We start from the raw sequence: 62,645 nt of genomic DNA, 5'->3' as shown, positions 1-62,645 counted from the left end.
GCGTGGGGATCGCCGGAGAAAAAGCTCGGCATGGGGGGCCTAGAGGGATGGCCGGGGCGGCAGCGGACCGGCGGTGGGGAGTGTTTTCGGGTCGGGCGAGGCGGTGCACCGCCGGCCGCGGGTGGCGGGGGGCTGCTGTTTGACCGGTGGTGGCTGGCGGCTCAGGGGGGTGGAGGTTGAAGATGAACCGCAGGCCCTTGATTTCGTATCAAACAGCTGCAAAATCGACTAACCAGAGATGAAAAAGTCAGTTGACCTACGTGTAGCCTCACCTTGCTAGTGCGTTCAGTTTCGACAGCAAAATTCACTTTCGACAACAAAATTCAGTTTCGACAGCAAAATTCAGTTTCGACAGTTAAGTTCAGTTTCGATAGTTAAGTTCAGAGATGAGCGGCTGATGTATTTTACATCTAGCACTTTGTGGTTATGTATTTTACGTCATGTATTGGAGATGCTATTAGAATTCCACTCAGGTTAACATTGTTCGTTGTATCTCTTATCCTGCTTCAGCCTCGGCATCGTACAACTCACCGGAGCTGCTCTAACGACGAAACCCTCCATCACAGCGGAGCAGTACCTCGGGCTCCATCTCTAGATGCCTAAGATCTTCTTCCCCTCCTCAGACAACAAAGTCAGCCGGAGCATCCTCACCGGCCAACCCAATCACGCTGAGATCGACATGGCTTCGCCAAAGAGGTTGTACACTTGTTGCATCTCTTTTTTACTCTACATGTTATATATATTGTCCACTGAGCACACGGATTTGTTCCTTTAGTGTCTCCTTGAAAGAAAAAACATAGGAATTTTAATTTTCACTTGTCCTCCTTTTCAAATTCCTATTCATGAAGCACAAGACTAAGAGATAGTAGCATAATAGCATTATAACCGTACATTTTCTTGTGGTTTGACTTAATCTCACCATGTTTGTTTGCATCCTGTGATCTTCCAATTGTTGTGAATCAAACACCCAGATTGGCAAAAATCCTGTGTTTTTAAATTCTCTGTTTTGCACGTGCATTCCTATCCTATTCCTGTCTATTTCCTATTCCTGCATTGTTGGAATCCTCCAATTCAAACGAGCCCTTACAGAATTACTACTCTTACAGATTGTTGTCAAAGAAAACCTTGCGTGGTTTGTCCCGCTCCTGCTGCGCCGTCGTCCACCCCAGCTCAGCTGGTCCAATGACATAAGGGTCCAGCACAGCAGGGCTCCGGCCTCCAGACTGTCTTTCGCCGCCTCATATCTTCTTCCTCGCCGCTGGCAGCCATGAAAACTGCATTACCATCATCAACCGAGCAGATGACCTCGAGGACTACATGGGTCCGCAAGAGTGGTCGCACTCTTTCTTGTCTACTTACATTATGCATGGCTTAATATTACATGCTACTTTATCGTGCTCTTCACTGATTAGACTCTGAGTTAGCTTCAAACTAATGGTCAAACTTCAGTTTTTAAATGGTTGTGGGGTACATATCGGGGCCGCTATCAATAGTATCTATCTACTATCTGGTTAATCTCCAGTGTCTACTATGAGTTTCATGTTGGGTGGGAAACAAACAGTAAAGAAGCCATTATCTGTATTTTTTAACTGAAGCCATTATCTGCCTGCTATTATTGGTTTTGGGTCTATCCACAGGTTGCCACCATCACTCTGGATTTCTGCATGCACTCCTTACATAATCTCACTATGTTTTATTCCTATGCATGACAATTATTGTAAACAATGGAACTGAACATGTAGAGCAAAAGAGACGAGCCTTGCGTGGCAATAAAATTTCATGCAGACATCGCTCCATGGTAGGCGCAAAGGCAGCCCCCCTCCACGCATTTCAGATTGTAATCAAGAGGAAGATATCTGTTCTGAGGGGGATTCAGAAGGAGAAGACAACTCCTATTTACCCCCTGAGGTCTTCGCTCTAACTTGGCATAATGATGTTGGTTATATCATGCATATGGTGTCTTGCATTGCTTACTTTATACATCAAATATGTCATCTACTTAGTTTAGACATCCTTTGTGCGAATGCCATCTGTTTAGTTTATTCATCGTTTATGTGAATTATGCAACGCCATCTTGTTTAGCCAGGCATCATATATGTGAATTTTGCAATGCCATCCTGCTTAGCCAGTCATCTTATATGTAAATTATATCAGGCCATCCTTTTTTTCGTTACATATTACATTTGTCAACAATGTTAGTACATTCAACTACTCTTCGTGTGCATCAGCCATTTGACACGGTGATGGCAAATTCTGGAGTGAAAACAAGGTCTTCAGAGTAGACTATGCTATCTGACGAAGCGCATATCTCGCTGGTTACGGATAGCTCCTCAGAGGAGGATTCAGAGACAGATGACCAGTCCTATTCCCCCGCGAGGTGTATGCTCTAACTTGGCAGGGTTATGTTGCTCATATCGTGCGTATGGTGTCTCGCATTGCTATGTCATTTGATTAGTTTAGACATGCTTTGTGTGAATGCCACCTGTTCAGTGTCTAATTACCATATATGTGAATTATGCATTGCCATCTTGTTGCAAGACATTATATATGTGAATTATACAATGCTATCTTGTTGCAAAGGCATTATATATGTGAATTATGCAATGCCATGCTGTTTAGCCAATCATCATGTATGTGAATTATATCATGCTATCATTTTTTTGTTTTACGTGTTCCATTTGTCGACAACGTTTGTATATTCAACTACTCTTCCTGTGCATCAGCCATTTGAAGCGGTGATGGAAGTATCTGGAGTGAAAACAAGGTATTCAGAGCAGACAATGCTACCTGCTGAAGCAGACATCTTGCTGGTTATAGAGAGCTCCTCAGAGGAGGATTCAGAGACTGATGACCAGTCCTATTTCCCCCCTAAGGTCTATGCTCAAACTTGGTAGGGTTATATTACCCATGTCATGCATGTTGTCTTGCATTGCTTAGTTTTTACATCATATATGGATTGCCATCTACTTACTTGCTTACTATATAAATCATATATTTGAATTATATCATGCCATCATGTTTATATAGTACATACACATCATCTATCTGAATTATGGCATGACAACCCATTTAATAAAGACATCATATAGTTATATCATCTCATCTTGTTTAGAGTTTACAGTCATCATATTTTGAATTATGGCATTCTATCCGTGAATGTATGTGAATTATGGCATGCCAACCTATTTAATAAACACATTATATAGTTATGTCATGTCATCCTGTTTACATAGTCTCATATTTTGAACTATGTCTTTCCATCTTTTTTAGTTAGCCATCATAATGTGAAATTGTGTCATGCTATCCTGTTTAGTTAGCCATCATATATGTGAAATTGTGTCGTGTTATCCTGTTTGGTTAGACAATATAAATATGAATTATTTCATGCCCTCTTTTATTCCCCACTATCCATTGCACCTGTCTATCATACAATGTCTATACTTTCAATTACTTTTCTTGTTTATCAGCCATTTGAATTGGAGAGCGTGATGGTAGTATCTAAGGGAGTAACAACACGGTCTTCAAAAAAGATAGTGCTACCAGTTGATGCAGATAGAACCATGGTTGTACTTGCCCAAGGACCAGATCCACCACACATAACCCAGACTCTCGCAGATTGTACCCCTACCCAGTTGGATATAGAACCAGCTACACCCCTTCTAACCCCAACTTCGGCAGATAGTAACCCAGTTCCAGTTGACATAGCACCGTCTCCACCACAGAGCACCCAAACATGAGAAGTTAGTAAGGGAACTGAAGTTCCCAAAGCACGAGGACCACCACTCCGAATCCCAACTCAACGCTTAAAGGAGAAGAAGATTTGTTCTCAGGTCAGGTTCTGTAGCTATGGTTCATACTCCTTTGCTCTTGCATTACTGTATTTACTCATACCAACTATTTTCAAATTTGAAGGATGGAATTGAAACTCCAATGGCGCAACAGGTATGTTTTAAACCTGTTTCTTTAACTGGTTTGCTATTGTAACCTGCTCTATGTTGATTTCAGTTTCAATTGAATAAACAGTTATGTTCTCATGTCATGCACATTACAAGTGTTGTTATTGCTCTATAGTTACCCACACTTATATTCTGTCTATTCTGCTTTGTCTTGAACAAATATTATTTGAACTGTATCTCTATCTTGATTTGGCAACAAAAACTAGAATGATATAGACCATAAAGTGACCGTGGTACATAAATATATGTTTGTTTCATGCTATTATCCTGTCCACTTTACTACTGAACTCATTTACCAAAATGAGTTTCATATACAACATGGTAAACATGTGATGTGTCTGCTTGTTTCTCTTTTAGAATGCGGCAAAATATTGGAGAACAGTACCGCGTCATCCAATGGTAAAGGAAGTAATGCAGATAAGGTTCAAGATAGTGAGACATCCCTGTTGGTCTCCAAGAAAGCTGATAAAAACAATCTTAACGATAGTGAGGGAACCCAAAAGTCCTGTCTTGATGTAGTGTTCGAGTTACTGGCCACTACTGCTGGCACAAGCTCTTCGAACTCGCTGCCTGAATCAGTTCGTCTTCTTGAGTCTCAACTTCAAGTTGAAAGACATCGATCAGATGTGCTGCCACAGGAAGCTGAAGGACTGAGGAAGTCCCTGCAGAATTCAGATGCATATTTTCTGGTGCAACAGCAAGCGCTGGAGGATTTAAGCACCAAACAAGAGAAAGTTAATAAGCTTGCTAAGCATCTAGCCAGCATTATGGGTACCAGGATATTGTTTCTTGAGATCTTCTGAAGTGGTTTCAGTTCTGGATTTGTTTTGCTGCGGCGTTTATTTGCGCTGGTCGCCAACTTTGACAACCAGTGTATATGATATGTTGCTTCGTTCCCTATATTTGCACTGGTGGCGAACTTTGATGCCCAGTGGATGTAATATGTGTAATAGCCGTGATAGCCTAGCGTTAGTTGCTTGCTTATTTATTTCCTTGTTGTCTTGTTTATTTGTTTGCTTGTAGTCATTGCAGTTCTTTTTCCGCGGTTAGCTAGTGGCTGCAATAACCTATTTTTTAAAACTAGGCCACAATAACCATGGGCTAATATTTACTGTAGTAACACTGGGCCTCCTACTGGCCGTAGAAACAGTGGGCCTTCTACGGGCCGTAGAAACAATGGGCCTTCTGCGGGCCTTATCATCAATGGGCCTTATACGGGCCGTATGATCGATTGGCCAAACATGGGCCAAACAGACCGCATTATGGTCGTAAACGGGCTAGAGTTGGAATCGTCCATTCATGGGCCGACCATAACGGGCCCTCGTTAATAGGCCGTATTTGATGACGCTATGAAAATGGCCCAATGTATTAGCGGACCACAAACGGGCCAAATGTAACCACAGGCTGAATTTGGCCCACAAGCAGAAAATGACAGTAACGAGCCGTAAGTAAACGAATGCTGGAAATGAGCCCAAGAATAAATGGGCTCTGAGAAGGCCGAAAGATAACATGGGCTAGAAACGGCCCAACGGAATAACGGGCCGTTAATGGGTATAAAGTGATACACTGTTCATTACGGGCCAGTTTCACCACGGGCCATTAATAGGCCAAGAGTTACATAGGGCCTCATATGGGCCGAAAGACGTCATGGGCCATACATGGGCCAGAAGTGAAAACAGGCTGGAATCATATTGGATGGCCCAGATGACGCTACTGGGCCTAATTCAGATAGGGCGTAACGGGCCTTGGGTTAGCGGGCTGTAAATGGGCTATATGCGAACAGGCCGTTAACAGGCTTTCCATGGGCCGGCCCGCCACCTTTTGACCAAGTCAAACGGGCCGGCCTTTTCACAGGAATGGGCCTCTGTTGGGCCGTGCCACATGTCGACGTATCATAGGCGCCTTCCGTCCAATGAGTGGATGACATCTGTCCCAACGATGAGCCGACACGTGTTTCCTCCAACCAATGATGATTTTACATGTGGAAAATCCCCATTGGTCGGGGCTGTTAACGGGTTATCGGATCCAAAACCCGACCCGATAGCTTAACGATGTTCCGTTACGATGGATGCCACGTGTCGGTGACCCTTGACGAAAGCACTTCTGTGACGCGTGATTTATCGTCATGGAAGTGGACACTTCCGTGATGATAATTTTGGTAATGTCATGGAACACTTCTACGACAGCACAGGTATGACTATCTTGATTCTGTCATAAATTTGTCATGGATGTACATGCATGACAAAAAACGCGACCTGCTGTGACAAACACGTATCATCACGGAAGTGTATTTTTTTGTAGTGACTGTTCTCCTGAGTTCACTTTCAATTTGCATTGTTAAAAGTGACGAATGTCACGGTTGCAGTTTGAAATGCTAATTCCTTAGCGAGAAGTTATGGCATTTTAGTTGCTGAAATGGTTACTTCAGGTACTCCCTTATGTAGCTTGATATTTTGATCTTTTATGCTCAGTGCTATCGAGTATCTATGCTCTGGAAGTGTTTTGATGTTCCCCCCTGTTTACTTTCATTTTGCACTTTTAGAAAAATCATGGAAGGCATGATTGCAGTTTGAAATGCTAATTCCTTCACAAGTAGTTATGGCATCTTTGTTGCTGAAATTTTTGGTTCAGGCACTCACTTATGTAGCTCAATATTTTGATCTTTCATGTTCAGTGCACACTTGATTTTGGCACCTGGACGCTCTTGTTCTCTGTGCAGAGATTTTTTGTGTGTGATGTCTTTTCTTGAGCACATTTCAGAAACTGTATGTGATTTGGTGCTCAGCAGCATAGTTTTATGTCTGATTGTTACTATGGTGGCAAGTAATTTGATCACTACCACTACCACTGTTATGTGTCTGATTGCTACTTCAATACGACTATTTTTTGTTTTAGGAAAGAGCTTGGCTGTTGATTTGTGTACAGGTTGTTTTGCGGGGCATGAATAAGTTATGAGCTCTAGTGATTGACTTCCGCTAATCGGGAGCAATAAGGTTGATAGAACTGTCCACCATAAAAATAGGAGAGTGACTAAGCTCGAAGTTTCACCACAGTGAGTTTTAGTAAATCACGTTTCTTCTTCATGGGCCGCACTAATGTTTGCTTGTTCTTTTTTTCTTAACAGCTAGCATCCAACATGCCGGACAGCAGCGGCGTGACCGTGTTCGACGACCTGCCCAAGTGGCTTGTCGTTGACGAGATCCTTGTCTGGCTGCCGGCCAAGGATGTACTTCGCTGCCGTGCCGTCCACAAGTCGTGGCGCAGTGGCACTTCCACCAACGCGTTCATCCTCAACCACCACCACCGCCAGCCCTCGCTCCCCATCATCCAAAACATAGAAGGCATCTATCGCCATGCCGGATCCCCTACTGATAAAAAGATACAGCGTGTCCTCCGGCACGTAGATCCCTTTACAAACGAGATGACTGTATGTCATGCCGCTTGTGATGGCCTCCTCATCCTGGAGAAGCAATCCAATTTCTACATCTGCAACCCTACCACCCGCAAGTGTGCTTCCCTGCCACATCCTCCATGACGGTCATGCACCAGCGCCGTCGACGTAGTCGGCTTCTACCGGCTCCACACATCTGGAGAACACCGTGTTCTCTGGGTGTCATACTCAAAAGAAGTGTCGTACTTGGTACTCATTGGGGCTGCCGTCCCAACTAAGTTGCCTGATTACTTCGTCCTCACAGTGGGATCGGACCAGCCAAGATGCATCCAATGGCTGACAGTTTCAAAACATGGGTATCCCGCTACCCAGTCCTTCAATTCTCCACCAGTCCATAATTGTGCTCGCCTGCACTGGGCAATAGGCCTCAACATAACAGTATTTGACACTGTAGCCGAGACATTCCGGCAGATGAGCCGCCCAACACAGTTGGGTGATAAGGTGACATTGTTGGATATGGGCGGCTCCCTTGCCTTGTGCTGCACCATGATACGTCTCCGTTGTATCTACTTTTCCAAACACTTTTGCCCCCGTTTGGGACTCTAAGTTGTATGATTTGAATGGAACTAACCCGGACTGACGCTGTTTTCAGCAGAATTGCCATGATGTTGTTTTATGTGCAGAAAACAAAAGTTCTCGGAATGACCTGAAACTCCACGGGATGTCTTATAAAAAATAATAAAAAATCCTCGCCAAAGATGAAGTCCAGGGGGCCCACACCCTGTCCACGAGGGTGGGGGCGCCCCCCTAGGGCGCACCCCCTACCTTGTGGGCCCCCTGAGGCTCCTCCGACGCCAACTCCAACTCTATATATTGGATTTTGGAGAGGAAAAAATAGGAGAGAAGAAATCATCGCGTTTTACGATACGGAGCCGCCGCCAAGCCCTAAAACCTCTCGGGAGGGCTGATCTGGAGTCTGTTCGGGGCTCCGGAGAGGGGGATTCGTCGCCGTCGTCATCATCAACCATCCTCCATCACCAATTTCATGATGCTCACCGCCGTGCGTGAGTAATTCCATTGTAGGCTTATTGGACGGTGATGGGTTGGATGAGATTTATCATGTAATCGAGTTAGTTTTGTTAGGGTTTGATCCCTAGTATCCACTATGTTCTGAGATTGATGTTGCTATGGCTTTGCTATGCTTAATGCTTGTCACTAGGGCCCGAGTGCCATGATTTCAGATCTGAACCTATTATGTATCATGAATATATGTGTGTTCTTGATCCTATCTTGCAAGTCTATAGTCACCTATTATGTGTTATGATCCGACAACCCCGAAGTGACAATAATCGGGATACTTCTCGGTGATGACCATAGTTTGAGGAGTTCATGTATTCACTATGTGCTAATGCTTTGTTCCGGTTCTCTATTAAAAGGAGGCCTTAATATCCCTTAGTTTCCGATAGGACCCCGCTGCCACGGGAGGGTAGGACAAAAGATGTCATGCAAGTTCTTTTCCATAAGCACGTATGACTATATACGGAATACATGCCTACATTACATTGATGAATTGGAGCTAGTTCTGTGTCACCCTATGTTATGACTGTTACATGATGAACCGCATCCGGCATAATTATCCATCACTGATCCGGTGCCTACGAGTTTTCCATATACTGGTTTACGCTTATTTACTTTCCCTTTGCTACTATTACAATCACTACAAAATACCAAAAATATTTACTATTGCTTGCACTAAGCTTTTGTTACCGTTACCACCGCTATCATATTACTGTGCTACTAAACACTTTGCTGCAGATACTAAGTTTCCAGGTGTGGTTGAATTGACAACTCAGCTGCTAATACTTGAGAATATTCTTTGGCTCCCCTTGTGTTGAATCAATAAATTTGGGTTGAATACTCTACCCTCGAAAACTGTTGCGATCCCCTATACTTGTGGGTTATCAAGACCTTTTTCTGGCGCCGTAGCCGGGGAGCATAGCTCTATTCTTTGAGTCACTTGGGATTTATATCTGCTGGACACTATGAAGAACTTGAAAGATGCTAAGAGAACAATTTATCCCTCAACTACGAGGGGAGGTAAGGAACTGCCATCTAGCTCTGCACTTGATTCACCTTCTCTTATGAGTAAGCTAGCGACACCTAAACCTGCTTCTGCTATTCGTTCCGATATGTCGCATGTTATTGATGATGGCACTTCTGCCATGCGTGATACTTATGATGAAACTGCTTCTATGCCTGATACTACTGTGCCCCTCAGTGAATTTCTTGATCAACAAATTGCTAGGGCTAGAGAGAAAGAAATTATTGAATCTGATTATAATTATGAAAGTGATGATGAAGATATGCCTGTTATTCCTGAGGGTTATGTTTTTGATATGGAATCTTCTGCTGCTATTTTAGCCTGCAAAGATAGATATGAGCTCAAGAGGCTATAAGCTAAATGGAACAAAGAATCACTTAGAGATAAAATGAAACCTGATCCTGCTTTTGCTACTTCACCTATTTGTGTTCCCGATAAGGATTATGAATTCTCTGTTGATCCTGATATAATTACTTTGGTTGAATCTGATCCTTTCCATGGTTATGAATCTGAAACTGTTGTGGCACATCTTACTAAATTAAATGATATAGCCACCTTGTTCACTAATGATGAGAGATCGCGCTACTTTTATATCCACAAAATATTTCCGTTCTCATTAAAGGGTGATGCTAAGATATGGTTCAATTCTCTTGATCCTGGTTGTGTGCGTAGTCCCCAGGATATGATTTATTACTTCTCTGCTAAATATTTCCCTGTTCATAAGAAACAAGCTGCTTTAAAGGAAATATACAACTTTGTGCAAATTAAAGAAGAGAGTCTCCCACAAGCTTGGGGGAGGCTTCTCAAGTTGCTTAATGCATTGCCTGATCATCCTCTTAAGAAACCTGAAATACTTGATATCTTTTATAATGGACTAACCGATACTTGCAGAGATTACCTGGATAGTTGTGCTGGTTCTCTTTTTAGGGAAAGAATACCGGATGAAGCTGAAATTCTATTAAACAATATGTTGACAAATGAAAATAATTGGGCACCTCCTGAGCCAGCTCCAGAGCCAGCTCCTGAGCCAGCTCCTGCTCCAATTATTGAGCCTATTCCTAAACCAACTCCGAAGAAGAGAGGTGTTCTATTTCTCAGTCCCGAAGATATGCGAGAGGCAAAGAAATCTATGAAAGAAAAAGGTATTAAAGCTGAAGATGTTAAGAATTTACCTCCTATTGAAGAAATACATGGTCTTAATCTACCGCCTGTCGAAGAAACATATGATCTTAATCCTTTATTTATTGAAGAACCCCCTGATCCCGATAACCCGACACAGGTAGTAAAGGTAAATTCTCTCTATTGATATGATAAAGTTGAAGTCCCTCCTACTAAAATTGCTAGTCAGTGCCTGGATGAGTTTGATAACTTTACGTTTAAGCAAGACGACTTCAATGCTTATTTTGGTAGACAATTAAAAGAAAATGCTTATATGATTAGACGCTTGGGTGATTATATGGCTAATATTAGAGGTGAACTTAAACTTGTTTGTAAACATGCTTCTATGGTTACCACTCAAGTAGAACAAGTACTTAAATCTCAAAAGGAAGTGCTTGATGAAATTAATAGTAAGAAAAAAGATTATGCTGTTAGAGTGGCTACTAGAACTGGTAGAATGACTCAGGAACCCTTGTATCCTGAAGGCCACCCTAAGAGAATCGAGCAAGATTTTCACAGAAATAATACTGTTGCACCTAGTTCTTCTAAAAAGAAGAAAACGAAAAATGATAGAACTGTTCAAACTTCTAGTGAACCTATTGCTGAACCACCTGATAATCCAAATGATATATCCATGTCTGATGTTGAAACACAATCTAGTAATGAAATGAACTTAGTGAAAATATTAATGATGACGTTCATGATGACGCTCAACCTAGTAATGATAATGATGTAGAAATTGAACCTGTTGTTGATCTTGATAACCCACAATCAAAGAATCAACGTTATGATAAGAGAGACTTTGTTGCTAGGAAACATGGTAAAGAGAGAGAACCTTGGGTTCAGAAACCCATGCCTTTTCCTCCCAAACCATCCAAGAAAAAGGATGATGAGGATTTTGAGCGCTTTGCTGAAATGATTAGACCTATCTTTTTGTGTATGCGATTGACTGATGTGCTCAAAACTAATCCTTATGCTAAGTACATGAAAGATATCATTACTAATAAAATAAAGATACCGAAAGCTGAAATTTCCGCCATGCTTGCTAATTATACTTTTAAGGGTGGAATACCAAAGAAACTTGGAGACCTCGGAGTACCTACTATACCTTGCTCCATTAAAAGAAATTATATTAAAACTGCTTTATGTGATCTTGGAGCCGGTGTTAGTGTTATGCCTCTCTCTTTATATCGTAGACTTGACTTGAATATGTTGACACCTACTGAAATATCTTTGCAAATGGCTGATAAATCAACTGCTATACCTGTCGGTATTTGTGAGGATGTGCCTGTTGTGGTTGCAAACGTTGTATTTTAATGGACTTTGTTATTCTTGATATTCCCAAGGATGATAGTATGTCTACTATTCTTGGAAGATGTTTTCTTAATACTGCAGGGCTGTTATTGATTGCAACAAAGGCAATGCCACTTTTCATGTTAATGGTAATGAGCATACGGTACACTTTCCGAGGAAACAACCTCAAGTTCATAGTATCAACTCCATTGGAAAAATTCCATTGATTATATTTGGAGGTTTTGAATTTCCTCTTCCTATTGTCAAGAAGAAATATGATATACTTATTATTGGGGATGTGCATATCCCCGTTGAAGTAACTTAGTGTTATTCAAAATTTCTCTGGTTTCATGATTATCGGAATGAGTTTGTTAACAAGACTTGATCAACCTTGTTACTGGATTCATTTTGATGAGCATGAGACGGATGAAATTAGATGCACAAACTTCTGTACCCCTTCTATACTTTCTGTTATTTAGCTGAAATAAAGTAAAAATAGTATTTTTCTGTCTGTTTCCTGACTTATCCATGCAATATAAAAATATCCCGAAAATAAAAGTCCTCAAAATGCCATGCCAATTTAATATGATTTTTTCGGGAATATTTGAGGATTTATAGTGCAAAAATTACCGCGGGGGGAGCTGCCACCTGGTCACGAGGGTGGAGGGCGCGCCCCCCTGCCTCGTGGGCCCACGGTGGCCCTCCTCCACTTATCCCTGCACCCATCTTCTTCCTCTTCCTCACACAAACCCGAAAAACCAACTCAAGCACGAGTTCCAGCCACTTTTGCTGTGATTTTCGATCTCCTTGCTCAAAGCACCTCTCGCAAAACTGCTTGGGGAGATTGTTCCTTGGTATGTGACTCCTCCATTGGTCCAATTAGTTTTTGTTCTAGTGCTTTATTCATTGCAAATTTGTGCTGCATAGGTTACCATGTTCTTGAGCTTGCATGTCAAATTTATATGGTCCCAAGTAGTTCTAATGCTTGATATAGGCTCTAGGCACTTGTAGGAGTAGTTGCAATCAATTTTATTGAAGTTGGTTCACTTTTGTTTGAAGTTACTAATTTTTTTTCAGATTATTTCATAAAATAATGAAGAGACTTTTGAGAGGCTCATCGAGCCAAAGCTCAAAGGAGAAATAAAATGAAGAAGCTCAGAGGCCAAATATAATTTGCCTCGTACCGCGGAGATACAGCCGTGTGAATGACCTTCTGATAATTTCTTGAGAGAGGCTGGAATTTATGGAGATTTCTACTCATTGATTTAGAATGCTGGCCTCACCGACTTCATCCGCGACCAACGTCCACAGTATCTCTTACTCACAAATACTTTTGTGCAAAACTTCTACTTTTTCCCTAAGGAATCACCTCCTTCAGTAGAGTTTCATTTATATGACATTGTGAAGAAAATGCCATTGTCGGAATTTTGCGCAGTCTGCAACATACCGCATGAGGGTATGTTAGATGAACCCCACCGTCATGAGGTGGAGGTGTTCATTAAAACTATTTTTGTGGGAGAAACCAGGAAGGTTTATGATGCAAGAATCACTAGCATACATTTTCCTGTATTACACTATTTTGTCTTATTTGCTAGTCGATGCTTGATTGGTCGCGGGAACTGTGGGAACCTTAGTGTTCCTGCTATTATTATTCTGTTCCACGGTTTATACCAAGACAACACTGTTAGTATGGGCGGAATTGTTGCTAGACGGTTAAGTCTTATTCGTACTAAGGGACCCATCTTTGGAGGCATTTATGCTTTACGCCTCGCTGCACACTTTAACGTAGCTATTAGGCATTATGAGAAAGAAGAAAAATTGCTGCCTAATGCTTATCTAGATTATAAGAGTATGATAGCACATGATTTTCTTGTTAAGGGCAGGGATGAAGAGCTCAAGTATAAATTATTCTTTGATAAACATCATCCTGAAACTATTAAGTTGCTTGCTCCTTCTTTGTTTAAGTTTGTAGGACCCTATCTCGTTACGCGGGCTGCCGTTCAAGCTTACCGGAATCCTGCAACAGCCCCGGAACCGGAACCACAAGATGAGCCTCCACGACAATCTGTTTATTCTTGGGATCCACAGATGACTGTCAGCCAGTGGCAGTCAGAGTCCTCTTCTTCATCACAATATGATCCCAGTTATTCTTTGTTGCAGTACGACCCCAGCTACACTTACGGGTATCCTCCAGGCTATCCCTGGCAATAGACCAACTTAGGCCAAAAGCCTAAGCTTGGGGGAGTACGTATTTCTCACCGACATTACATTTATGTTCACACACACTCATTGCTAGATGTCGTTGCTCATACTCTTTCACTGTATTATCCATGCTAGTTTATTTTCTTTTTCCTGCTTTCTTCTTGTGTGTTTGTTAAACCTTAAGAAAAACAAAAAAATTAGTAGTAGTTTACTTTCCTGCTGTAGTAGTAATAACTAAAAAAGAAAACCCAAAAATATTTCCCGTTCTTCTTTTGCTTGTTGGGAGCTTTCCCGTGTAAATAGTTTTTATTTTCTTTCGTTTTCTTTGGGGTCAGTAGGAGAAGACCATGATTAAATTGTTGTAGTGGCTCTTATATGCATTATTGTTAAATTAACCAAGAGCCCATATTACTTTGTCTTCTCCTGTTTATTGAATGCTCGCAGATTCCAACTTAGTCCAATGCACGTGCACTCTTATTATTATTCACATCGTTCGGTCGTGCAAGTGAAAGGAAATTATGATGATATATATGATGGACTGACTGAGATGAGAAAAGCTGGTACGAACTCGACCTCTTTTGTTTTTGTAAATATGATGAGTTCATCGTTCCTGATTCAGCTCATTATGAATAAACATGTTCGCAATGACAATTAGAGATCATAGTTGCTTGTGCCATGCTTGATTAGCAATGAGTTATAATGGTTTACCTTGCGTGCCAACATGCTATCGAAATGGTTATGATGTGGTATAGTGGTGTGGTATCCTCCTTTGAACGATTTAAGTCACTTGACTTGGCACATGTTCACGCATGTAGTTGAAACAAATCAACATAACCTTCATGATATTTATGTTCATGGTGGATTATATCCTACTCATGCTTGCATCCAATGTTTATTAATTTTAATGCATGTACATGGCTGTTGTCGCTCTCTAGTTAGTCGCTTCCCAGTCTTTTTCTAGCCTTCACCTGTACTAAGCGGGAATACTACCTGTGCATCCAATCTCTTAAACCCCAAAGTTATTCCAGATGAGTCCACCATATACCTTCCTATATGCGGTATCTACCTGCCGTTCCAAGTAAATTTGTATGTGCCAAACTCTAAACCTTCAAATAAACATTCTGTTTCGTATGCTCGAATAGCTCATGTATCAATCAAGGCTGCCCTTATCTTCCATGTTAGGCGGGTTATTCTGAAGAGGAGTGGACTCCGCTCCTCACTCACGAGAAAATGGCTGGTCACCGGGATACCCAGTCCCATGCTTTATGCAAACTAAATCAAAATTAATTGCAAAAAAAAAACTCCCCCTGGGACCTGATGTATGTTGGAGGCACTCGTTGTTTCGAGCAAGCCATGGATTGATGCTTGTTGGTGGAGGGGGAGTATAAACTTTACCATTCTGTTTGGGAACCGCCTATAATGTGTGTGACATGGAACATATCGCCATCTCTTAGTTGTTATGTTGATAATGAAAGTATACCGCTCAAAATATAATTTATCTCTATTTCAAAACCGAGCTCTAGCACCTCTACAAATCCCTGCTTCCAGCTGCGAAGGGCCTATCCATTTACTTTTATGTTGAGTCATCACCCTCTTATACTGGAGAGCACAGTTGCCATTTGCATTCATCATTGTTAATTTATGTTGGGTATGACTATGATTGGATCTCTTTTACCATGAATTACAATGTCTAGTCAGTCCTTGATCTTTAAAGGTGCTTTGCATTTATGTTTTGCGGTCTTAGAAAGGGCTAGCGAGATACCATCTGGTTATATCATATTATGATTGTTTTGAGAAAGTGTTGTCATCCGAGATTTATTTTTATGACTCGCTAGTTGATTATGCTATTGATATGAGTAGTTGTGAGACCCGAGAATTATTGCAAATGTGGTTAGTTATAATCTTTGCTGAAAACCTGAATGCTGGCCTTACATATTTACAATAACAAGAGCAAACAGAGTTTGTAAAAGTTTTTCTTTCTTTCTTTCAGTTTGTCAACTGAATTGCTTGAGGATAAGCAAGGGTTTAAGCTTGGGGGAGTTGATACGTCTCCGTTGTATCTACTTTTCCAAACACGTTTGCCCTTGTTTTGGACTCTAACTTGTATGATTTGAATGGAACTAACCCGGACTGACGCTGTTTTCAGCAGAATTGCCATGATATTGTTTTATGTGCAGAAAACAAAAGTTCTCGGAATGACCTGAAACTCCACGGGATGTCTTATAAAAAATAATAAAAAATCCTCGCCAAAGATGAAGTCTTGGGGCCCCACACCCTGTCCACGAGGGTGGGGGTCGCCCCCCCTAGGGCGCGCGCCCTACCTCGTGGGCCCCCTGAGGCTCCTCCGACGCCAACTCCAACTCTATATATTGGCTTTTGGAGAGAGAAAAATAGGAGAGAAGAAATCATCGCGTTTTACGATACGGAGCCGCCGCCAAGCCCTAAAACCTCTCGGGAGGGCTGATCTGGAGTCCGTTCGGGGCTCCGGAGAGGGGGATTCGTCGCCGTCATCATCATCAACCATCCTCCATCACCAATTTCATGATGCTCACCGCCGTGCGTGAGTAATTCCATCGTAGGCTTGCTGGACGGTGATGGGTTGGATGAGATTTATCATGTAATCGAGTTAGTTTTGTTAGGGTTTGATCCCTAGTATCCACTATGTTCTGAGATTGATGTTGCTATGACTTTGCTATGCTTAATGCTTGTCACTAGGGCCCGAGTGCCATGATTTCAGATCTGAACCTATTATGTTTTCATGAATATATGTGTGTTCTTGATCCTATGTTGCAAGTCTATAGTCACCTATTATGTGTTATAATCTGACAACCCCGAAGTGACAATAATCGGGATACTTCTCGGTGATGACCATAGTTTGAGGAGTTCATGTATTCACTATGTGCTAATGCTTTGTTCCGGTTCTCTATTAAAAGGAGGCCTTAATATCCCTTAGTTTCCGATAGGACCCCGCTGCCATGGGAGGGTAGGACAAAAGATGTCATGCAAGTTCTTTTCCATAAGCACGTATGACTATATACGGAATACATGCCTACATTACATTGATGAATTGGAGCTAGTTCTGTGTCACCCTATGTTATGACTGTTACATGATGAACCGCATCCGGCATAATTATCCATCACTGATCCGGTGCCTATGAGTTCTCCATATACTGGTTTACACTTATTTACTTTCCCTTTGCTACTGTTACAATCACTACAAAATACCAAAAATATTTACTATTGCTTGCACTAAGCTTTTGTTACCGTTACCACCACTATCATATTACTGTGCTACTAAACACTTTGCTGCAGATACTAAGTTTCCAGGTGTGGTTGAATTGACAACTCAGCTGCTAATACTTGAGAATATTCTTTGGCTCCCCTTGTGTCGAATCAACAAATTTGGGTTGAATACTCTACCCTCGAAAACTGTTGCGATCCCCTATACTTGTGGGTTATCAAGACCTTTTTCTGGCGCCATTGCCGGGGAGCATAGCTCTATTCTTTGAGTCACTTGGGATTTATATCTGCTGGACACTATGAAGAACTTGAAAGACGCTAAGACACAATTTATCCCTCAACTACGAGGGGAGGTAAGGAACTGCCATCTAGCTCTGCACTTGATTCACCTTCTGTTATGAGTAAGCTAGCGACACCTAAACCTGCTTCTGCTATTCGTTCTGATATGTCGCATGTTATTGATGATGGCACTTCTGCCATGCGTGATACTTATGATGAAACTGCTTCTATGCCTGATACTACTGTGCCCCTCAGTGAATTTCTTGATCAACAAATTGCTAGGGCTAGAGAGAAAGAAATTATTGAATCTGATTATAATGATGAAAGTGATGATGAAGATATGCCTGTTATTCCTGAGGGTTATGTTTTTGATATGGAATCTTCTGCCGCTATTTTAGCCTACAAAGATAGATATGAGCTCAAGAGGCTATTAGCTAAATGGAACAAAGAATCACTTAGAGATAAAATGAAACCTGATCCTGCTTTTGCTACTTCACCTATTTGTGTTCCCGATAAGGATTATGAATTCTCTGTTGATCCTGATATAATTACTTTGGTTGAATCTGATCCTTTCCATGGTTATGAATCTGAAACTGTTGTGGCACATCTTACTAAATTAAATGATATAGCCACCTTGTTCACTAATGATGAGAGATCGTGCTACTTTTATATCCTCAAAATATTTCCGTTCTCATTAAAGGGTGATGCTAAGATATGGTTCAATTCTCTTGATCCTGGTTGTGTGCGTAGTCCCCAGGATATGATTTATTACTTCTCTGCTAAATATTTCCCTGCTCATAAGAAACAAGCTGCTTTAAAGGAAACATACAACTTTGTGCAAATTAAAGAAGAGAGTCTCCCACAAGCTTGGGGGAGGCTTCTCAAGTTGCTTAATGCTTTTCCTGATCATCCTCTTAAGAAACCTAAAATACTTGATATCTTTTATAATGGACTAACCGATACTTGCAGAGATTACCTGGATAGTTGTGCTGGTTCTCTTTTCAGGGAAAGAACATCGGATGAAGCTGAAATTCTATTGAACAATATGTTGACAAATGAAAATAATTGGGCACCTCCTGAGCCAGCTCTTGAGCCAGCTCCTGCTCAAATTACTGAGCCTATTCCTAAACCAACTCCGAAGAAGAGAGGTGTTCTATTTCTCAGTCCCGAAGATATGCAAGCGGCAAAGAAATCTATGAAAGAAAAAGGTATTAAAGCTGAAGATGTTATGAATTTACCTCCTATTGAAGAAATACATGGTCTTAATCTACCGCCTGTCGAAGAAACATATGATCTTAATCCTTTATTTATTGAAGAACCTCCTGATCCCGATAACCTGACACAGGTAGTAAAGGTAAATTCTCTCTATAGATATGATAAAGTTGAAGTCCCTCCTACTAAAATTGCTAGTCAGTGCCTGGATGAGTTTGATAACTTTATGTTTAAGCAAGAGGACTTCAATGCTTATTTTGGTAGACAATTAAAAGAAAATGCTTATATGATTAGACGCTTGGGTGATTATATGGCTAATATTAGAGGTGAACTTAAACTTGTTAGTAAACATGCTTCTATGGTTACCACTCAAGTAGAACAAGTACTTAAAGCTCAAAAGGAAGTGCTTGATGAAATTAATAGTAAGAAAAATGATTATGCAGTTAGAGTGGCTACTAGAACTGGTAGAATGACTCAGGAACCTTTGTATCCTGAAGGCCACCCTAAGAGAATCGAGCAAGATTTCCAGAGAAATAATACTGTTGCACCTAGTTCTTCTAAAAAGAAGAAAAAGAAAAATGATAGAACTGTTCAAACTTCTAGTGAACCTATTGCTGAACCACCTGATAATCCAAATGATATATCCATGTCTAATGTTGAAACACAATCTAGTAATGAACATGAACTTAGTGAAAATATTAATGATGACGTTCATGATGATGCTCAACCTAGTAATGATAATGATGTAGAAATTGAACCTGCTGTTGATCTTGATAACCCACAATCAAAGAATCAACATTATGATAAGAGAGACTTTGTTGCTAGGAAACATGGTAAAGAGAGAGAACCTTGGGTTCAGAAACCCATGCCTTTTCCTCCCAAACCATCCAAGAAAAAGGATGATGAGGATTTTGAGCGCTTTGCTGAAATGATTAGACCTATCTTTTTGCGTATGCGATTGACTGATGTGCTCAAAACTAATCCTTATGCTAAGTACATGAAAGATATCATTACTAATAAAAGAAAGATACCGGAAGCTGAAATTTCCACCATGCTTGCTAATTATACTTTTAAGGGTGGAATACCAAAGAAACTTGGAGACCCCGGAGTACCTACTATACCTTGCTCCATTAAAATAAATTATATTAAAACTGCTTTATGTGATCTTGGAGCCGGTGTTAGTGTTATGCCTCTCTCTTTATATCGTAGACTTGACTTGAATAAGTTGACACCTACTGAAATATCTTTGCAAATGGCTGATAAATCAACTGCTATACCTGTCGGTATTTGTGAGGATGTGCCTGTTGTGGTTGCAAACGTTACTATTTTAACGGACTTTGTTATTCTTGATATTCCTGAGGATGATAGTATGTCTACTATTCTTGGAAGACCTTTTCTTAATACTGCAGGGGCTGTTATTGATTGCAACAAAGGCAATGTCACTTTTCATGTTAATGGTAATGAGCATACGGTACACTTTCCGAGGAAACAACCTCAAGTTCATAGTATCAACTCCATTGGAAAAATTCCATCGATTATATTTGGAGGTTTTGAATTTCCTCTTCCTATTGTCAAGAAGAAATATGATATACTTATTATTGGGGATGTGCATATCCCCGTTGAGCTAACTTAGTGTTATTCGAAATTTCTCCGGTTTCATGATTATCGGAATGAGTTTGTTAACAAGACTTGATCAACCTTGTTAGTGGATTCCTTTTGATGAGCATGAGACGGATGAAACTAGAAGCACAAAATTCTGTACCCCTTCTATACTTTCTGTTATTTAGTTGAAATAAAGTAAAAATAGAATTTTTCTGTCTGTTTCCTGACTTATCTGTGCAATATAAAAACATCCCGAAAATAAAAGTCCTGAGAATGCCATGCCAAATTAATATGATTTTTTCGGGAATATTTGAGGATTTATAGTGCAAAAATTACCGCGAGGGGAGCTGCCACCTGGTCACGAGGGTGGAGGGCGCCCCCCTGCCTCGTGGGCCCACGGTGGCCCTCCTCCACTTATCCCTGCACCCATCTTCTTCCTCTTCCTCACACAAACCCGAAAAACCAACTCAAGCACGAGTTCCAGCCACTTTTGCTGTGATTTTCGATCTCCTTGCTCAATGTACCTCTCGCAAAACTGCTTGGGGAGATTGTTCCTTGGTATGTGACTCCTCCATTGGTCCAATTAGTTTTTGTTCTAGTGCTTTATTCACAAATTTGTGTTGCATAGGTGACCATGTTCTTGAGCTTGCATGTCAAATTTATATGGTTCCAAGTAGTTCTAATGCTTGATATAGGCTCTAGGCACTTGTAGGAGTAGTTGCTATTAGTTTTATTGAAGTTGGTTCACTTTTGTTTGAAGTTACTAATTTTTTTCGGATTATTTCAGAAAATAATGAAGAGACTTTTGAGAGGCTCATTGAGCCGAAGCTCAAAGGAGAAACAAAATGAAGAAGCTCAGAGGCCCAAATATAATTTGCCTCGTACCACGGAGATACAGCCGTGTGAATGGCCTTTTGATAATTTCTTGAGAGATGCCTGAATTTATGGAGATTTCTACTCATTGATTGAGAATGCTGGCCTCACCGACTTCGTACGCGACCAACGTCCATAGTATCTCTTACTCACAAATACTTTTGTGCAAAACTTCTACTTTTTCCCCAAGGAATCACCTCCTTCAGTAGAGTCTCATTTATATGACATTGTGAAGAAAATGCCATTATCTGAATTTTGCGCAGTCTGCAACATACCCCATGAGGGTACGTTAGATGAACCCCACCGTCATGAGGTGGAGGCGTTCATTAAAACTATTTCTATGGGAGAAACCAGGAAGGTTTCTGATGCAAGAATCACTAGCATACATTTTCCTGTATTACGCTATTTTGCCTTATTTGCTAGTTGATGCTTGATTGGTCGCGGGAACTGTGGGAACCTTAGTGTTCCTGATATTATTATTCTGTTCCATGGTTTATACCGCGACAACACTGTTAGTATGGGCGGAATTGTTGCTAGACGGTTAAGTCTTAACCGTACTAAGGGTCCCATCTTTGGAGGCATTTATGATTCACGCCTCGCTGCACACTTTAACATAGCTATTAGGCATTATGAGAAAGAAGAAAAATTGCTGCCTAATGCTTATCTAGATTATAAGAGTATGATAGCACATGTTTTTCTTGTTAAGGGCAGGGATGGAGAGCTCAAGTATAAATTATTCTTTGATAAACATCATCCTGAAACTATTACGTTGCCTGCTCCTTCTTTGTTTAAGTTTGTAGGACCCTATCTCGTTACGTGGGCTGCCGTTCAAGCTTACCGGAATCCTGCACCAGCCTCGGAACCGGAACCACAGGATGAGCCTCCACGACAATATGTTTATTCTTGGGATCCAGAGATGACTGTCAGCCAGTGGCAATCAGAGTCCTCTTTGTCATCACAGTATGTTCCCAGTTATTCTTCGTTGCAGTACGACCCCAGCTACACTTACGGGTATCCGCCAAGCTATCCCTGGCAATAGACCAACTTAGGCCAAAAGCCTAAGCTTGGGGGAGTACGTATTTCTCACCGACATTACATTTATGTTCACACACACTCATTGCTAGATGTCGGTGCTCATACTCTTTCACTGTATTATCCATGCTAGTTTATTTTCTTTTTCCTGCTTTCTTCTTGTGTGTTTGTTAAACCTTAAGAAAAACAAAAAAATTAGTAGTAGTTTACTTTCCTACTGCAGTAGTAATAACTAAAAAATAAAACCCAAAAATATTTCCCGTTCTTCTTTTACTTGTTGGGAGCTTTCCCGTGTAAATAGTTTTTACTTTCTTTCCTTTTCTTTGGGGGTCAGTAGGAGAAGACCATGATTAAATTGTTGTAGTGGCTCTTATATGCATTATTGTTAAATTAACTAAGAGCCCATATTACTTTGTCTTCTCCTGTTTATTGAATGCTCGCAGATTCCAGCTTAGTCCAATGCACGTGCACTCTTATTATTATTCACATCGTTCGGTCGTGCAAGTGAAAGGCAATTATGATGATATATATGATGGACTGACTGAGATAAGAAAAGCTGGCATGAACTCGACCTCTTTTGTTTTTGTAAATATGATGAGTTCATCATTCCTGATTCAGCTCATTATGAATAAACATGTTTGCAATGACAATTAGAGATCATATTTGCTTGTGCCATGCTTGATTAGCTATGAGTTATAATGGTTTACCTTGCGTGCCAACATGCTATCGAAATGGTTATGATGTGGTATAGTGGGGTGGTATCCTCCTTTGAACGATTTAAGTGACTTGACTTGGTACATGTTCACGCATGTAGTTGAAACAAATCAACATAGCATTCATGATATTTATGTTCGTGGTGGATTATATCCTACTCATGCTTGCATCCTATGTTTATTAATTTTAATGCATGTACATGGCTGTTGTCGCTCTCTAGTTAGTCGCTTCCCAGTCTTTTGCTAGCCTTCACCTGTACTAAGCGGGAATACACTACAAAAAAAAGACACATCCGTGAAATTTTGGGCTGAACAAATTTTTTTTCTGTCATACATATGAAACTTCTATGACGATAATTGTGACAAAACTCGGTATCATCATAGATGTGGTGGGCTCCTACTTCTATGACAAAAAATCATGACAGAAAATGGGCTTTTCGTCCTGGGCGGGCCGGAGACGCAACTGCATGACATTCTTTGGGCCGTCCATGACGGAAAAAACCGTGGTAGAAGCGAGGGGGAGGAAAATTTCAGGGAGTTCCTGGTTACGGTGGGAGGTCAGGGGCCGAGCGATGCGCGTTTCTCTCATACACGTACGCGCGTGTGTGCGAGGCGTTGGCTCTAACTGAACCCGAGCGAGGCGTTGGGCTCTAACTGAACCCGAGCGATTGCAGTGCAGGCTACGCGTTACTGAACCCGATCGATCGATCGATGGATGTTAACTGAACCCGATCGAGCGATTCCTTCGCTACTGCTGCTAACTGAAGCCGATCGATGCTTCCTCTAGATGAACAGTGAGCGTTGCGGGGGGTGGGGGGTTTGGATGAACAATTCTCGGTGGGGGTGGATGAACAGGACCCCGTGGTGTTGCCTTTGGATGAACAGGACCCCGATCGATTGAGCCGGTTGGGGCTGGATGAACAGGACCCCGTGGAGGGCTAGATGAACAGGACCACCCCGTGCTGGGCAGGATAAACAGTAGACGGTGGAGGGGTGCCCGTGGAGGGGTGGTTGAATAGGACCCCGTGGTGTGGAGGGCTGGATGAACAGTAGACGGTGGAGGGGTGGTTGAACAGTAGCCGATGGAGTAGCGCGCGGTGGAGGCTAGATGAACAGGAGCCCGTGGAGGCTGGAGGAGGTCGACGGTGGATGAACAGTAGCTCGTGGAGGCTGGAGGGGGTCGACGGTGGAGATGAACAGTATCCCGTGGAGTCCCGTTTTGCAGTACGCCACACCCCTCTCAATGAACAGGACCCCCATTTCGACCGTAGCGCTCCAACACAAGTCCGTTTCCTCCGTTTTGCGGTATGCCACACCCCTCCTGATCAACAGGACCGCCGTTTCGACCATAGGAGGTCCGTTTCCTCTGTTTTGCGGTACGCCACACCCCTCCCGATCAACAGGACCCCCGTTTCGACCGTAGGAGGTCCGTTTCCTCCATTCTGCGGTATGCCACACCCCTCCCGATCAACAGGACCGCTGTTTCAACTGTAGGAGGTCCGTTTCCTCCGTTGTGCGGTACGCTAGGCCTCGTTTCCATTGCCTCTTTCGTCCAAGCCCTCCCGATGAACATGACCACGCATTCCGTTCCGACCTAGCCGCGTTGCCTCCCGATGAACGCGACGCATTCCGTTGCCTCCCCATGAACACGACGATGACGATGTTTCTCCGTTCCAACCCAGCCATGTCAAGGAGCCCTCGCCGTACATATGCGCGAGTAGGCGTTCGAGACCCCGCCCGTATGTACACATACGTGGCCGTATTTTTTTCTTGCACCCTGGCCGCTGCACGTACGTGTACATGCTACGTCCGCGCCTCTACTACGACACGTGCGCGCCTCTACTACGACACGTGCGCGCCTCTACTACGACACATGCGCGCCTCTACTACGACACATGCGCGCCTCTACATCGACCAGTATGTATGTACACGTTCGCGAGCAGAATGACAACGCTATGTACGCTTCGACCAGGTGGGTCCCGACTGTCAGGCACTTCCTTGCGTGCGAAGATGTAGCTCGTGGGTCCCAGCAATCAGGGGCAAACGTTTTTTTCTCGAAATACGGTGGCCCATCCGGTGGGTCCCCGCTATCAGGTGGAGGAATAATTATTTTGCACGTAATAAGGAGGCACTTCCTTGCTGTGGCCATGGACCCAGCTGTCAGCCTCTCCACATACAGTCCACGTTCGATGGAAGCCGTTCCTTGACCACATTGACCACGCCGCGCCGAGAGCACCAGGGCGGTGGACGACGGCGAGGCCTAGGAAGGGGACGACGGGGAGCCGGGGAAGACGTGGCAGTGGAAGCCCACGCGGAGAGGAGTACGAGGGTTCACTGGTTCGGCTGCGGTGTGAGGTTGCTGTCCCCGCAGGACCTGGCCAGCGGTGGGAATAGTAGGGGGCGGTGAGGCCTCCGCGGCAGCACAGCCGGCCACGGGAGGCAGGAGCATGCAGCACGACCGGCGCTGCTTTGGGCGGCTGGAGCAAGAAGACCAGAGGTTGAAGAAGCACTACGACCGTTGGATGGACATCGTACGGTCACTGGAGCTAGAATCATTCATATTGACTAAAATTGACAAAGGCCCCCGTCCCAGTCAACTTAGTAGGCCCACAAGTCAGCCTCCCACCATGGTGGGCCCAGCTAGCAGGGGGAGTATTCATTTTTTTGTGCGTAATAAGGAGGCACTTCCGGTGGGTCCGAGCTGACAGCGGGGGGAATGTTTTTTTTGCGAAATACGCTGGCCCGTCCGGTGGGTCCGAGCAGTCAGGGGGGAAACGTTTTTTTCGCGAAATAAGGTGGCCCGTCCGGTGGGTCCCTGATGTAAGGTGGAGGAATAATTATTTTGCACGTAATAAGGAGGCACTTCCTTGCGGCCGCCTAGACCCAGTTGTCAGCCTCTCCACGTACAGTACTCTTCCGATGGAAGTCGGTCGTTGACCATGTTGACCATGCTGCGCCGAGAGCACCAGGGCGGTGGTCTGGACGACGGCGAGGCCTAGGAAGGGGACGACGCGGAGCCGGGGAAGACGCAGCAGCGGAAGCCCGCGCGGAGAGGAGTACAAGGGTTCACTGGTTCGGCTGCGGTGTGAGGCTGCCGTCGCTGCAGAATAACAGGGGGTGTGGGTCAGTAGAGGGATGGCCTGGCCAGCGGTGGGAGTAGTAGGGGGTGGTGAGGCCTCCGCCGCATCACAGTCGGCCATGGGAGGTAGAAGCACGAGGCACGACCAGCGCTGGTTTGGGCGACCGGAGCTGGGGAAGAAGCACTACGGCCATTGGATGGACATCGTATGGTCACTAGAGCTAGAATCGTGCATATTGACTAAGTTGACAAAGCCCTCCGTCCCCGTCAACTTAGTAGGCCCACAAGTCAGCCTGCCACTATACTGGATCCCAGCTAACAGGGGGGTATTCATTTTTTTGTTCATAATAAGGAGGCACTTCCTTGCGTGCGAAGATATAGCTGGTGGGTCCGAGCTGTCAGCGGCAGTAATGTTTTTTTGGCGAAATACAGAGGCCCTTTTGGTGGGTCCCTGATGTCAGGTGGAGGAATCATTATTTTGCGCGTAATAAGGAGACATTTACTTGCGTGCGGCCGTGGACCCAGCTGTCGGCCTCTCCACGTAAAGTCCACTTCAGATGCATGTCGGTCATTGACCACGTTGACCAGGCCGCGCCGAGGGCACCAGGGCGGTGGACGACGGCGAGGCCTAGGAAGGGAACGACATGGAGGCAGGGAAGACTCGGCAGTTGTTTCCTATGCGGAGGGGAGTACGACTGTACGAGGGTTTGCTGGTTCGACTGCCGTCACCAGAGAATAACAACAGGTGTGGGTGAGTAGAGGGATGGCTAGGCCAGCGATGGGAGTATGGTGGGGCGGTGAGGCCTGCGCGGCAGCAGAGCCGGCCGCGGGGAGGAGGGAGCAGGCAGTCCCGCCGGCGCCTGTTTGAGCGGCTGGAGCAGGAAGAGTAGAGATTGAAGAAGCACGACAGCCGTTGGATGGCCATCCAACAGTCACTGCTTGTGCGTCAACCTTTTTTTAGGAAAGCCTCAAATCTGTGGAAAATAGCATACAACCCATCTGCCATTATTTCTAATAATTTACAGCCCATTTGCTAATTATTAAGGTTTTTTGGAGCCCATATTCTTTTTGTTAGCATTACAGCCCATATTGTGGCCACGGTTAAAAAATTATACGAAATTTTGCATATTTCGGTGCGGTCCGAACTGTTTTTAATCCCGAAATTTTGACTCACATTCAAACTGATTTTAAAAAATAAATGTATATCAATATAAAATCCAACAAATTCTCCACGCATAAAAATTAATGTAATTTCAAATCTTGAAATGAAAAAAAGATATTTGATACTAATTGCCGGTTTGATGTGTTTTAAAAATGTACAGCTGAAAGGATCGAGAAGAGGTGTCTAGAGGGGGGGGGGGTGATTAGACACTAAGTGCCAAAAGTTGCAGTTTTTAATATTCTTAAGTTTAAGTGGAGTTTAAGCACAAGTTTAACAAACACAATACATATCAAGCAAGCATGCAATGAGTATATGAGCAGCGGAAAGTAAAGCATGCAACTTGCAAGAATGTAAAGAGAAGGGTTTGGAGTATTCAAACACAATTGGAGACACGGATGTTTTTGTCGTGGTTCCGATAGGTGGTGCTATCGTACATCCACGTTGATGGAGACTTCGACCCACGGAGGCTAACGGTTGCGCGAGTCCACAGAGGGCTCCACCCACGAAGGGTCCACGAAGAAGCAACCTTGTCTATTCCATCATGGCCATCGCCCACGAAGGACTTGCCTCACTAGCGGTAGATCTTCACGAAGTAGGCGATCTCCTTGCCCTTACAAACTCCTTGGTTCAACTCCACAATCTTGTTGGAGGCTCCCAAGCGACGCCTAGCCAATCTAGGAGACACCACTCTCCAAGAAGTAACAAATGGTGTGTTGATGATGAACTCCTTGCTCTTGTGCTTCAAATGATAGTCTCCCCAACACTCAACTCTCTCTCACAGGATTTGGATTTGGTGGAAAGAAGATTTGAGTGGAAAGCAACTTGGGGAAGGCTAGAGATCAAGATTCATATGGTTGGAATGGAATATCTTGACCTCAACACATGAGTAGGTAGTTCTCTCTCAGAAAATGTGTATTGGAAGTGTAGGTATGTTCTGATGGCTCTCTCCACGAATGAAGAGTGGGTGGAGGGGTATATATAGCCTCCACACAAAATCTAACCGTTACACACAATTTGCCAACACATGGTGGGACCGAATGGTTAAACTCGGTCAGACCGATTGAGCAAACCTAGTGAACGTTAGAATTTTCGGTGGGACTGAGATGCAACTCGGTAGGACCGATATGGTTAGGGTTAGGGCATAACGTAATCTCGGTGTGACCGATTAAACAAACTCGGTGGGACCGATTTTGGTAATAAGCTAACCAGAGGGTTTGCATTGTAATCTCGGTAGTACCGATTGCTCAAACTCGGTGAGACCGATTTTGGTAATGGACATACACAGAGAGATTACAATCCCATCTCGGTGAGACCGAGATCCCTATCGGTGAAACCGATTTGCTAGGGTTTGTGGCAGTGGCTATGACATCTGAAACTCGGTGGCGCCGGATAGAAAGAATCGGTGGGGCCGAGTTTGACTTTTGGTTTAGGTCATATGTGGATGTGGGAAGGTAGTTGAGGGTTTTGGAGGATATCACTAAGCACTTTGAGCAAGCAAGCCATTAAGCAACACCTCATCCCCTCTTGATAGTATTGGCTTTTCCTATAGACTCAATGTGATCTTGGATCACTAAAATAGAAAATGTAGAGTCTTGATCTTGAAGCTTGAGCCAATTCTTTGTCCTTAGCATCTTGAAGGGGTTCCACATCCTCTAGTCCATGCCACTCCATTGTTGAACTTATCTGAAACATACTAGATAAAAGTGTTAGTCCAACAAGAGATATGTTGACATTAATTACCAAAACCACCCATGGAGCACTTGTGCTTTCAATCTCCCCCTTTTTGGTAATTGATGACAACACACATCAAAGCTTTAGATAAAGATATAGAGAATAGCAAGTAAAGCTTTGGAAAGACATGTAACATGCATAGGCCCCCCTACATGTATGCAATCATGTGAATATTGAATATAGTAGCATGTGAATGCGTAAACATGACAGAGTAAGCAATGTGTTACATGTATCTTGGCTATATGCATCAGAGCAAATGATGTGAATATGAGAAATGTACCTTCATGCTCATGAGTCCTTCTTGCAAACAGTATGTACATCAGCAAGAACTTCTCATTCACATGACTGAGATGCATATACTTACTTTGTGGTCTTGAGTTGGCTTAGGATGGGATGAACCTGCGCAAACAAGGTTAAATAACACAGATACACCTACTGACCAGAGCAAACAAGAGAAACCACAAGAGAACCAAGACTGGGATGACATGTAGAGTGAGTACTAAGTACCACATTGGATATAGACATGTCCCCAAAGGTAAAGATATGCAATAAAATCAGAAATTTCCTTCCCTTAGATGTCTTGCTCCCCCTGAATCTGCATGGGATATTGGGAGAAGATAGGGAACAGAAAATCAGAGCAACAGAAAAGAAACAACAGAGCTTCAGCTAAAACAAGCAAACAAACATGTCTTTCCCCTCTTAAAGACATGTGACATCTCTCCTCTTGAACACCAAGCATCTGGGGTCTTTGATGATATTACTTTCTCCTTGTTGAGAAACTCTCCCCCCCTGAGTATTCTCTCTTTCTCCCCCTATAGGAAAGATTAAGCTTTGATGTGATCTCTCTCTTCCCCTTTGACATCAATTTCCAAGAAGGGCTCTTCTGGACATGTGATACAAATGGGTTGGTCCTCGAGTCATAGAGCAAAGCAGCATGTCTAATATGATGCTGGTAGAGGACAAGAATCATTGAGTGGAGCTGGAGCAAACAGAAATCAGGAATAAGTGGCAAGTTGGTTTTCCTGTGGTGAAATCGGTGACTCCGAGTTGTGTGCTTCGGTTGCACCGAAAGATTTCGGTTGGGCCGAAGAGAACAAACCGATGTGACCGAGTTCATCAGAGTGAAACCACTTGTCACCTCAGCTCACTAGACAAGTAAGATCTCACAAGGATATGCAAGGAATTTACTGAAAGATTTGCAATGAATTGGATGCAGAAAATGCAGAACAAAAAGAAAAGACAAGAAAAGATCTAGATGGATTTTTTTTGAAAGAGTAAACAAATATGCAAGAGACAAATGCAATAACACAGAAAAGAACACAAGAGAACTTCATCTAGAGATGGTCGGCGACAAAGTCACCTATGTTAGAGTATATTGACTTAGGAGTCAAGTGAGATCACTTGATCATAGGTCATACTCATCGTTTAAGCTCAAAATGGGGTTACCATTTTTCGTTTAAGCATCTTGATGTATTCACATCTTGTCGAGTTGCTTTGGCTCATGACTTGGAGTAAAGCTTCTCTAAGATGGAATAACATACCTTGGGTGGTGGTGTTGATCTTGCACATGTAGTTGAACTTGTGTGGGTTGCTCAAGGTTGATGTAGTTCATCAAGAGTTGGGAGAACCACTTGGAGTTTGAGTTCATCTACCTACATGGGTTAGCTTTGCAAGGAAGAGCACTTGTGTATCCAAAATGACAATCATGAGACTCAACATAGAATTTGCCAAAGGATATGTTTGAATGGTTTCGTGCTTCCTTGTCTTCAACCACCATTGTGTAGAGACTTGGTGATGTAGAAATTGCTCAAGATGTGAGTGTGTTGCAATCTCATAGAATTATATTCAACCAAGTACCTACATGGGTTAGATAACATGCAAGGTACAAATATATCCAAGACATATGAATAGCATCATAAGAGAAATATCGAGGATTAGTCATAGGCTCATGCCCCGCATGTATCAAATGGAGTTCCTACTCCAAGTTTGAAGCATCAATGATGTACAATTCACCTCTCAACCTGCAAAACACTTTCTCATCAAGTGGTTTAGTGAATATATCCGCCAATTGCTTATCGGTGCGAACATGCTTAAGGTTAATGTCCCCTTTGGCAACATGATCTCGAATGAAATGATGACGAACTTCAATATGCTTAGTTCGAGAATGTTGCATGAGATTGTGAGCAATCTTAATAGCACTTTCATTGTCACATAGCAATGGAACATGTTTCACATATATCCCATAATCTTTAAGAGTTTGGGTCATCCGAAGTAATTGAGCACAACATGAACCAGCGGCAATGTATTCCGCTTCGGCGGTGGATAAGGATACCGAGTTTTGTTTCTTGGAAGACCAAGACACAAGAGATCTACCAAGGAATTGACAGGTACCCGAAGTGGACTTTCTATCAACCTTGTCTCCTGCATAGTCCGAATCGGAGTAGCCAACAAGATCAAAAGAGGACCTCTTAGGATACCAAATGCCAAAATTTGGTGTATGGATTAGGTATCTCACTATCCTTTTCACAGCCTTAAGATGACATTCTTTAGGAGCAGCTTGATATCGTGCACACATGCACACACTTAGCATAATATCGGGACGAGAGGCACATAGATATAACAATGAATCAATCATAGAGTGATAAACTTTTTGATCAACCGGTTCACCATTTTTGGTCAAATCAAGATGCCCACTAGTAGGCATGGGTGTAGTCATACCTTTGCATTCTTGCATATTGAACTTCTTGAATAAGTCCTTGGTGTACTTCGTTTGAGAGACAAAGGTACCTTCCTTAGTTTGCTTGATTTGCAAACTGAGAAAGAATTTGAGTTCACTCATCATAGACATCTCAAACTTCTCCGACATTAGCTTTCCAAACTTCTCACTAAAATGGGGGTTAGTTGAACCAAATATGATATCATCAACATAACTTTGGCACACAAATAGTTCTCCATTAACCCTTTTAGTAAAAAGAGAAGAATTAATTTTACCAATTTCAAAGCCTTTTTCAATAAGGAACTTGGTCAAGCATTTATACCATGCTCTAGGAGCTTGTTTAAGACCATAAAGGGCTTTGTGAAGTTTGTAAACATGATTAGGTTTCTTAGGATTGACGAAGCCGGGAGGTTGCTTAACATAAACTTCCTCCTCAATTTTGCCATATAGAAAAGCACTTTTAATGTCCATTTGGTACGAGGTGATATCATGGTGATTAGCATAAGCAAGTAAGATGCGAATGGACTCAAGTCTAGCAACAGGAGCATATGTCTCACCATAGTCCATACCTTCAACTTGTGTGTAGCCTTGGGTGACGAGACGTACTTTGTTGCGAACCACTTGTCCATCTTCATCTTGCTTGTTGCGAAACACCCATTTGGTACCAATGATGTTGTGGTTGTTGTCGGGCTTCTCGACCAATGTCCACACTTGATTTCTCTCAAAGTTGTGTAGCTCTTCATGCATAGCGTTTATCCAATCCGAATCCTTCAATGCTTCTTCAACCTTCATAGGTTCAATGCTAGAGATGAATGAGTAATGTTCACAAAAGTTAGCTAAACGAGTTTTAGAGCGAGTGATTCTCCCGGTTTGGATATCATTGTAGATTTGCTCGACGGGATGATCTTTGGCAATTCTTGTTCGAACTCGTGAAAGCTTTTGCTTGGGTCAGGGTGGAACATCCTCTTTATCTTGTGCTTCTTCTTGGCCTTCTTCATTGTTGACGTTTTCGTTCTCTTGTCGTGGTGGAGAAGGAGGTTGTTGATGTTCATCTTGGTGTACTTCCTCATTTTCTTCATTTTGGCGTGTCCCACTTGTGGATGCTTCCATATCAACTCTTGGTTCACCTTGTCGTGAGGTAGAAGCTTCCACCTGGACGGACGAGGTACTCTCCTTCACTTCTGTTGGACGAATCTTGCCAATGGACAAGTCTTGAATTGCTTCCGAAGGGTCTTTGTCTCCTACATCAATTGGCAATCACTCTACTTGCGAGCCGTTAGATTCATCAAACTTCACATCTACCGTCTCTTCAACCTTTCTGGTGAAATTGTTGTAGACACGGTAAGTGTGAGAGTTTGAGCCATAACCAAGTAGGAAACCTTCATGAGATTTAGGAGCAAATTTAGAACGACGATGCTTATCAAGAATGTAGCACTTTGAGCCGAATACTCGGAAGAATCCAACTTGGGGTTTGTCACCGGTGAGGAGCTCGTATGCCGTCTTGCCGAGTTGCTTGTGAAGATACAAGCAATTTGTTGCATGACAAGCTGTCTCAACCGCTTCCGCCCAAAAGTGTTTTGGCGTCTTGTACTCATCAAGCATCGTTCTTGCCATCTCGATAAGAGTCCGGTTCTTCCTCTCAACAACTCCATTTTGTTGAGGTGTGTACGTAGCCGAGAACTCGTGTGAAATCCCTTCTTCGTGAATAAAGGTGTCCACATTTGCGTTCTTGAACTCCGTTCCGTTGTCGCTCCGAACCTTCTTGATCTTCACGTTAAACTGATTTTGGGCCTTCCTAGCGAAGTTTTTGAAGATCTTTTAGACCTGCGATTTGTCATCAAGAAAGAACACCCACGTAAATCTTGAAAAATCATCAACTATGACTAGACCAAATGAGTTACCACCGAGACTCTTGTAGGCATTTGGACCAAAGAGATCCATGTGAACTAGCTCGAGTGGTCTTCTTGTGGTCATGATGTTCTTCGCGTGGTGACTTCCTCCAACTTGTTTCCTTGCTTGACAAGCACTACAAAGTTTATCCTTGTCAAATATGACATCTTTTATTCCAAGGATATGATCACCTTTAATAAGCTTATCAAGATTTCGCATACCAACATGACCTAGTCTTCTATGCCACAACCAGCCTTTAGAAGATTTAGCAATTAAGCAAGTTTTAGGTTGAGCCTTTTTAGTGAAATCAACAATGTAAAGATCTCCTCTACGTATACCAGTAAAGACCATTTTATGATTGTCTCTACGAAACACTTGGCAATCTACTTCAGTGAATAGGACATTGAAACCGAAATCAGCAAGTCTGGAAACTGATAGTAAATTGTATCCAAGGGATTCAACGAGCATGAAATTTTGTATGGAGGTATCATGTGAGATGGCCACCTTACCAAGGCCAACCACCTTACCCTTTGAATTATCACCAAAAGTGACATATTTTCGAGGGCCGTCTTTTTCAGCAAGCTCATGGAACATATCTTCATCTCCGGTCATATGATCAGTACATCCACTATCAAGGACCCATTCCTTTCCTCCAGCCATGTAGCCGCGAAGATTTTCCATAAGACCAAAATGCCTCATTGCATCATCAAGATCATAGTCACTATCACCATCTTCATCATAGTATCCATGTTCAACATCATCTTGTGATTGATCAATTCCTAGAGAGGGTAATTCATTAGATAAACTAGACATCAACCCGTGCCACTACACGGGCTAGTTATTTTGGAAAACACATGAAAATAGAAGTATTGATAGCATTTATGGAATGTTAAATTTCTTATGAATTTGAAACAGGGAAAAAAATTATAAATCCACCTAAGACATATTACGCTTGAAGACACAACATATAATTTCTTCATGGTAAATATAATTCAATTTGTCAAGAACACTATTACCGAGACAAATAGATTGGTTGCGTGCATGCCAGAATGGTCATAGTGGAGAACTTGACACATAACCAATCCTTGTGAAAATAGGTTAAAAATTCCTTGACCAAGTTACATATACTTCGGTCATCGAACTGTAAATATAATAACTAGATATGTGTACTATTTCATGAATTTAGACACATTCTGCCCGTGAAATTGAAAACAAAATACTCTTGCCAGATTTCTTTCTTGGGTATATGGGATGAATCGCATGAAGTTGGCAAATTGGCAAGTTTGTTTATAACATGAATGTGGAGGACCCTAAACCTTAGTCGACCATCTATGAATTGAGTGGAACGATGACAATGACAATAGATAAGAAAGGAAAGAAAAAATTTGAAAACATTATATGACATTGATTTTAACATGTGCGCGCCCACAAACACAGAGTGAAACGTATATAATTATTTTTTTGCTACACAAATGTGCATCGATAATGAAAATCTGGAGAAAAAATTCAGACTTGGAGAGTCACAAAAAAGATTACCTGCAATTTTTTGATATAGCTATGCATATATGTAGTATTCCATGTAGAACAATATTAAGATCTGGGCCTGATAGCAGCCTTCGAGTCGCAGTTTCAAATGGTATAAGAACCACAAAGGCAGTCAAGCACTTCTAGCATGTACGTCTTCAATTTCCAACATGCCTTTTATTGCACATACTGCAATACAATAAAAAATATTAATGGGACGTGTTAAGGAAGATTTTTCAAGTCATGGTATCTAGTCAAAGAGCTTCCAGATGGTATATATACGCTACCAAATCTATATTTACTGTAGCCTTTTGAAGTGTTGAATAGGGGCATGACCACAGATGAATATCTAAAAGTCAGTTAATATATGCAGATATACATTCTTATGATGTTTTCTTACCCCTTTGGATGGAGATATGAGTTATGACCATAGGTAGCAAGTGTCCCGGTACATAAGTAATTAATCTCAGCTGCAAAATATTGAATTGAAAGATGATTCAGTGTTGTAGCATACACAACATGTGATTCAATTTAAATTAGTTCATGCCTTTAAATTGATCTTTTAGTCAAGCAATCAACAACATCAAGTATCATGGGGAGAAAGAAAACATCCGATGGATACTGCTACTAATTTTATGAAAGTAGTACTCTAACAAACCACCAATACATAAAAATTGGTCATAGAGAGTAGCCTCACCAAGTCGACATGCACGTCAAATATGATCTCAGGTGCACTATCATCATAGCACAAACCGGTTATGAGTTATGACCATCTAACTAAGTATCATTAAGCATATGAGACGATTGCATACCTCAACATCTTCGTATGGAAATTCTGATTTATCTGGCCTATTGAACTGGACATACAGAAGCAACCCGTGTTGTGTGGCAGAACAACATCCCCAGGTTGCGTCCATGGCCATGCCGATGGAGAGTGCTGGGCCGCCAGTAGTATTGCTGCCTACAGCCTGTGGCCTAACCGACCGGCCGCCCGGGCTTTTGGACATGGATTAATCACTGATGATCTGATAGATCCGTTTTTCTCCCTGTCGACAATGGTATTGCCAATTATGTACCCGTGTCCCCAGCCTCAATATAATCTCCGTTGCTCCTACAATGGCGGCCAGCAGTTACAGATGGATGATGCTGATCATGGTGCATGACGTCGTTGGAGAACAGAAGTAAGAAGAGAGAGCGCCCATGGATAAATAATAAAAATCAATAGACCCTGGATGGCGATCCCTCATCATTATAAGCCATCTAGTGTTCCAGAACGGATCAAGGCGGCTGATGAGGCAATCAATAGACCATGTGTTCTTCTTCTCAGATGAAATTCAACACATGTGGGAGAAGCCAACGATATAGCAGGAAGAAATTAGAGGAGGATCGGGGAGGCGCCAAATCAGAGGAGGATCGGGGAGGCGCCATTTGCCGCCGATCGAACTCGCTGCCACCAGTTTGCTAGGGATCGTGGGTTGGGAGGGTAGCAGCGAGGCGAGCTATGCGTGAGGGATAACAGAATAGGGATCGTAGACTCTTTTTTTTGGGGTGCAGAGTCCTTTTTTTTTCAGGTCCAGTCTTGATTTTAACTGTACGGCTCAAAACAATTATGGTACAATCCAAAGAGGCCCGAGGGAGGAGACTGGGTTGAGGGCCAACCGGTTTGATTTTGAGAGATTTTTTTGTATAGTTTTTTTAGAGATCGGTAGAGGGATTTTTTTTCTTGAAGGTGGGATAGATTGTTAGGACTCTTTGAGGCACTTCATCCAATGGCTGAAGATTTATAATTTCCAGATCTAACGGACTATTTATTTGTTTTCTAGGATTAACGTGGAGGGTTGATTAGTGCTTCCAATTAGTAAATATAAGATGATCATCACAATGGTTACCTTTATGAATTCTAATAGCTTCGGATATGATATCGCTAATGATTCCAACATTTCCTTTAGAACGCATGAGATTGGTAAGCTCAAATAGACAGTCACCAAAACTAGGATCACTAGAGTTCATCTGACTCAAAGCAATAGTCTTATGGAGAATTTCATCTAAATTTTTCAAGGAATAATCTGGAAATCGTTCCTCAAGAAATTTCCATATAGTATAGGCACAATCAAGAGTAGGCAAACTAGCAATCAAATTTTTGGGCAATCCTCTTATGATAAGATTGATGGTTCTAAGATTGCGAATCATGTCAAGATCTTCTTCGGGTGTGAGATGCAAGGGATCAATATGAGGTACACAAGGGATAGTAATGTACTTGTTCAAGTGATATTCATTGAAAATCTCAAGCATTTCATTTTTCCACTCATGAAAATACTCCTCATCAAGAATAGGCACTCTATGTCTAAGACTACCCAAAGTAGACACATCCATCTTCCTTCAAAGGTGTTTAAACCAAGGCAATGGAGACCAAAGCTCTGATACCAATTGAAAGGATCGAAAAGAGGTGTCTAGAGGGGGGGTGATTAGACACTAAGTGCCAAAAGTTGCAGTTCTTAATATTCTTAAGTTTAAGTGGAGTTTAAGGACAAGTTTAACAAACACAATACATATCAAGCAAGTATGCAATGAGTATATGAGCAGCGGAAAGTAAAGCATGCAACTTGCAAGAATGTAAAGAGAAGGGTTTGGAGTATTCAAACGCAATTGGAGACACGGATGTTTTTGTCGTGGTTCCGATAGGTGGTGTTATCGTACATCCACGTTGATGGAGACTTCAACCCACGGAGGCTAACGGTTGCGCGAGTCCACGGAGGGCTCCACCCACGAATGGTCCACGAAGAAGCAACCTTGTCTATTCCATCATGGCCGTCGCCCACGAAGGACTTGCCTCACTAGCGGTAGATCTTCACGAAGTAGGCGATCTCCTTGCCCTTACAAACTCCTTGGTTCAACTCCACAATCTTGTTGGAGGCTCCCAAGTGACACCTAGCCAATCTAGGAGACACCACTCTCCAAGAAGTAACAAATGGTGTGTTGATGATGAACTCCTTGCTCTTGTGCTTCAAATGATAGTCTCCCCAACACTCAACTCTCTCTCACAGGATTTGGATTTGGTGGAAAGAAGATTTGAGTGGAAAGCAACTTGGGGAAGGCTAGAGATCAAGATTCATATGGTTGGAATGGAATATCTTGACCTCAACACATGAGTAGGTAGTTCTCTCTCAGAAAATGTGTATTGGAAGTGTAAGTATGTTCTGATGTCTCTCTCCATGAATGAAGAGTGGGTGGAGGGGTATATATAGCCTCCACACAAAATCTAACCGTTACACACAATTTGCCAAACTCGGTGGGACCGAATGGTTAAACTCGGTCGGACCGGTTGAGCAAACCTAGTGACCATTAGAAATTTCGATGGGACTGAGATGCAAGTCGGTAGGACCGATATGGTTAGGGTTAGGGCATAACGTAATCTTGGTGTGACCGATTACACAAACTCGGTGGGACCGATTTTGGTAATAAGCTAACAGAGTTGGTCAGGCAAACTCGGTGAGACCGATTACACAAACTCGGTGGGACCGATTTTGGTAATAAGCTAACCAGAGGGTTTGCATTGTAATCTCGGTATTACCGATTGCTCAAACTCGGTGAGACCGATTTTGGTAATGGACATACACAGAGAGATTACAATCCCATCTCGGTGAGACCGAGATCCCTATCGATGAAACCGATTTGCTAGGGTTTGTGGCAGTGGCTATGACATCTGAAACTCGGTGGCGCCGGATAGAAAGAATCGGTGGGGCCAATTTTGACTTTTGGTCTAGGTCATATGTGGATTTGGGAAGGTAGTTGAGGGTTTTGGAGCATATCACTAAGCACTTTGAGCAAGCAAGTCATTAAGCAACACCTCATCCTCTCTTGATAGTATTGGCTTTTCCTATAGACTCAATGTGATGTTGGATCACTAAAATAGAAAATGTAGAGTCTTGATCTTGAAGCTTGAGCCAATTCTTTGTCCTTAGCATCTTGAAGGGGTTCCACATCCTCTAGTCCATGCCACTCCATTGTTGAACTTATCTGAAACATACTAGGTAAAAGTGTTAGTCCAACAAGAGATATGTTGACATTAATTACCAAAACCACCCAGGGAGCACTTGTGCTTTCAATAGCCCATTTCTCATTACTGATGGGCCATTTTCTCAGCCAGCCGAATGAAAGCTCTCCTCGTCTTGAAAGATTTGCAGCCCAACAGGCCTGACAAAGCGACTTACTTGGCAAATCACAAAAAAACTGGGCTGTGGCGTGGACCCAGCTGTCAGCCTCTCCACGTACAGTACTCTTCCGATGGAATGTCGTTAACCACGTTGACCACGCCGCCCCGAGAGCACCAAGGCGGTGGACGACGGCGAGGCCTAGGAAGGGGACGACACGGAGCCGGGGAAGACGCGGCAGTGGATGCCCACGCGGAGAGGATTACGAGGGTTCACTGGTTCGGCTGCGGTGTGAGGCTGCCATCGCCGCAGAATAACAGGGGGAGTGGGTGAGTGGAGGGATGGCCTGGCCAGCGGTGGGAGTAGTATGGGGACGGTGAGGCCTCCGCGGCAGCACAGCCGTCCATGGGAGGTAGGAGCATGCGGCACGACCGGCGCTGCTTTGGGCGGCTGGGGCAAGAAGACCAGAGGTTGAAGAAGCACTACGGCCGTTGGATGGACATCGTTGACCACGCCGCGCCGAGAGCACCAGGGCGGTGGACGACGGCGAGGCCTACGAAGGGAACGACACGGAGCCGGGGAAGACACGGCAGTGGCTTCCCACGCGATGGAGAGTACGAGGGTTGACTGGTTCGGCTGCCGTCGCCAGAAAATAACAGGAGGTGTGGGTGAGTAGAGGGATAGACAGGCCAGGGATGCGAGTATGATGGGGCCGTGAGGCCTTCCCGGCAGCACTGCCGGCCACGGGAGGCAGGAGCAGGCGGTTCCGACGGTGCTGGTTTGGGCGGCTGGGGCAAGAGGATCGGAGACTGAAGAAGCATGATTGCCGTTAGATTGACATCTAACGGTCTAACGCTGGTAGAGTCAATTGTTGACTAAGTTTCTTTTTTGAGAAACCTTGTTTACGCATGAACTTAGTAGGCCCACAAGTCAGCCTCCAAATCTGTGGCAGACAACATAAAGCCCATTTGTTATTTTTTATAATTTGCAGCCCATTTGCTAATTATTAAGTAATTTATTACAGCCTATTTTCTGCCCAGGACCACGGACAAAAAGTCCAAGCTTATTTTGCATATTGTATTGGATGAAATAACTGTTTGACTCAGAGTGTATCCAACCTACTAAATTCGAAGATCACGACATTTCTAAATCATAATCATATATAAAGGTGGAATAAATCTTTGTTGTGGTTTTGAAGAAATAAATAACAAAACGTATAGTTATCTGTGGATATTCGTAATGGAATACAAATTGGATTTGAATTTAGTTTGCCAGGTCCCAGGGAAAACGTGAATGCAAATTCTCCCAAGTTTTGAACGAAGCGGCTAAACACCCACTATAATTTGTGGGCTGCCCGAAGCAAGTGTTTGCGAGATGGAAATTACTTTACACTGCTGTCGATAGGGGTAGACTAGTAACTTCAATCAGACGTGACACGACGGCCTCTGAGCCCATTCAGACACGGTGGGCGCCAAACGTGGGCGGCAAAACTCATTTGATTCAAGACCGTATGAAAAACCTCTATTTCTCCCTCCATTCCCCATTCATACACGGTGGGCGGCAAAACAAAATCTCCTCATCTGAAATAGATGTAGGCTAATATTTTAAATAGGGGCAGATGTGTAACTTCCATCAGACGTGACACAACCGCCCTACCTGTCAGCCCCGTTCATACACCGTGGGTGGCAAAACACCCTCTCCTCGCCTTAAATAGTTACCGGCAAATATTTGGGAGATGCTAGATTACCGCCCTATCCCCAACCGACGCGATGTCCGAAATTTTAAACGGGGAGTAAGTTCGTAACTTTCCCCCATTTCAGAGAAGCGCGTCCCAAAGTTTGAGATCCCCCTCCCCTCCATTTCCCCATTCATACACCGGCGGCGGCACGACAACCTTCGCACTGCGGCCAGCCTCCTCCGTCCGCCACCCCATCCTCCACCTTGCCGGAGCCGCTACCCCTACCCCGTCGTCCACTGCAAGAGAAGGACGTCTCTCATCCACGGCGCTGGACCAGGATCCTTTCATCGCCTCCTCTCGCTTCATTGGCACCGTCATCCACCTTGCTGTTGCCGCTCCTACGACCGCCTCGTCCACGGCAACAGGATATATCCCCCAACCCGGCCGTCTGCCGTCTAAAGTATTCTTCCCCGCCGCCGACAGCCATCGCACCCGCAACGTATTAGCATAGGCCTACACGGCGTCGCAAGAGAGCTGGTACTCTTCCATATGTGCTTAAGTTATTGATCTCACCTGGAAAATAGATCGTAATTTGTTTACTATACTTTTCTTGTCCGTACCAAATCGTAGTGGCTAGTTGAAAGCAAACATTGGTTGCGAAGTAGCTTTGTCCGGTTTGCACCTTCAGATCTGCCATGGCACGGGCACTATACTCGTAAAGCTTATGGTTTCCCCCTCCCCTTTATATTCACTACCATCATCGTAGGTGCTTCGTGTCGTGCTAGCACTGCTCCTCAAGACCTCAACCCAAAGCTTACGTGTTGAAATACGAATCTGATATGATGCGCATATCACTAAAATAGAGAATGTTTAATTGGTCACCTAATGTTCCTATATTCGTTTCAAAAAGCATGTGCGCCACCCACTGGTCCAGTTAGTTCCACTTTCCTTATTTTTCTCTTGATGCTTAGGGTTTTCCCATTTTATCTACTCTACTATGATCTGCATAGGTGCTTTCTGTCGTACTAGCATTACTCCAACCTTCAAGCTAAACAACACAACACTCAGAATTCGAAAGCTTAGTTGTTCAAATATGATTGTGATATGATACTAATATTAGTTAACCGACACATTTAATTGGTTAGCTAAAGGTCCCACTTGAGTTTCCAAATGCATGTCGCGACATATAGAGAGACAGCATAATTGCATTTCTTTGTCACTTGTTGACCATACTTTCTTGTCCATACCAAATCTTAGTTGTTATTTCAAAGCAAACATCGGTTGCTAACTACCCTTTGCGCGGTTTGCAGCTTCAGATCTGCCATCCCACTGCCACGATCAACAATGTACTCATCATGCTTATGTTTTGCCCATTTTATGATGACCACAATCAACCTACATGGTTCGTGTCGTAATAGCACTGCTCCACCCATCGAGCTAAACAAGCTTAGTTGTACAAATTCATATATGATATTATTGCTGATATTAGTAAAACTAAGAGATGTTTAATTGGTTAGCTAAATGTTCCTACTTTAGTTTCGAAATGGATGTGAGCCACATATGGAGAGACCGGGAAGAATAGTATTTCTCTGTGCGCTCTGGTTCGTCATGGGTGGCCAACCGACATTGTATTAAAAGACTTGTAATATCTTCAATCTGCTTGCTCTTCTGCTCTTATTTAAGATGATACTCTTCTCTTGTGGTCGACTGGTCAGGTCGAGTTGTTCTCCCTTAGTATATTTTGAATCTGTCAGGTCAGGTCGACTTGTTCTTCTTTACTATATGTTGAAGCTATCATCTGCGAATTGTCATCACTTCTGGAGCTCTCATATTTTGAGTAGTAGGCCACATTATATTAATGCACACAACAAATTACAGCATGCATGGCATTTTTTAAAAGAATTGCAGAGATAGCACAAAGGGGTTTACAGGGAGGCAGTATTGGATTAGAATCACTTCTGCATTACAAAGAAAATCTCACTTGTTTTTATGTTTTCATGCATGTCAGATATTGAACATTATCAAAATGAATATGAGACTGGGCGCGCGAGAAGAATATTGCGAAACGATCCACTGCCTAACAAACTTGGCATGGTGGAGGATGGCCTATCTTATTCACCCATCAAGGTGCTTGCTCTAACTTTGCAAAGTTGTATTGGTCGCACATATTTTGCTTCTGACCTCTTGCATTACTTCTACTTTGTTACACCATCTGCTTAGTTTAAGCATCATATATGAGTATATGACATACCTATCCATTTTCTGTACCTATTCCATGTGTCGTCACACTATGTTTTTCCAGTCAAATGTTGTTCTTTCGTAATAGGTGTCCAAAAGGAAGAGGGTGAGTGCAGGTCGTCAAGGAGTACAAACTAGGTATTTGGAAAAGGTAGTGATACCTATTAAATCAGATAGATTAGTAGCCACAGAAAACACAGGCCCAACTGTACCACACTTTACCCCTACTCCAGTGGCCAACCCTCTATTAGAACTGCTGGGAGCCAAGCGTCAGGTACTGTCTATGATATCAATTCAAAATTTGAACTCCTAAATTTCTGCTTGTGCCTTACCTTCTCTCTTGTATGAAAACTAATTTAAGATGAATCTCCTTGCTCAAAGGATCATACGATCTCAAAACAATAACGGGCTCTGCATTGCTCTTGTTAGTACCTCTCTCCCTTTTGCCTTGTAATGTTGTACTTAATTAATTGCTATTTGATTATGTATCATCAGTCTGCACCTGAGCTTCATTATCCTCTGTTTCTTCCAATATTATTTGATCTATATTTACTCTTTGCAAAATGTAGAATAATGGCAACGCTTATAAAGAATTTTCTTTGGGGAATTTATTGAATTATCCTTCCATCAACATGGAGAAGGGATTTGTCCAGCCCGTGTTAACATGTAATGTAAGTTCATCCTTCTCAAACCTTCAAACTTTGTTCTAGTATAGATTAGGATAGGCATCATTTCCTCCACTGTTGTTTGCTTTGCTGTTTACATCTGATTGGATGTTTGCAACAACTACCAGTTTCAAATTGTAATTGTGAAAACATGTTCCTTATGCAGAACAGATCCATCTATTTGCTTATATAATTGTGAAACCTGTTACGTGTGTCCTTGTTTCTCTTTCAGACTCGTATCTCTTTCGCCAGGCAGAACTTTAGGGAAGATAGTGAGCCAAACCATCTTGAGGACAGTGAGATGACCCCAAGGTCCTGTCTTGATGAAGACAGTGAGTTGAAGCTACTCACCAGCAGGTGTGAGACAACCTCTGTGCAGTCGTTGCCTCAATCAGTTCGACTTCTTCAGTCTCAACTTAAAGCAGAAAGGCTTGCTTCAGCTCAGCTCCGACTTGAAGTCAAAGATGCAATGAAGATGTCATAGGACTGCCGTGCGCACCATCATGCCTTAAATCTAGTGTTGATGCATCTATCGTTGACACAGCTGAGGTCTACTCAACTTCTTCAGCTGTTTGGGGGGCCCGACCTGGCCAGGCCTAGTGCCTTCTGAAGTGCTCTCCGTTTTGTATATTCTTTTGTCGGTGCGTTTATTTGCACTGGTGGCGAACTTTGATGCCCAGTGGATGTAATATGTTTGATAGCCGTGATAGCCTAGCGTAAGTTGCTTGCTTATTTAATTCCTTGTTGTCTTGTTTATTTGTTTTCTTCTAGTCATTGCAGTTCTTTTTCCGTGGTTTGCTAGTGGCTGCATTAACCTATTTTTTAAAACTAGGCCACAATAACCATGGGCTAATATTTACTATAGTGACATTGGGCCTCCTACGGGCCATAGAAACAGTGGGCCTTCTACGGCCCGTAGAGACAATGGGCCTTCTATGGGCTGTAGAGACAATGGGCCTTCTACGGGCCGTAGAAACAATGGGCCTTATACGGGTCGTATCATCAATGGGCCTTATACGGGCAGTATGATCGATGGCCAAACATGGGCCAATAACAGGCAGCATTATGGCCGTAAACGGGCTAGAGTTGGAATCGTCCGTTCATTGGCCGACCATAACGGGCCATCGTTAATAGGCCGTATTTGATGACGCTATGAAAACGGCCCAACATTTTAACGGACCACAAACGGGCCGACTGTAACCACGGGCTGAATTTGGCCCACAAGCAGAAAATGACAGCAACGGGCCGTAAGTAAACAAATGCTGGAAATGAGCCCAAGAATAAATGGGCTCTAAGAAGTCCGAAAGATAACATGGGCTGGAAACGGCCCAACGGAATAACGGGCCGTTAATGGGTATAAAGTGATACACTGTTCATCACGGGCCAGTTTCACCACGGGTCGTTAATGGGTGTAAAGTGATACACTGTTCATTATGGGCCAGTTTCACCACGGGCCGTTAGTAGGCCAAGAGTTACATAAGGCCTCATATGGGCCGAAAGACATCATGGGCCATACATGGACCAGAAGTAAAAACGGGCTGGAATCATATTGGATGGCTCAGATGACGCTACTGGGCCTAATTCAGATAGGGCATAACGGGCCTTGGGTTAGCGGGCTGTAAATGGGCTATATTCGAACAGGACGCTAACAACTTTCCATGGCTGGCCCGCCAGCTTTTGACCAAGTCAAACGGGCCGGCCTTTACACAGGAATGGGCCTCTATTGGGCCGTGCCACGTGTTGACGTATCATAGGCGCCTATCTGACCCACTGACGAGCTGACACGTGTTTCGTCCGGCCAATAAGAATTTTACACGTGGAAATTTCCCATTGGTCGGGGCTGTTAACGGGTTACCGGATCCAAAACCCGACCCGATAGCTTAACGGCGTTCCATTACGGTGGATGCCACGTGTCGGTCACCCTTGACGAAAGCACTTCTGTGACGCGCGATTTATCGTCATGGAAGTGGACACTTCCGTGATGATAATTTTGGTAATGTCATGGAACACTTCTATCACAGCACATTGACTATCTTGATTATGTCATAAATTTGTCATGGATGTACATGCATGACAAAAAAAGCGACCTACTATGACAAACACGTATCATCACGGAAGTGTATTTTTTTGTAGTGATACTGCTTGTGCATCCAATCCCTTAAACCCCAAAGTTATTCCAGATGAGTCCACCATACCTTCCTATATGCGGTATCTACCTGCCGTTCCAAGTAAATTTGTATGTGCCAAACTCTAAACCTTCAAATAAATATTCTGTTTTGTATGCTCGAATAGCTCATGTATCAACCAAGGCTGCCCTTATCTTCCATGTTAGGCGGGTTATTCTCAAGAGGAGTGGACTCCGCTCCTCACTCACGAGAAAATGGCTGGTCACCGGGATGCCCAGTCCCATGCTTTATGCAAACTAAATGAAAATTAATTGCAAACAAAACTCCCCCTGGGACCTGATGTATGTTGGAGGCACTCGTTGTTTCGAGCAAGCCATGGATTGATGCTTGTTGGTGGAGGGGGAGTATAAACTTTACCATTCTATTTGGGAACCGCCTATAATGTGTGTGACATGGAACATATCGCCATCTCTTAGTTGTTATGTTGACAATGAAAGTATACCGCTCAAAATATAATTTATCTCTATTTCAAAACCGAGCTCTAGCACCTCTACAAATCCCTGCTTCCCGCTGCGAAGGGCCTATCCATTTACTTTCATGTTGAGTCATCACCCTCTTATTAAAAAGCATTTGCTGGAGAGCACAGCTGTCATTTGCATTCATCATTGTTAATTTATATTGGGTATGACTATGATTGGATCTCTTTTACCATGAATTACAATGTCTAGTCAGTCCTTGATCTTTAAAGGTGCTCTGCATTTATGTTTTGCGGTCTCAGAAAGGGCTAACGAGATACCATCTTGTTATATCATATTATGATTGTTTTGAGGAAGTGTTGTCAACCGAGATTTATTATTATGGCTCGCTAGTTGATTATGCTATTGATATGAGTAGTTGTGAGACCCAAGAATTATTGCAAATGTGGTTAGTTATAATCTTTGCTGAAAACCTGAATGTTGGCTTTACATATTTACAACAACAAGAGCAAATAGAGTTTGTAAAAGTTTTTCTTTCTTTCTTTCAGTTTGTCAACTGAATTGCTTGAGGACAAGCAAGGGTTTAAGCTTGGGGGAGTTGATACATCTCCGTCGTATCTACTTTTCCAAACACTTTTTCCCTTGCTTTGGACTCTAACTTGTATGATTTGAATGGAACTAACCCGGACTGACGCTATTTTCAGCAGAATTGCCATGATGTTGTTTTATGTGCAGAAAACAAAAGTTCTCGGAATGACTTGAAACTCCACGGGATGTCTTAAAAAAATAAAAAAAATCCTCACCAAAGATGAAGTCCAGGGGGCCCACACCCTGTCCACGAGGGTGGGGGGCGCGCCCCCTACCTCGTGGGCCCCCTGAGGCTCCTCCGACGCCAACTCCAACTCTATATATTGGCTTTCAGAGAGAAAAAAATAGGAGAGAAGAAATCATCACGTTTTACGATACGGAGCCGCCACCAAGCCCTAAAACCTCTTGGGAGTGCTGATCTGGAGTCCGTTCGGGGCTCCGGAGAGAGGGATTCGTCGTCGTCGTCATCATCAACCATCCTCCATCACCAATTTCATGATGCTCACCGCCGTGCGTGAGTAATTCCATCGTAGGCTTGCTGGACGGTGATGGGTTGGATGAGATTTATCATGTAATCGAGTTAGTTTTGTTAGGGTTTGATCCCTAGTATCCACTATGTTCTTAGATTAATGTTGCTATGACTTTGCTATGCTTAATGCTTGTCACTAGGGCCTGAGTGCCATGATTTCAGATCTGAACCTATTATGTTTTCATAAATATATGTGTGTTCTTGATCCTATCTTGCAAGTCTATAGTCACCTATTATGTGTTATGATCCGACAACCCCGAAGTGACAATAATCGGGATACTTCTCGGTGATGACCATAGTTTGAGGAGTTCATGTATTCACTATGCGCTAATGCTTTGTTCCGGTTCTCTATTAAAAGGAGGCCTTAATATCCCTTAGTTTCCGATAGGACCCCGCTGCCACGGGAGGGTAGGACAAAAGATGTCATGCAAGTTCTTTTCCATAAGCACGTATGACTATATACGGAATACATGCCTACATTACATTGATGAATTGGAGCTAGTTCTGTGTCACCCTATGTTATGACTGTTACATGATGAACCGCATCCGGCATAATTATCCATCACTGATTCGGTGCCTACGAGTTTTCCATATACTGGTTTACACTTATTTACTTTCCCTTTGCTACTATTACAATCACTACAAAATACCAAAAATATTTACTATTGCTTGCACTACTCTTTTTTTACCATTACCACCACTATCATATTACTGTGCTATTAAACACTTTGCTGCAGATACTAAGTTTCCAGGTGTGGTTGAATTGACAACTCAGCTGCTAATACTTGAGAATATTCTTTGGCTCCCCTTGTGTCAAATCAATAAATTTGGGTTGAATACTCTACCCTCGAAAACTGTTGCGATCCCCTATACTTGTGGGTTATCACACCACCAATGACTGTGTCAATTTAGATGTTTGGGTATTGCAGGACTATGATGCTGAGACGTGGGGCTTTCAGTACCGGATTAACTTGTCAGCAATGGAGGCATTGCCACCACTTGATATGAGCATTAAACATCCCCCTAGGATGGCCCTGATCAACGAGCGTGAACTGTTGATCGAGCAGTGTGTTAGCCGTCTGTTGCATTGTGACATTGCTGGTGCGTTTTTAGGAAATGTGAGCAACGAAGATCCTTTGAGCCGCTTTATGTTAACTATGCATCGCCTCCAAGAGATCATAATTTCACTTCCATTGTTTGAGGGGTAGGAAGAAGATGCCGTGAACAAGGAGCTTCCATTCGTCATAGTACTGTAAGATGCCAGGCTCCATCTTAATGATTTGGACTAGTTGTTTGCTGTGCTTATGGAGTATCTATGCTATACGGACTTTTTAGTACTAGTAGAACCGAACATTTTGTTGGGGAACGTAGTAATTTCAAAAAAATTCCTATGCGCACGCAAGATCATGGTGATGCATAGCAACGAGAGGGGAGAGTGTTGTCCACGTACCCTCATAGGCCGAAAGCGGAAGCTTTAGCACAACGCGGTTGCTGTAGTCGTACGTCTTCACGATCCGATGGATCAAGTACCGAATGCACGGCACCTCCGAGTTTTGCACACGTTCAGCCCGATGACGTCCCTCGAACTCCGATCTAGATGAGTGTTGAGGGAGATTTTCGTCAGCACGACGGTGTGGTGACGGTGATGATGTTCTACCGACGCAGGGCTTCGCCTAAGCACCGCTACAGTATTATCGAGGTGGACTATGGTGGAGGGGGGCACCGCACACGGCTAAAAGATCAAACGATCAATTGTTGTGTCTCTAGGGTGCCCCCCTGCCCCCATATATAAAGGAGCAAGGGGGGAGGTGTGGCCGGCCTAGAGGAGGCGCGCCAGGAGGAGTCCTACTCCTACCGGGAGTAGGACTCCCTCCCTTTTCCTTGTTGGACTAGGAGTGGAGGGGAAAAGAGGAGGGAGAGAGGAAGGAAAGGGGGGGCGCCGCCCCCCTCTCCTTGTCCTATTCGGACTAGGGGGGAGGGGCATGCGGCCCTGCCCTGGCCGCCTCTCCTCTTCTCCACAAGGCCCACTATGGCCCATTAAGCCCCCGGGGGGTTCCGGTAACCCCTCGGTACTCCGGTAAAATCCCGATTTCACCCGGAACACTTCCGATATCCAAACATAGGCTTCCAATATATCAATCTTCATGTCTCGACCATTTTGAGACTCCTCGTCATGTCCGTGATCACATCCAGGACTCCAAACAACCTTCGGTACATCAAAACATATAAACTCATAATATAACTGTCATCGAAACGTTAAGCGTGCGGACCCTACGGGTTCGAGAACTATGTAGACATGACCGAGACATGTCTCGGGTCAATAACCAATAGCGGAACCTAGATGCTCATATTGGCTCCTACATATTCTACAAAGATCTTTATCGGTCAAACCGCATAACAACATACGTTGTTCCCTTTGTCATCGGTATGTTACTTGCCCGAGATTCGATCGTTGGTATCTCAATACCTAGTTCAATCTCGTTACCGGCAAGTCTCTTTACTCATTCCGTAATACATCATCCCGCAACTAACTCATTATTTGCAATACTTGCAAGGCTTAAGTGATGTGCATTACTGAGAGGGCCAGAGATACCTCTCCGACAATCGGAGTGACAAATCCTAATCTCGAAATACGCCAACCCAACAAGTACCTTTGGAGACACCTGTAGAGCACCTTTATAATCACCCAGTTACGTTGTGACGTTTGGTAGCACACAAAGTGTTCCTCCGGTAAACAGGAGTTGCATAATCTCATAGTCATAGGAACATGTATAAGTCATGAAGAAAGCAATAGCAACATACTAAACGATCGGGTGCTAAGCTAACGGAATGGGTCAGGTCAATCACATCATTCTCCTAATGATGTGATCCCGTTAATCAAATGACAACCCATGTCAATGGCTAGGAAACTTAACCATCTTTGATCAACAAGCTAGTCAATTAGAGGCATACTAGTGACACTCTGTTTGTCTATGTATTCACACATGTATTATGTTTCCGGTTAATACAATTCTAGCATGAATAATAAACATTTATCATGATATAAGGAAATAAATAATAACTTTATTATTGCCTCTAGGGCATATTTCCTTCAGTCCCCCATTTGCACTAGAGTCAATAATCTAGATTACACAGTAATGATTCTAACACCCATGGAGCCTTGGTGTTGATCATGTTTTGCTCGTGGAAGAGGCTTAGTCAACGGGTATGCAACATTCAGATTCGTATGTATCTTGCAAATTTCTATGTCTCCCACTTGGACTAAATCTCGGATGGAATTGAAGTGTCTCTTGATGTGCTTGGTCCTCTTGTGAAATCTGGATTCCTTCGCCAAAGGTAATTGCACCAGTATTGTCACAAAAGATTTTCATTGGACCCGATGCACTAGGTATGACACCTAGATCGGATATGAACTCCTTCATCCAGACTCCTTCATTTGCTGCTTCCGAAGCAGTTATGTACTCCGCTTCACACGTAGATCCCGCCACGACGCTTTGTTTAGAACTGCACTAACTGACAGCTCCACCATTCAATGTAAACACATATCCGGTTTGCGATTTAGAATCGTCCGGATCAGTGTCAAAGCTTGCATCAACGTAACCATTTACGATGAGCTCTTTGTCACCTCCATAAACGAGAAACATATCCTTAGTCCTTTTCAGGCATTTTAGGATGTTCTTGACCACTGTCCAGTGATCCACTCCTGGATTACTTTGGTACCTCCCTGCTAGACTTATAGCAAGGCACACATCAGGTCTGGTACACAACATTGCATACATGATAGAGCCTATGGCTGAAGCATAGGGAACATCTTTCATTTTCCCTCTATCTTCTGCAGTGGTCGGGCATTGAGTCTTACTCAACTTCACACCTTGTAACACAGGCAAGAACCCTTTCTTTGCTTGATCCATTTTGAACTTCTTCAAAACTTTGTCAAGGTATGTGCTTTGTGGAAGTCCAATTAAGCGTCTTGATCTATCTCTATAGATCTTGATGCCCAATATATAAGCAGCTTCACCGAGGTCTTTCATTTAAAAACTCTTATTCAAATATCCCTTTATGCTATCCAGAAATTTTATATCATTTCCAATCAGCAATATGTCATCCACATATAATATTAGAAATGCTACAGAGCTCCCACTCACTTTCTTGTAAATACAGGCTTCTCCAAAAGTCTGTACAAAACCAAATGCTTTGATCACACTATCAAAGTGTTTATTCCAACTCCGAGAGGCCTGCACCAGTCCATAAATAGATCGCTGGAGCTTGCACACTTTGTTAGCTCCCTTTGGATCGACAAAACCTTACGGTTGCATCATATACAATTCTTCTTCCAGAAATCCATTCAGGAATGCAGTTTTGACATCCATTTTCCAAATTTCATAATCATAAAATGCGGCAATTGCTAACATGGTTCAGACAGACTTAAGCATCGCTACGGGTGAGAAGGCCTCATCGTAGTCAATCCCTTGAACTTGTAGAAAACCTTTCGCAACAAGTTGAGCTTTATAGACAGTAACATTACCGCCAGCGTCAGTCTTCTTCTTGAAGATCTATTTATTCTCAATTGCTTGTCGATCATCGCGCAAGTCAACCAAAGTCCATATTTTGTTCTCATACATGGATCCCATCTCAGATTTCATGGCCTCAATCCATTTTGCGGAATCTGGGCTCACCATCGCTTCTTCATAGTTCGTAGGTTCGTCATGGTCTAGTAACATAACTTCCAGAACAGGATTACCATACCACTCTGGTGTGGATCTTACTCTGGTTGATCTACGAGGTTCAGTAACAACTTGATCTGAAGTTTCATGATCATCATCATTAACTTTCTCACTAATTGCTGTAGGTGTTGCAGAAACCGGTTTCTGTGATGAACTACTTTCCAATAAGGGAGCAGGTACAGTTACCTCATCAAGTTCTACTTTCTCCCACTCACTTCTTTCGAGAGAAACTCCTTCTCTAGAAAAACTCTGAATTTAGCAACAAAAGTCTTGTCTTCGGATCTGCGATAGAAGGTGTACCCAACAGTCTCCTTTGGTATCCTATGAAGACACATTTCTCCGATTTGGATTCGAGCTTATCAGGTTGAAGCCATAAGCATCGCAACCCCAAACTTTAAGAAACGACAACTTTGGTTTCTTGCCAAACCATAGTTCATAAGGCGTCGTCTCAACGGATTTTGATGGTGTCCTATTTAATGTGAATGCAGCCGTCTCTAAAGCATAACCCCAAAATGATAGCGGTAAATCAGTAAGAGACATCATAGATCGCACCATATCAAGTAAAGTACGATTACGACGTTCGGACACACCATTATGCTGTGGTGTTCCGGGTGGCGTGAGTTGCGAAACTATTCCGCATTGTTTCAAATGTAGACCAAACTCGTAACTCAAATATTCTCCTCCACGATCAGATCGTAGAAACTTTATTTTCTTATTACGATGATTTTCAACTTCACTCTGAAATTCTTTGAACTTTTCAAATGTTTTAGATTTATGTTTCATTAAGTAGATATACCCATATCTGCTTAAATTATCTGTGAAGGTGAGAAAATAACGATATCCGCCACGAGGCTCAACATTCATTGGACCACATACATCTGTATGTATGATTTCCAACAAATCTGTTGCTCTCTCCATAGTACCGGAGAACGGCATTTTAGTCATCTTGCCCATGAGGCACGGTTCGCAAGTATCAAGTGATTCATAATCAAGTGGTTCCAAAAGTCCATCAGTATGGAGTTTCTTCATGCGCTTTACACCAATATGACCTAAACGGCAGTGCCACAAATAAGTTGCACTATCATTATCAACTCTGCATCTTTTGGCTTCAATATTATGAATATGTGTATCACTACTATCGAGATTCAACAAAATTAGACCACTCTTCAAGGGTGCATGACCATAAAAGATACTACTCATATAAATAGAACAACCATTATTCTCTGATTTAAATGAATAACCGTCTTGCATCAAACAAGATCCAGATATAATGTTCATGCTCAACGCTGGCACCAAATAACAATTATTTAGGTCTAAAACTAATCCCGAAGGTTGATGCAGAGGTAGCGTGCCGACCGCGATCACATCGACTTTGGAACCATTTGCCACGCGCATCGTCACCTCGTCCTTAGCCAATCTTCGCTTCATCCGTAGCCCCTGTTTCGAGTTGCAAATATTAGCAACAGAACCAATATCAAATACCCAGGTGCTACTGCGAGCATTAGTAAGGTACACATCAATAACATGTATATCACATATACCTTTGTTCACCTTGCCATCCTTCTTATCTGCCAAATACTTGGGGCAGTTCCGCTTCTAGTGACCAGTCTGCTTGCAGTAGAAGCACTCAGTCTCAGGCTTAGGTCCAGACTTGGGTTTCTTCTCCTGAGCAGCAACTTGCTTGTTGTTCTTCTTGAAGTTCCCCTTCTTCTTCCCTTTGCCTTTTTTCTTGAAACTGGTGGTCTTATTGACCATCAACACTTGATGCTCCTTGATTTCTACCTCCACAGCCTTTAGCATTGCGAAGAGCTCGGGAATCGTCTTATCCATCCCTTGCATGTTATAGTTCATCACGAAGCTCTTGAAGCTTGGTGGCAGTGATTGAAGAATTCTGTCAATGACGCTATCATCCGGAAGATTAACTCCCAGTTGAATCAAGTGATTGCAGTACCCAGACATCTTGAGTATATGCTCACTGACAGAACTATTCTCCTCCATCTTGCAGCTGTAGAATTTATTGGAGACTTCATATCTCTCAATCCGGGCATTCTTTTGAAATATTAACTTCAATTCCTGGAACATCTCATATGCTCCATGATGTTCAAAACGTCATTGAAGTTCCGGTTCTAAGCCGTAAAGCATGGCACACTGAACTATCGAGTAGTCATCAACACGTGACTGCCAGGCATTCACAATGTCTGCAGTTGCTGGCGCAGGTGGTACACCTAGAGGTGCTTCCAGGACGTAACTCTTTTGTGTAGCAATGAGGATAATCCTCAAGTTACGGACCCAGTCCGTGTAATTGCTACCATCATCTTTCAACTTTGCTTCCTCAAGGAACACATTAAAATTCAATGGAACAACAACTCGGGCCATCTATATACAATCAACATAGACAAGCCAGATACTATCAGGTACTAAGTTCATGATAAATTTAAGTTCAATTAATCATATTACTTAAGAACTCCCACTTAGATAGACATCCCTCTAATCTTCTAAGTGATCAGGTGATCCATATCAACTAAACCATGTCTAATCATCACGTGAGATGGAGTAGTTTCAATGGTGAACATCACTATGTTGATCATATCTACTGTATGATTCACGCTCGACCTTTCAGTCTCCGTGTTTCGAGGCCATATCTGCTATATGCTAGTCTCGTCAAGTTTAACCTGAGTATTCCGTGTGTGCAACTGTTTTGCACCCGTTGTATTTGAACGTAGAGCCTATCACACCCGATCATCACGTGGTGTCTCAGCATGAAGAACTTTTGCAACGGTGCATACTCAGGGAGAACACTTATACTTTGATAATTCAGTGAGGGATCATCTTATAATGCTACCGTCAATCAAAGCAAGATAAGATGCATAAAAGATAAACATCACATGCAATCAATATAAGTGATATGATATGGCCATCATCATCTTGTGCTTGTGATCTCCATCTCCGAAGCACCGTCATGATCACCATCGTCACCGGTGCGACACCTTGATCTCCATCGTAGCATCGTTGTCGTCTTGCAAATCTTATGCTTCTACGACTATCGCTACCGCTTAGTGATAAAGTAAAGCATTACAAGGCGATTGCATTCCATACAATAAAGCGACAACCATATGGCTCCTGCTAGTTGCCGATAACTCGGTTACAAAACATAGTCATCTCATACAATAAAATTTAGCATCATGTCTTGACCATATCACATCACAACATGCCCTGCAAAAACAAATTAGACGTCCTCTACTTTGTTGTTGCAAATTTTACATGGCTGCTACGGGCTTAGCAAAAACTGTTCTTACCTACACATCAAAACCACAACGATAGTTTGTCAAGTTGGTGCTGTTTTAACCGTCGCAGGGACCGGGCGTAGCCACACTCGGTTCAACTAAAGTTGGAGAAACTGACACCCGCCAACCACCTGTGTGCAAAGCACGTCGGTAGAACCAGTCTCGCGTAAGCGTACACATTATGTCGGTCCGGGGCGCTTCATCCAACAATACCGCCGAACCAAAGTATGACATGCTGGTAAGCAGTATGACTTATATCGCCCACAACTCACTTGTGTTCTACTCGTGCATATGACATCTACCATAAAACCTGGCTCTGATACCACTGTTGGGGAACATAGTAATTTCAAAAAAATTCCTATGCACACGCAAGATCATGGTGATGCATAGCAACGAGAGGGGAGAGTGTTGTCCACGTACCCTCGTAGACCGAAATCAGAAGCGTTAGCACAACGCGGTTGATGTAGTCGTACGTCTTCACGATCAGACGGATCAAGTACCCAACGCACGGCACCTCCGAGTTCAGCACACGTTCATCCCGATGACGTACGTCTTCATGATCAGACGGATCAAGTACCGAACGCACGGCAACTCCGAGTTCAGCACACGTTCAGCCCGATGACATCCCTCGAACTCCGATCCAGCCGAGTGTTGAGCGAGAGTTTCGTCAGCACGACGGTGTGGTGACGATGATGATGTTCTACCGACGCAGGGCTTCGCCTAAGCACCGCTACAGTATTATCGAGGTGGACTATGGTGGAGGGGGGCACCGCACACGGCTAAAAGATCAAACGATCAATTGTTGTGTCTCTAGGGTGCCCCCCTGCCACCGTATATAAAGGAGCAAGGGGGGAGGTGCGTCCGGCCTAGAGGAGGCGCGCCAGGAAGAGTCCTACTCCTACCGGGAGTAGGACTCCCTCCCTTTTCCTTGTTGGACTAGGAGTGGAGGGGAAAAGAGGAGGGAGAGAGGAAGGAAAGGGGGGGCGCCGCCCCCCTCTCCTTGTCCTATTCGGACTAGTGGGGAGGGGCACGCGGCCCTGCCCTGGCCGCCTCTCCTCTTCTCCACAAGGCCCACTATGGCCCATTAAGCCCCCGGGGGGTTCCGGTAACCCCTCAGTACTCCGGTAAAATCCCGATTTCACCCGGAACACTTTCGATATCCAAACATAGGCTTCCAATATATCAATCTTCATGTCTCGACCATTTCGAGACTCCTCTTCATGTCCGTGATCACATCCGGGACTCCGAACAACCTTCAGTACATCAAAACATATAAACTCATAATATAACTGTCATCGAAACGTTAAGCGTGCGGACCCTACGGGTTAGAGAACTATGTAGACATGACCGAGACATGTCTCGGGTCAATAACCAATAGCGGAACCTGGATGCTCATATTGGCTCCTACATATTCTACGAAGATCTTTATCGGTCAGACCGCATAACAACATACGTTGTTCCCTTTGTCATCGGTATGTTACTTGCCCGAGATTCGATCGTCGATATCTCAATACCTAGTTCAATCTCGTTACCGGCAAGTCTCTTTACTCGTTCCGTAATACATCATCCCACAACTAACTCATTAGTTGCAATGCTTGCAAGGCTTAAGTGATGTGCATTACCGAGAGGGCCCAGAGATACCTCTCCGAATCAGAGTGACAAATCCTAATCTCGAAATACGCCAACCCAACAAGTACCTTTGGAGACACATGTAGAGCACCTTTATAATCACCCAGTTACGTTGTGACGTTTGGTAGCACACAAAGTGTTCCTCCGGTAAACGGGAATTGCATAATCTCATAGTCATAGGAACATGTATAAGTCATGAAGAAAGCAATAGCAACATACTAAACGATCGGGTGCTAAGCTAACGGAATGGGTCAGGTCAATCACATCATTCTCCTAATGATGTGATCCCGTTAATCAAAAGACAACCCATGTCAATGGCTAGGAAACTTAACCATCTTTGATCAACGAGCTAGTCAAGTAGAGGCATACTAGTGACACTCTGTTTGTCTATGTATTCACACATGTATTATGTTTCCGGTTAATACAATTCTAACATGAATAATAAACATTTACCATGATATAAGGAAATAAATAATAACTTTATTATTGCCTCTGGGGCATATTTCTTCACATTTTGTATGTCTGAAGTAGCGCCTCGTCACTTGGTGCTTGTTATGCTATCTTGAGCGTCATGTTGATGTTGTAAACAATGGTGTGTCTATGCTGTTGCTATGTAGTACTGTTATAGTGTTCATGTTCACCCCTGTTGACTTTTAGTTTGCGTTGCTATTAAGGCATGGTTGCGGTTTGAAATGCTGATTCCTTCGTGAGAATTTGTGCCATTTTAGTTGTTGAAATGGTTAGTATTTCAGTTACTCCCTTCTGTGGCTTTTATTTGGATCTTTCATGTTCAGTGCATGCTTTGGTCCTGCTGATTTCGGCAACTGGCCGCTCCTGTTCTTTGTGTGGAGTTACATTAGCCATTTTTCGGAAGCTGCATGTCATTTTGGTGCTCAGTAGCATGGTTTTGTGTCTGATCGTCACTACAGTGGCAAGTTTTTTTATCACTACTATCACTGTTATGTGTCTGATCCCTACTTCAACACGACTATTGTTTGTGTTTTCTGGCAAGTACAGACTTTGTTCCAACCATTTAGGAGAAAAGAGCTTGGCTTTTGGTTTTGTTTGCAGGTTCTTTTTGGGGGGTAGTATGAATGAATTAGTTATGATCTTGATTGATTGACTTTCACCAGTTGGGAGAAGAAAGGTTGGTGATATAAATCTTGTAGGTGTTGATAGCTGGGGTCTTTCTTGAGTATTTAACAAAAAACTACTACAATTCATGAAACCGTGCCTACAAACTACCATTTTACAAATTTGTGCGGAAAACTACCACTTTTGTTCTAATCTTTGCCTAAAAACTACCAAGTCAGAAAAGTGGCCGATTCGACTCGTCTAAGCGTGATTATGACAGGGCTATCCCACACGTAAGCATTGACATGATAATAATAGTCAACCCCACTAGATTGACCGCTATGTTGACCGTTATGACAGATGGGACCCACGTGTTCACTGGGACATTTCTACAAACACCTTGTATGCATAGTGTCGCCGGGCCGGCTGTGGGCGAGCTGCCCGAGCAAGCGAGCCGCCGCGCTGGCTGGACTCCGCGTCGCCGGGCGAGCTCGTCGGCGACCGCCGCGCTCGAAGCTGGCCTCCACGCGAGCTTCCATTCCGGGCGAGCTGGCCATGGCTGCGCGCTGGCCTCCGCGACCTGGCCATGGCTGCCGCCGCGCTCGAAGCTGGCATTCGCGCCTCCGGCCAAGCTGTCCTGGGTTGTGGCGGCGGACGGGTCCGTGGTCATCTGCGACGACCGCGCCATGGCCAAGGCCGGGAGTTCTGCGGCTGGTCCTTCCGCCCTTCCCGCCCGGCTGCATGTTCGGCCGCGATTTTACATCGAGGAAATTGGAAATTGGAGCTAGCTAGCTCGATTCGTCCGAAGCAAAAGCCGATTGGAGCCAGGCTATTAGAGCTAGCTAGCTCAATTCGTCTGCCATTGAAAGCCATCGGAGATCTCCATGGGGAATTTTAGAGCAAGATAGGGAATTTTAGAGGAAGAAGAAAGAACTGACGTGTGGGCCCCACATGCTAACGGTCAAAGTAACGGGGATGACTTTTTCAGCCCCGACGGGTGGGCCCAACATGTTATAATCACGCTTAAACAATCTGAATCGGCCACTTTTCTGACTTGGTAGTTTTTAGGCAAAGATTAGAACAAAAGTGGTAGTTTTTAGGCACGGTTCCACAAATTGTGGTAGTTTTTTGTTAAATACTCATCTTTCTTCGCTGCTGCTTCTGTGACCGGAGTTGTGTTGGCTGGCATTATTTTGATGTTTTTGTTTCTGGAGCCAGGCTATTAGAGCTAGCTAGCTCAATTCGTCTGCCATTGAAAGCCATCGGAGATCTTCATGGGGAATTTTAGAGGAAGATAGGGAATTTTAGAGGAAGAAGAAAGAACTGACGTGTGGGCCCCACATGCTAACGGTCAAAGTAACGGGGTTGACTTTTTCAGCCTCGACGGGTGGGCCCAGCATGTTATAATCACGCTTAAACAATCTGAATCGGCCACTTTTCTGACTTGGTAGTTTTTAGGCAAAGATTAGAACAAAAATGGTAGTTTTTCGCACAAATTTGTAAAGTGGTAGTTTTTAGGCACGGTTCCACAAATTGTGGTAGTTTTTTGTTAAATACTCATCTTTCTTCGCTGCTGCTTCTGTGACCGGAGTTATGTTGGCTGGCATTATTTTGATGTTTTTGTTCATCATAGTCTTGTTCCTTATACCCCCAAAAAGGACCTGGTAGTTGAACCAGGTCTATTTTTGGTTCAACAATGTGCTAATTCCCAGTTCATCCTTGTTTAGATGAAGATCTGTAGCTTGCATGGTCACAGTTTCACCATGATGTTTCCATTATTTTTCTAAAAAAAATGGTGATGATTTGGCCGATTCAGACAGACTATTTCCAGGGCAACACATATATGTATAAAAGAACTTAAACGTACAAAAACATGTAAACAATTAAGAAATGCGCATCCAGGGAATCGAACCCTGGTCAGTACCGTGGGAGGGTACTATGATACCACTACACCAGATGCGCTGACATGCTTTCACAGTTTTGGTACTGGTTAATTAGGATTCCAGACCTGCAAAGAAAAAAAAATAGCAGAATGGAGAAGTGGGGTATCGATCCCCATACCTCTCGCATGCTAAGCGAGCGCTCTACCATCTGAGCTACATCCCCATTGCGTGGTAAGCTGTACTTAGCAGCTTTGATGGCATCAACGCCACTTGATATTCGGGAATCTGCAACTGAGATGGCTCTGATCAACGATCCTTGGCCGAGTCTTGGCCGTCTGTTGCATTGCGACCCTGATGATGTGTTTTTAAGAAATGTGGAAATCGAAGAGCATGATAACCGCTTGATAGTTACCGGGCATCGCCTCCAAGAGAGCATGATTTCACTTTCATTGTTTTGAGGCGCAAGAAGAAGATGCTGTGAACCAGGAGCCTCCATTCAACATAGTGCTACAAGATGCCATGCTCCATCTTTTTTTTTGGAACTTAGATGCCATGCTCCATCTTAATGATGCGGACATCCCATATGAGCCATGTCTTTTGTACTCTGTTCTTACTTCTAGTTAGTACTAGTAGTAGAGCCGAACACTTTGTACGGCTCAATGGCTGAAGTAGTACTTCTACTATCATCATTTCGTGCTTGCCATGCTGCCTTGAACATCATGTTAATGTATGTTCTGAACAATGGATTATCTATGCTATAAATAGAACAGTTCTACTGTTCTACCCTGTTTACTTTCAGTTTGCACCGTTAAAAGCATGAAAGGCAGGGTGGTTGCAGTTTGAAAATGCTAATTCCTTCACGAGAAGTTATTGCATTTCTGTTGCTGAAATGGCTGGTTTACATGCTACCCTCTTTAATATTTTGACCTTTTATGTTGAGTGCACGCTTTGGTCCTATTGCTTTTAGCATGTACAGGGAGAGGATGGTGGGCAGGAATATACAAAGCTAGGAGAGACGAGGGGGAGGTTGAGTGGAGCCTAAGAGGATAGCAAAGAGTATTAGAACCAGCTACCACTCAAGACTAGATTTTCTATAGACTAGAGCCTTCAGGTCTTCCTCAAATCCGGCCTTCCAACCACTCAGGGTGGGATGGATGCCTCTGAAATTTTTGTTGTTCTTCTCTTTCCAGATATTCCAAGCAGTGGTGGCGAAGCATTCAGTGAAAAGAGTCCCTGACCAAGCAACTCGTCCAGCATACAACTTAGCCTGTCTCCCCCACTAGGCCAGCTAACTTGGAGTTTGTCCCAACAGTAGGCACTGAACTGGCAGTCAAAGAAAAGACGCTCTGCTATTTCTCTGGCAGCTCCACACAGCAGACAGTTAAGATCAGTGCCTATGTTGTAGTGTCTCCTACGAAGCATGTCTCTGGGGTTCAATCTATCAGCCATTAGGAGCCAGGGGAAGACTTTAATTTTCATGGCGCACTTGGATTTCCAAATCAGTTTAAACTCTGGGTCAACCTGAACATCTCAGAAGCAGAAGTTGTAATATTTCTTGGCAGAGAAATCTCCCCAGACACAGGACCAGGCATCTATCTGATGGGGGTTCAGACCAACCGAACTGGTTAGCATCTGTAACTGTTTCTCTGGCCTGGATCGACAGTGGCAAGTGGAACAGGTGTTTGAGCGATGCGGAAGTGAGCATAGCTTGAACAGAAATGTCAGGCGAGATGGCAAAAGAAGCACGTGAACATTTTCTGAACTCGTGGACATTTGAAATCATGAACATTTAATTAATTTGCGAACTTTTTTTTAAATTAGGAACATTTTTTTAAAATTTGCAAGCATTCTTTGAAATTTTGAACACTTTTTTAGAACCCGTAAACATTTTTTGAATCAAAAACCATTTTGATGAACATTTTTCGAATACATGAACATTTTTTTAATTAGCAAACATCTGTTTTGAATTGGTGAACTTTTTTGCAATTCATGGATTTTTCTTAAAAATCCATGAACATTTTTTGAGTTTGTGAACATGTTCAATTATACTAACTTTTATGAATACATGAACATTTTTTCAAAATCATGAACATGGGCCGGCCCAAAATGCCGCGCTGGGGTAGCGAGGGGTGCACGCTACGTCTCGTCCCATCGCGCAACACACGGTATATGTTAAAACTTCACGCTGATAAACATAACATGCGGGTAAAAATAGACCAAAGAAGCCTAGGTTTGAGCACCAAAACAAGTACCAGGCATTCATAAAATTGCCACGATGTACAATACTCTAAAAAACAGCATGCAATTATTTTTAATTTTCCATGAATGTTGAGAATTTTTTTCAAAAAAAAATGCCTTGTGAAGTAGGTCGCACAATTTCTATGTAATTTTCCAAAAAGTTGGTTACAACTAAAAGTGTTGTCATGCAAAAGGAAAAATTGCCATC

At 43.2% G+C, this 62,645-nt stretch overlaps 1 protein-coding gene and 2 non-coding genes across 3 annotated transcripts; 1 reads left to right on the top strand and 2 right to left on the bottom strand.

The window, feature by feature from the left end:
• The first annotated feature begins 7,092 nt into the window (after positions 1-7,092).
• Positions 7,093-48,813, top strand: LOC119333033. The gene is made up of 3 exons (XM_037606074.1): positions 7,093-7,463; positions 7,506-7,898; positions 48,501-48,813. The coding sequence occupies exons 1-3, from the start codon at positions 7,093-7,095 to the stop codon at positions 48,811-48,813; spliced, it is 1,077 nt and encodes a 358-aa protein (XP_037461971.1).
• An 11,394-nt stretch (positions 48,814-60,207) lies between these two features.
• TRNAG-CCC lies at positions 60,208-60,278 on the bottom strand. Its single transcript has one exon. It is a non-coding gene; the product is annotated as a tRNA-Gly (tRNA).
• A 71-nt stretch (positions 60,279-60,349) lies between these two features.
• On the bottom strand, positions 60,350-60,422 carry TRNAA-AGC. The gene has a single exon. It is a non-coding gene; the product is annotated as a tRNA-Ala (tRNA).
• Between the last annotated feature and the right edge of the window lie 2,223 nt (positions 60,423-62,645).

The sequence above is a fragment of the Triticum dicoccoides genome, chromosome 7A, assembly GCF_002162155.2.
Source record: "Triticum dicoccoides isolate Atlit2015 ecotype Zavitan chromosome 7A, WEW_v2.0, whole genome shotgun sequence".
In the NCBI taxonomy this organism is placed as follows: domain Eukaryota; kingdom Viridiplantae; phylum Streptophyta; class Magnoliopsida; order Poales; family Poaceae; genus Triticum; species Triticum dicoccoides.
Note: the sequence above shows the minus strand (reverse complement) of the source record. Positions and strands in the feature narration are given on the sequence as shown.

Bases quoted from the DNA above. Each gene is read 5' to 3' on its own strand.
- LOC119333033 (XM_037606074.1), top strand. From the start codon at position 7,093: ATGCCGGACAGCAGCGGCGTGACCGTGTTCGACGACCTGCCCAAGTGG. The intron at 7,464-7,505 runs GTGTGCTTCCCT...GTCATGCACCAG, and splicing joins TGCAACCCTACCACCCGCAA to CGCCGTCGACGTAGTCGGCT. The intron at 7,899-48,500 runs ACGTCTCCGTTG...TCACACCACCAA, and splicing joins GCCTTGTGCTGCACCATGAT to TGACTGTGTCAATTTAGATG.